The sequence below is a fragment of the Chenopodium quinoa genome, unplaced genomic scaffold, assembly GCF_001683475.1.
Source record: "Chenopodium quinoa cultivar QQ74 unplaced genomic scaffold, ASM168347v1, whole genome shotgun sequence".
Classification (NCBI taxonomy): domain Eukaryota; kingdom Viridiplantae; phylum Streptophyta; class Magnoliopsida; order Caryophyllales; family Amaranthaceae; genus Chenopodium; species Chenopodium quinoa.
In genome coordinates, this window is record NW_018742204.1 from 20325731 (window position 1) to 20379712 (window position 53982).

At 34.8% G+C, this 53982-nt stretch overlaps 6 protein-coding genes and 1 long non-coding RNA gene across 7 annotated transcripts; 2 read left to right on the forward strand and 5 right to left on the reverse strand.

Moving 5' to 3' along the window:
* Window positions 1-6901: 6901 nt before the first annotated feature.
* On the reverse strand, window positions 6902-11784 carry LOC110722334 (malate dehydrogenase, glyoxysomal-like). Its single transcript, XM_021901613.1, has 9 exons — window positions 11492-11784; window positions 11186-11404; window positions 10014-10328; window positions 8953-9042; window positions 8789-8872; window positions 7897-7932; window positions 7620-7709; window positions 7405-7499; window positions 6902-7279 (listed from the first exon to the last, which is right to left on the reverse strand). Exons 1-9 carry the CDS (start codon window positions 11561-11563, stop codon window positions 7207-7209), a joined length of 1074 nt encoding a protein of 357 aa, XP_021757305.1. The 5' UTR covers window positions 11564-11784; the 3' UTR covers window positions 6902-7206.
* A 2850-nt stretch (window positions 11785-14634) lies between these two features.
* Window positions 14635-17762, reverse strand: LOC110722342. Its single transcript, XM_021901619.1, has 2 exons — window positions 17610-17762; window positions 14635-16253 (listed from the first exon to the last, which is right to left on the reverse strand). Exon 2 carries the CDS (start codon window positions 16149-16151, stop codon window positions 15045-15047), a length of 1107 nt encoding a protein of 368 aa, XP_021757311.1. The 5' UTR covers window positions 16152-16253; window positions 17610-17762; the 3' UTR covers window positions 14635-15044.
* A 6656-nt stretch (window positions 17763-24418) lies between these two features.
* On the forward strand, window positions 24419-28421 carry LOC110722349 (LRR receptor-like serine/threonine-protein kinase HSL2). The gene is made up of 2 exons (XM_021901626.1): window positions 24419-27281; window positions 27816-28421. The coding sequence occupies exons 1-2, from the start codon at window positions 24668-24670 to the stop codon at window positions 28160-28162; spliced, it is 2961 nt and encodes a 986-aa protein (XP_021757318.1). The 5' UTR covers window positions 24419-24667; the 3' UTR covers window positions 28163-28421.
* A 2602-nt stretch (window positions 28422-31023) lies between these two features.
* LOC110722360 lies at window positions 31024-32488 on the reverse strand. The gene is made up of 3 exons (XR_002511572.1): window positions 32129-32488; window positions 31660-31821; window positions 31024-31550 (listed from the first exon to the last, which is right to left on the reverse strand). It is a non-coding gene; the product is annotated as an uncharacterized LOC110722360 (long non-coding RNA).
* Window positions 32489-34019: 1531 nt separating this feature from the next.
* LOC110722352 (tubulin alpha-1 chain) lies at window positions 34020-37048 on the forward strand. The gene is made up of 4 exons (XM_021901629.1): window positions 34020-34304; window positions 35429-35663; window positions 35745-36115; window positions 36207-37048. The coding sequence occupies exons 1-4, from the start codon at window positions 34212-34214 to the stop codon at window positions 36861-36863; spliced, it is 1356 nt and encodes a 451-aa protein (XP_021757321.1). The 5' UTR covers window positions 34020-34211; the 3' UTR covers window positions 36864-37048.
* Window positions 37049-39014: 1966 nt separating this feature from the next.
* Window positions 39015-39617, reverse strand: LOC110684811 (leucine-rich repeat receptor-like protein kinase PXC2). The gene has a single exon (XM_021861270.1). It carries the CDS (start codon window positions 39615-39617, stop codon window positions 39015-39017), a length of 603 nt encoding a protein of 200 aa, XP_021716962.1.
* A 471-nt stretch (window positions 39618-40088) lies between these two features.
* Window positions 40089-40793, reverse strand: LOC110684890. The gene has a single exon (XM_021861352.1). The coding sequence runs from the start codon at window positions 40791-40793 to the stop codon at window positions 40089-40091; it is 705 nt and encodes a 234-aa protein (XP_021717044.1).
* Between the last annotated feature and the right edge of the window lie 13189 nt (window positions 40794-53982).

Genomic DNA, 53982 nt, shown 5'->3' on the forward strand with positions numbered 1-53982 from the left:
ATATAATAATAATATATATAAAAGAGAGTTTTTTCTCGAGTTTTTAGAGCATCAAGTAGGATTATAAATTTTAAACTCGCCATGTGGCATTATAAATTTTAGTTATACCCAATTAAATAAGAGATTTTAGAGTTTAAATTAAATAAATATATATAAAATATTATCTTTTGACGTTAAGACTTTTATCTAAATATATAACAATATATATAACGAATATATCAAATAAATACATAAAATATTTGTTTTAAAAAAAACAAACAAATTGTGCAAACAAACAAATTGTGCAACGCACAAGATTCATGGGATCGTGGTCGCGATGTCTGTGTTGATTTGACAGGGTCTTCTCCTTTGACACAGTCAGGGCTATCTGACTTCATTCCTGGGCAGGTTGTGGCTGATGCAGCTCATCGGAAGCGGGTTAAGTATGAAGCTCGATGTCAGGCGATTGGATATGGTTTCATTCCCTTCTCCTTTTCTTCGCTTGGGGAATTAGAGAAAGAGGCTGTTGCGTTACTGAAGCGGATTCAGAGGTTCTCGACGACGCAAGACATTGGGGCTCGTGCTGCAGCTCATATCTTCACTAGGGTAGGATTTGCAATAGCTAGAGGAGTGGGGGCCCAGATTGTATCTCGGCTTCCCACTAATTTATTGTAGGTTGTATGACTTTTGTTTTTGAGATGATAATAATAATAATAATAATAATAATAATAATAACTAATAACGAGCTAAGTAAGTTTTATTTATGTTTGGGCCTAGTACATGTCTTAAGCCTAATACACCTCAAATCACACAATTACCCCTCCACAATCCAGCCCATCATTCTTAGGCCCTGTTCTTTTGAGCTTCTGAGCAGAGCAGAGAAGATTTCAGCAGAGCAAAGCAAAGCAGATCAGAGCAGAGCAGGTTTCAGCAGAGCAGAGCAGAGCAGAGCAGATTTCAGCCGAGCCGAGCAGAGCAAATTCTACTACTGCTGCTGCTACTGCTGCTGCTGCTGCTGCTGCTGCTACTGCTACTACTACTACTACTACTACTGCTACTGCTACTACTACTACTACTACTACTACTACTACTACTACTACTATAATTATTATAATCATTAAATTTTTAAAGTTAAATTATTATTATTATATTAATTATAATTATCATATAATTATTATTATTATTAAAAATTAATAATTAGTATTATCTTTAAATATTAGTTATTATCTTAATATTAATTGCTATTATAAAAATCAAATATTATTATTATAATTAATATTAGTAGTTATAAGTATTATTATTACTATTAGTATAATTACTATTGTTATTACTATTATTATTATTATTATTTAATATTAATTATTATTGTTATTATTATTATTATTATTGTTATTAATAATTATTAATAATTTAATAATATTATTATTATTATTAAATATCAATAATTAATTATTTTTATTATTATTATTAAGTATTAATTATTATTATAATTAAATATTAATTATTTATTATTATTATTATAAAATATTAATTATTATTAAATATTAATTATTTATTATTATTATTAAATATTAATTATTATTATAATAATTTAATATTAAGTATTAATTTTAAGTAGAGCATAGCAGAGCAGATTTCAGCAAAGCAGAGCAGAGCAGAGCAAAGCAGCTCTAAAGAATGGGGCCTTAATCATCCATTAATCACCAAAATTCACAGATTTACCCCTAATCTATTCAAGAAAGTACATTTATAAATACCAGCCAATGATTAATGATGGGTAACCTTTTCTAATCTCCCATTTCTTCTATACTCTATATCTAGAAAGGGGCGATTTCGGGTTAAACTCCCGGGACAACTTATTCTCTCTGTCTTGCAGGCAGATAGAGCTCTTAGACTCCCTTTCAAGACGGAACTCAAGTAAATTTGGACGACATTGGACATCTTGGTACCTAAAATATCCTTACACGCTAGGAGAAATTTGTTTCCAGAAACAATTATTAAGTACCCATATATCCACAAGATCACAAGGTTGTACATCGCTGTGTGGATTTAAACTTAAATTTTATTTGACGGGAATTGAGGTTAAACCAAGAAATTTTCAACTCAGTCTAGTTTTAACCTATTTCTAGATTTATTCCATTTTTAAATGGAATAATTTTAGTGGACGGAGGGGAAGGGGCAGAAACAGAGGGGGAATGGGAGGAAACGAAGGGGGAATGGGGAGAAAACGGCGGGGGAAGGAAGGAACCCTGCTGAAAACGGCAGGATCGAATCTGCCACCTACTTGTTAGGGTTAGGGTTAGGGTTTTTTGTATAAAAAAAATTAATTAATTAATTAATTAATTTTTTTTTTCAAATTTGGACCGATCACGTGCAGAAACATGTTTGGTAAGTTGCTATATCAAGTTAGGTGGCCGATAGGGTGCAATGGAAGCAAATTAGGTATAAAATTGGGATTAATAAAAAATAAACGAAAGTTGAAATTAATTATGGCCCGGAGCAAAGTTGGGATTGATCCTACTAATTGATCCTTTAATAATAGGTTTTGCTTGCTTTTTTTTTTATATATATATATATATATATATATATATATATATATATAAAACACAATAAAATTGGTATTCTAATTAGTACTCCCTCTGTGTTTAAATAATGCTACTGTGTTTCATTTGCGGCCGATTGACCATGTTTAAATAAATAAAACTTTTCCTTTTTTTAGTGTAACTCTCTATATTTTTTTAATAATATTCTTTCTACTTTATTTTTAATAATATTCTACTACACAATAACTAATGGTCATCATAAAAAACCCCACTATTTATTACTACCTCCGTTTTTTTAACTTGACATCTTTCTATTATCACGCTTGCCGACGCATGTTTTTAACACTAAATATCTCAAATTATCAATGTCGTAAAATTATAAAAAAGGGGATATTAATAAAATATATATCAAGACGATTCAAACAAGATCTCACATGACTATATTTTATCGTATCTATAAATCACAAAAGGGAGTCAAAATGTAGTGTGTGAATACTGAATAGTGTAAAAATCAAAAGGTGTCAACTAAAAAACCGGAGGTAGTATTTTAATTTCAACCATTCGTGAAAGTTAAAACACTTCATTTATTTATACACAAAAGGAGTATATTTTTTTTTATATATATAATAATCTATTACACGGCGTATAATTTAAGAGTTTTATTTTTCAACGGTCAACCACAAAACTCCAAACCTCCAATTAATTAATAACTGTCTATTATATAAAGAGGATTCATACCTTTGTATTACTTACATTTTTTAATAAATCAAAATATTCAAAAATTCATCGCAATGAGTAAATATCCTGTGTAATAACACTAGTACGTTCTAGTTAAGCATAATACAAAATCCAATCTATATAACTAATACTAAAGTAGCAACCGTCGAAGTCATTTTTTTAAAAAATTGTACACGTGGCGCTATTTCATGAAAAGATTTCCCTTTCAGAAGCTATTTTTTTTAAAAAACAAAATATTAATTAAGTTTAAATAGGTAATAGCTACTCCGTATTATTTAGGTAATTGATTTATATAATACATACCTATTATTTTGGTAATTTATGTAGATATTAGGTTCTTGGAGTCATTATAATAGTTGTTAGCATAGTTGAGGTCAATTTAAGTGAACTTATGAACATTTTGAACTAAAAAAAAAATGAAAACAAAATTTAGAAAAATCGAAAGATAAATTACTGTGAAATCTGTGCATCGCACGGGTGCTAACCTAGTGATTAATACTTCCTCTGTCCCCTTTTGATAGTCCCTTATGGACAAATTTTAGTCCCAAAATGTTCACCCCATTTGTTTTTTCTAACAACCATTAATATTAATTTTTTACCAAAATTCCCTCCAATTTGCAACAATATTTGTGCAAATTTAACTTTCCCATGTAAATTTTGTTTTCCCAAATACTTTTATTACTTTCTTTTTCTACTTTTTTGCATACCCAATGTCAATTTACTTTTTAAATGTATTTTAACTATTCTTATTTGTGTTTATTAATTCCCGTAAAAAATGCGCATAAGGGATTATCAAAAGGGAACGAAGGGAGTAAAATATATCCAATTTATTTAGGTTGAATAAACAGTATAAAAATATAAATCATTGTAAAATATCATAATCAAAATAAACCCGAATCTACATGGATTAAATCCCTATACCCCGTCTGATTTTTGCACACCTTTACCTACAAGTACAATGTCTATGACACATTAGAAAATCCTATGGAGGATAAACGAGATAGGGAGTACATTACACGGGTAAGATTCATCCAGAGCAAATATAGCAAAATCTGGTTCACTACAAATCAGCTACTATTCCTGTTCTTTCGTAGAATTAATTGCCCCCTTTAAAAAAAATAAAAAATAAAAAAAATGGTAGGTAGATTAGATTCCAGGAGTATATCGTAAATTAGGACAGTATTGAGAATGATCCGTACAATCTAGTCAAACTCATTACCACTCACTCTCTTTCTTGGGACTCCCGCGAATCTGGAATTTTCAGTCTTCTACTTTACTATTTGCACTCGGTTTTCCACTTTATTTACTGATATACCCCTTGCTGAAGTCACTCAAGTACTCCCTCCCTTTCAGTTTCAGGTGGGCCTACTTCTACTATCTAATTCTTGATTATCTGTACTTGTTTCTTTTCTTCATTCACTGCTTTCCACGTGTCTGCTCTCATTATCATTAAACCATCTTTTCTTTTTCTTTTTTTTATTAAAAAAACAAAAACTTTTTTTAGATTTTATTTATGTGAAATGAGATCATGGTATGTTATGATCTCATTTTAACATAAATGAATGAGGTATTATTAACATGGTGCATGTGATGTTGCATGTCCATAGATTCTCGGGCCCACTTAGTTTAATCTAAATCCAATGGGCCTTCATTTCGGGCCGCTTTAGTCCACTTTTTGGAAAATTGAAAATTTTGGTTTGTTTCCTAAAATATAAGAGATTTTTGTCATTTGACAACCATCATGCTATTAAAAGAATACTTTGTGTATTAATTTGAAATAAAATAAAGCTATTGTGTTTACAAAATACATTACTCTTTCCTTTTTTTTTTTTTTTTAAATGGCAAGAAATTATATGCTCGTCAATGCACATTTTGTAACTCAAATATTTTAAAGATATAATTTAAAAGCGTATTTCAGACATATTTAACAAGATCCAACACGAGTTTATTTTTCCGACGTATAGCTCCCAAAAGAAGATCAAATGAATGTGTATGAATAATGTAAGTTTTCATACATTGCGTCATTGCAATTAAAAAACGGAGGAAGTATAATACATATAGATAAATTATTTTTTCATTTTTTACTTGTATTGCTTCGTATCATGTGGTCCTTATGTATAGGATCAAAATTACGGTTTTTGCCCATATACTGTATTATGTAACAATAGCACAAGATATTTTTGAATTTTTAGCTTGAAGTTATTAACAGTGCTTGGATAGATTTTTCTGTAAAGTAAATTATTTTGCATCTTCTACATAACTGCACTGTCTCATCACTTTCAATATATTCTCCGTCAATTTACTGTAATGATTAAAGAATCTTAAAAAAAGAAGTGATAAACCACCTAATACTCAAATTTCCTAAATTGAAACCTTGTAATCAAATTACTAGAGGCTTGTTCATTACAGATTAGGGTCTGTTCTTTTTGACTGGACTCAGCTGAACTGAACTGAACTGAACTGAATATTTTATAAGAGAAGGAAATTAGGAGCTGAACTGAACTGAACTGAACTAAACTAAACTGAACTGAGCTGAACATTTCAAGAGAACAGACCCTTAATTTCAGTTTTGTTCAGCTTTAATCAGTTCAGTTCAATTCAACTCCAATCAATTCAATATAATTCAATTCGATTTAACTCCAATCAATTCAGTTCAATTCAACTCCAATCAGTTCAGTTCAGTTCAGCTCCTAATTTCCTTCTCTCATAAAATATTCATTTCAGCTCAGTTCAGTTCAATTCAGCTCTAATCAGTTCAGTTCAATTTAGCTTAATAAATGTGAACATACTCTAACTCATAAACGAACTCGATCAAAATCCAGCTAAAAGTAATGAATAACCTTCTGATCAAACTAATCTATAAATGAACTTGTTTAAATACGGATAAAAGTTTACATATAATCATTGTCAAAAGGTTTCGCCCGGTGACCGGTTTTTTGGGCTCCGGTCAGTACGGTTGCCAAAAAAAAAACACTACCTTTCCGCCAAAGAAGGAAGGAGGTGGGTCGTCTATGAGGGGGATGTGGCGGGTCGCTGGTTAGGGTAGTGGTGGTGGTGGTTGTCGCCGGTCAATGTGGTGGTGGTGTTAGTCGTTAATTGGGTTGGTGATGTCAAGGTATTAGTGATTGGTGGCAAGAGGGAAGATAGTGGTGAAGTACTAAGGGTATGGTTGTTTATTCACACTTAATGTTGGCGGTTTTGATCATTTTGATGGCAGTATTTAACACCCCTATTAAAAAAGTAGTAATCCCGTTATAATCAACACTTGTACAACGATGCTCTCTTAACAATCCATACCAAGTTACCAACCATAATACCATATCTTCTTCTCCATACAAAAGAGGAATATGCCACAACAATAAGAATATTGACATGAATAATCCCAAAAGATTAATACCTTTAGATTATTCAACAATAACCCATATTCTAGAAAAATCTAATAATAGTTGTAAAAAAAAAGTTAGTTTTTCTTTCTTAGTTTCTCTTTGAAAGCAGTCACAAGGAAATAAGTATGCTGTACCAAATATATAGATGAAAAAAATATATTTTTTTGACAGGCAAAGAATAGGATAGATTTGAGATTATTCAGGTCAACTTTTTGCTAATTAACAAGCTAAAGAGTAGAGAATACAAGAGGAAGATTTGAGATGGACTTCACAGCCACATTTATTTTCAGATTTCTGATAGCTCACTTAACAACAGGATTTACGTCATTTTCTGTACACTATGAGCTACAAAGTCTTATACAGTAGATGAAAGATTACAAGAAAGGAGGTAAGAAACCCTAACACAAGTAAAATATGGATCTAGTATTTCGATGTAAAAGAGAAAAGAAACTATCATTCTCCTGAATGTCTAACGATCATATCAGATTATATGACAATTTTTCAAATACATTTGACAAACAAGAGAATCACCAGCTATAAGTTTGCCCGTATTATGAGTTTCAATTCCTCGTGAAGGACACACCCTTGTCAATGCTCACTGCCAGCTCTTTTTTCGCCTTTTCCAAACCAGCCCTATTACATACAATCATGAAAGTTATATTCAGAAAGAAATTTCATAGAAAGATCACAAAACACTAGTACTATATACTTATATTGTCTCAATTCAGCTTCAAATGGTAACCTATAAGTTCATGTACCTTTCATATTCATTTAGAGGGCCAAGTGGGAAAATCTCCTCGGCTCCGCTGCGACCAAGCCTTACTTTTGTTGCAAAGAATGGCAATTCAGTCACCTACAAGTAAGAAATAAATCTTTGTTCTCCCATCAGATGAAATAAGTAGAATTGAAAAGTAGCAGCACATGTTTATATAAAGTAATAAAGTGTGTACGTGCAAGAGAGAATTTAACATGCCTGAGATTCCACAAAAGAGCATTCAATAACACCAGCATCTCCTCTCAAACCTCTAAGGCAGGCATCGGCAAATTTAACAGCAGCATAGGCCTGCAGTTTGAAGAATATACTTCTATCAGTCTTGATTTCATTATAAAAAGAGCAGCCGGGGGCTGGGTGATAATAATCGATCAAAATCCAAAAATCATTAAATACTTAAGTTAGAAAAATACAATAATCACCTACCCCTCCCTTTGTTAAAGTATACATGAAAATCAAATTGAAAATTACTACCTACCATTGAAAGGGTTGCAGATCCAGCCCCAGCTTTTGCCTGCCAAAATAGAAAAATATTCAGAGCCAAAAAATGATCAAGCCCATTGATACTTTAACAGCAAATTCATTCTCAGTTCAAATAGGCCAAATAAAATGAATTCTAAAATCCTATCTTAATCTGGCAACAAATGAAGGCTCCAAGGAAAAACATACAAAGTGGGAGCAAAGGCATAATTTTCATATCCTTCCACTTGCTTATCTATTCACAGCCTAAACTCGCACTAACCAAGTACGGCGTAAATTTTGAAAAACACTAAGCAAGATAAATATTCTGTGTTTTGGAAACGCTAATTAAGACATTAAGACTTCTGCATAGAAGAATGCACCTGTATATCATCAAGTAAATAGAATGGGTCTACAGAAAATAACGTAGGCATCAAAGTAAGTCAGCCACATATAAAATACTACCTCCGTTTCATATTATTTGCAACGATTTGACATACAATGGAGAGGAAAAAATGTCTAATCGTTGCAAATAATATAAACGGCGGTAGTACTAAAATTTCAAACGAAGAGAAATATTGATCAATTGGCCATATCCTCACTTAGAACAATTGAAGGAAAAGACTTTAATTAAAAAGGTGTTGAGAATGATGCATTAACTTTACAGAGTAAAGCAGTGAAAAGGCAAATGATTTCATATATTGTCAGAATCTTGGGTAATTGTTTGAAAAGGAAAAGTTGTTAAGCTCGTGCCATATAAGAACAATCTAAATTGAGGAAAGACCATCTACTTGCTAAAAAAATAAAGATCAAAAGCTTGACAAGCAAACAAGAATATCAGGATTTAGGGACAAGCAAATATTGTTATCAGTCAAATTAAAAATAAATTCTGGGTTGAATAAAAAAACAACCTCAACAACTTCTGTTCCACCATTTTGGATGCGGTCTGTCAGGTAATTGATTTCTTCAGGAGTAAAACTGCATGGAGGCTTAACCTGCATCGAAGAAGAAACTGTAACATTGCACCATTCAGTAAATTAGAATTTCAAAACAGATACACATTCACGTTACAGACCTGGGATAAGAGTGGAAGGATTGTAACACCAGCATGGCCTCCAACCACGGGAACATCTACCTCTCTAGGATCAAGTCCCAAAACTTCTGCCTGTAGAAATATAAATACAAATTCATGGGAGGAGAAAAGTCAGAAACTATAACAGACCACATATAAGATTTGAATTTCATGTTATGATGTATGAGGCCCACCAAGGAGCTCATGCCATAACAGTAAATGCAGTCTTTTACTTTGCAGAGCATGGTGGATTAGAAGAGAGGAACCACAAGTCAAGCATAAATAAGTTGTTGTTACCCCATTGCAGGGAAATGGATTCGTTAACCTCAAATAAAAGATTAAAAAATTTGGTCCAGATGAAAACTTTATGTCACCAGGGATAGTATGCATTGGAAGGAAATAGAGAGAGGTTTTACTGCACTAACAGGGGACCAATTCAGGGATATCATTGCAGCTAGAGTCAGAATTTATGGGGGCACATGTTATGAAGAAGTAATGGTGCTACCACGCTAGTGTTTCATATGCAGTTAGCATAGTTAGGGATGTTGCCACAAAAATTCATATTGGGAGCAGGTAATCTGAATAACTGAATATTCATCCATGGGTTTGTTGATTGGTGACAGTAAACCAATTACTAATTGATTTGTATCAGTAGCTTTCCTTAGGTGGGAAAGAAAGGTACCTCATGTGGAGGCTCATTCTAGCTTTCCTTGGAGAAGAAAACGTAAGGATTATGGACAGAGGACACAACCAAAAACCTCATTTATCTTGTAAGGGGCTAAATGCGATATCACTAATCCACGTTACTGTCATTTGATTTATTGCAAATAAAAAATTCAATGACATAGCCTATTTAAAGTGCAAAGATAAATCGAGTGATCAAGTTTGAGCATGACTTAATTCAAGGATGAGAAAATCAGGATATCATAACAATATTTCATGAAATAGTCACACCCAAAAGCAAACAGCATATAACTTGGATTATATGTTGGAAAGCAAAAAATGAAGACAGAAGTATCTAAAAGTATACTGTATACAAGGAAACAATGAATAATAAGACATACCACAAAAGTGTTGGCCCTGACAACGTCAAGCATTGTGACACCAAGCAAGCGCTTTGGATCGTATATACCGGCCTTCTTGAAAACCTCAGCGGCAATTGGAACTGTAGAATTCACAGGATTACTGATCAAGTTGACAATTGCTCTAGGACAGGATCTAGCAATTCCTTCACAGATTGTCTTAACAATTCCAGCATTGATTTTGAATAAATCATCCCTTGTCATCCCTGGTTTTCTTGGAACCCCAGCTGGAATAATGACAAGGTCCATGCCTGTTAAGGCCTCATCCAATTTGTCTTTCCCCACAAAACCACGCACCTACCAAGTGAAACATGGTAATCAGTTCCAAGAAAATCCGAGCAAGAACCAGTAGAATTGAGGGAAGATGAGCAAGAGTGGGAGGGAAAAAAATTCAAAAAATTTCTTTCCAAGGAATTTTTAACTTATGCGAGTTCTAAATTCATTACATTACATGTCAATTATCTGTAATCTTAACCGACCAAATGAGTAAGAAAATCCTATTCTTCCCCGCTACTGCCATTGCTCCACAACCAATAGCTTATAGTTGGGGTTAACAGTTTGTCAAAGCATTCATCTAACAATAGCAACTCTCAAGTTACATGCAGTTAGATCATTTGATCAACAACTTCACTTTAAGATCATTATACATCAATTATCAAAAACCCAAAAATCCTAACTCCATCATAAACCTACAACTGTGTGCAAGATTCCCTTCTTAAAACACCCACCTTGGTCGCCACATTTTCAATATAGTTACCATCACAAAAGACAATACCCAAACTAATTAAGCCATAAGATTCAATCTTAACTCCGAGCCCCAAGATTCCTTCCCATGTCTACTCCCAACTCCAATCAACCCAATATCAAAATCAAACTGATGATCTTTTCAAATCTACCAATTTTAAAGCATAAATATCTCACTGCATCATTACTACCAACATTAGTGTAACAACAAAATTCTCCTAAGAGCTCTTAAACATCGATCAATGACTTAAATCTTCAATCAAACAAAGAAAATTCAAGCAAAAACAATAACTACAGAAATCAACAACACCTCAATTCTAGCTCAAACAGTCCTAATTACTCAATCCAACAAAAATTTACCAAAAATCAATCAAATTAGCAATAAAAACTAAAATCAGGAGCATACATACCACAGCACCAGTATCCATATGACTGATATCAGCGGTAACACCAAGAGTATTAACGACATCATATAAATGAAGAACAGAAACAAGAGGGTTCATCTTCATCAACATAGAAAGAGGTTGACCAATTCCACCAGCTGCACCAAGAATTGCCACCTTAAATCCAGGTGCTGCTCCTTTTGCCCTGCAATTCATCTTCCCAATGCTCGAATTTCCCTCCATCATCTACCCAACATTCAAAATTCTCTCAAAATCATCGAAATTGAAATTTACAGGAGAAAAAATTAGAGAAAAAAAATATAAAAAAATTACCTGGAAATTTGGGGGATGAAGATGAGCTGCGATTCTGGCAATCCGCTGATTTGCTTCTGATGTGCTCTGCATTTTGGAATTTTGGGGAATTTAGAGATTTGTTGAAGATGAAATTAGGGATTTGAGAGAGGGAAATTGGGGAATTGTGATGAAATTAGAAATTTAAGGAAGGAGGGGCCCTTTTCCTTATCCTGCTAAATAAAACTTCCAAATTGGTTTTGGCCTTCCGTTTAATCTATGGTTGTTAGTTTGTGTTTTTCTGGATTGGTTTTTGATCTGTCGAAATGTGGAATAAATATAAATTTTATCAGTATTGGATTGATAGGAACTTAGGAAGGTTTGTGTTGGAATGTGTATATTTATGATACATATGGTTGTACCTTACTCGTGTTATGCGGATAAAATAAATAGTGTTAGTACTCGTTAATTCTTTGTGTAAGTCGTGACTCATGATTTTGTGAGTGAAGCAAGATGAGAGTTGATGTTGCTTAAAGTCTTAAACTATCTTAGAATTAAACTACTGAATTATTGAATAACAAGACACATTGGTAGTCTAGGGAGTAAGGATTGAAGTCATTGAACTATAGTAAGAAAGCACCAAATCTTAGTTGAACATGTCAATAGCAATTGTTGTGCTATTGTTTTATGATCATAATGTTAGTATTTTTGTCGTTATTATAGTTAGAACCTTCAAATACTCAATATATAACAAGTATTAAAATGTACAAATCTATATTTATTTTAAGTTAGACATTCTAAGGGTTTTTTTTTTTTTTTCTTGTCTTTTTCTTTTGAGATGACTTTTTTATTAAGGGTTTTTTTTTTCTTTTTCTTTTGAGATGATTTTTTTTTTTTTTTTTTTTTGACGGGTTCTGTTGAGATGATTTTGATAACATAGATGTTAAATTTGTTTACCTTGGGCCATTGTTTTTAATTGGGCTTGAAGACTGTGGTGGGCTCTTATGTTTTCATACTTTATACTTACAAAACTACAAGCAAACAATGTACAGGTAATAGTTATGTTGATCCATTATTAATTTCAAATACATTTCCTCCATTTTGTAGTTGTAATAGTTGTAACATATCTATTGTGTATATTATTCGCACATATATGATATATTTTACTTTAATTGCATTTTATGATTTGTTATTGTACTTGGTGAAAAAATAGTCATATGTGATCTTATTAAGTCCATCTAAATATTAATTGTGTTAAAATTTTACTTTATAATTATTACAAAATACATTATTAAAAATATCAACGGTTGAAGTAATGCATTAACAAATGTTAAAAAAAAAATGTCGCAATATTATTAAAAAAAAAAAAAATTGTTACGTAGAGGTTTTTTTTGTAAAATCTGATATTGGCTTCAAGCATTTGAGATATATATATTGGTTGTGTAGTGGTTTTTATAATTAGTATTTAATAGTGGACAATGGTTAGAGCAACTCCAATGGTTGGGAAAAGGGTTGCAAATATTAAAAATTTTAAGCTAGTAGCTACACCATTGTTGCACATCTTGATGATTAGTTTTGGCAAGCAAATTAGCTTTGTAGAGCTAATTAGCTTGGCAAATATTTATTAGATAAAAAAATATTATTAATTTAAAGATAAATTAATTTGCAACTAGCTTAACCATTGGAGCAATAATTAGCTTGAATTGTTGTAGCTTAAGAAGATGATGTGGCATGCCAAGCTATTAAATAAATTAGCCAACAATTGTAGTTGCTCTTATAAGCATTTGATACACGTAGTACTTACATTACCTTAGGAATACAATGATTTGTTCCCTTCGTGATTCCAAACAATCAACACGTTAATTACAAATTTTAGGTGATAAGCCGGTAGTTTTTAGAGGATTGCATGGCTTGACAAACTTATTACACACCCATATCTTTAAACATTTCGCTGTAATACAACACATTCATACGGTCACAGAATTTAGGGCTATGAAAGTCTAACTGGCTAATACAAGAGGGGGGGTGAATTGTATTTGAGGTGAAATCTAAAAACTTTTGCGGAATTTAACTAAATGAAATAATGACGAGAGAAGATATAGGCTTTTCTAAATTTCCACTATGTAATCAAACTCTTTACAAGTGAAGATTCAAACCCGTTAACAAGTTCCACAAACTAGGAACTTGTTCCCAACTCTCACAGAAGCCTTCAGCAACGAAGCTTCCTTGACCTCACTTTACAAACTCACAATCCCAACCCCTAAGTACTTGAATACAATATGTGATTACAAATACCTATTGCACTCAAGAATATAAGAAGGATAATAACTCTCTTTATGTTATTAGAAGGCTACTGGAATTTTTATGCTCAAGAGTTATATCTTTCTGAGATAGTTTGCATGAGTATTTATAGAGAAGGCTTAGTCATTAACCTCCACTATAATCACGTCCACATGCCAACAACCCACTAACAACTTGTGGAGTTATCTTGACAGATGGTAATCATGAAGAGGTTTCCTAGCCTTATCTAATTAGTCCACTATCTTAAACAACTTGATAATCATTAGCCGTATAAAGATTTTCACACAGAAAAACCGCTTGCTATCCTTATCAAATATTTGTTTAAAAAGATTATCAAAAGTTTGTTTAAAAAGATTTTATTTGAAAAGATAAATTTATTATTTATTAAAACAACTAGATAATTATCTTCGATAATTATCTTTATTAAAACTTTTACAAATTATCTTTTCTTTAAGAAATTATCTTTTAAAACTAACTTTTATTCCAGTAGTCTTTTTAACATAAGTCATTGAGTTCCTTTCCGACTTTATAATATTGAGTGCTCACAATTAAAACTAGAACGTGAGATTTGCACGAGGCTTTTTAGAGAATGCTACTCCGCATCCAAGTTCCTACTCCGGAACGAACTTTGCTTGAATCCTTTATTCACCAAAGACTCAAAACATTCATTAGTCGAGTTTGTCAATTTGTCCATCAAAACCAAAAGGCTCAACAAATTCCCCCTTTTTGATGATGACAAACATTGACAAACTTAGGTAAATAAAATCATCCAGGCATGCAACAAAAATTTAAAGTAAGGCATGAAAACAAAAAAAAAACAATTAAAGAACTTAGAAAAAAGTTTTTTTTTTTTTTTTTTTTTTTTTTTTTTTTAAAAAAAAAAAACTGAGCAAAAGAAAAATTAACAAAGACTTTAAAAACTGAACTTAGCAAAAGTTTGTACCTTCGATGTGTGAGTTCCTTGGTAAACACTTTAGCCGCCATGAAGTTTGTCTTTTCCCCCTTTTGGCATTATCAAAAGATTGAAAAAAAACATTTTGCTATACTCCCACTAGACTACGTAGGGAATAGTGAGCTCAAATAATGCAAGGCAAAAATAAGTTAGGTACCAAATTATCAGCAAACACACACAATCATATGAAAAATACGAGCCAAGTTCCGATTTAGGAAATAGAAGAGGAACATAGAGAATGTAGCAAAGGATAAAGGCGTACAAACCAAAGTTCAGAGAGATTAAACAAAACCAAAATAAAATTGTTCAACATATGAAATTAGAATAAGTGCAATCAAGGATTTAAGAGGCTGCATTGGTAGGATCAAGGGTTGGATTTGTGGGATCAATAGAGTCTTCCTCGACTTCCTCAAAGGCTACTTTGTTGATAGTTTCCAAGATCTCCTTGTTGCCTTCACTAAACTTGCCTTCAGCCTGTGCAAGCTTTGCCTCCACGCCTGCAAATCCGGTTGCTTGAGATTCTGCCAGAGCCTGCACCTGGCCTTTAAGAGAAAGCAATTCCGAGGCCATTTCCTCCAGTTTCTTGCTCACCAGAGTAGTCAACTTCTCCATATCTGCTTTAACCTGTTGAAAATCATAAACAAACACACGAGTTCCAGAGAAAGCAGCAAAGCCAGTAGGCTGAAATGGAGGAGGAGAAGGTGAATGAGGAGGCTGCCTAGTAGATGAGACAGGAATAGAAGAGGGTTCAATGGCAAAGGGGACTTGGGTAGGTTTGAAGGTGGGATCAGATTTGTCTGAGGAGCTGATGGTTTCTACAGTCACAGGGTGTGTAGTAGAAAGGGCAGGCTTGACCACATTCCTCTTACTTCTTCTAAGGCCCCCTGTAAACACAGGAATGACAGGTGGTCCAGCTGTGCTCTCAGAGTCTGTGGTATGTTCCCCCTCACTTTGATCAGTTCCCTGCCCCTCATGTGAGTCAGATTTTCGAGCTTCCCCCTCAGAAACTTCCTTATGTTCCCCCTCAGAATCTTCCTGTTTTTCTCCTTGCACATCTCCCTCAAGTATTTTTTCTTTGTTTTTCTCTCCGTTAGAACTTTTTTCTTCTTCCTTATCTCCCTCAGAATCACTGGAGGTGGTAGCACCCTCACTAGCAACCTCACTACCCTGGTCACTGCCCTCCTCATCACTTGCGTCACATTCTTCCTCAGCTTCTTTCCCTTTCCCTTTCTTTTTCTCCCCTCCTTTCCGAGGCACAAAACATACTTTGCCATTTGTAAGCCTAAGACTCAGTCTAAGTAATGATTGTTCAGAGAGGATATTATCGGGTTTGAGATATGTTGGGGATTCACATTCAACATCAATACCAAAAGATTTGACCAACACAGTAAGGAAAGAGCCATATGGAATTGTGGTCTTTTGAGCATAAAAATTCAAGTGTTCAATCATTAGAGCAGGGAAATTAATCTGTATTTTGCATGCAAGACAGAATATGAGGGAGGCATCCAAGAGTGATACGGTACTCCGTTTTTGTAAACGGGGTACTATACCCTTCCAGGTGAAGGTAAACAGTAGCTTATGAAGGGGTGTTAGGGCATGATGGTGAGTAGTTTTCACTTTCGGATTTCCTCCAATAAATTGAAGGATTTTGCATTCATCATTATGGCCAATATTTACAGATTGTTTGTGCTTTAAATAAGAACAATAGCCTTTAACAGGAACTTGAAATAGATTTCCAAGATAATTGGCATCAATCGAAATTGGAATATCATTAACTACGGCCGAGCACACACCATTATCACATTGAAAGGTATTTTTGAACTCATAAATAAGTTTAGGATAAACAGGGTAATGAGAACAATTCTGGAACAAGTGAGTCCATTTTTGATAATCAATTAAAGAAGTAAATTCAGTGAACTTACTCGCCACACACCAATCATAGTTGATGTGATATCCGAGAGTGTAATTCCATGATGGGAATTTGGTGGTTGCGCGCCGTTTCCTGTCGCCGCCCTTCACAACCTTAGCCTTCCTCTTTGGCTGAGCAGATGGATGCACCATCGCAATTGGCACCGGTTGTGGAGACCCCGTGTTTGAGGAGGGTTTGGATGGTGGTGATCGGGTTTTTGGGGTGGTGTTTCGGTTGGTTTTCATGGTGTTGAAGGTAAAATGAAGGGAAGGAGAAGATGAATAGTGTGAATAGGAAGGAGAGAGAGTGAGGCTGGTTATGGGAGTTTATGGGGAGTTTAATTGATTTGATAGGTGAAGGTGGAGTGAAAAGAAGAAGAAGAGTTTAATTGGGAGGAGTGAGAAAGAAAAATGACGGTTTAAAAGGTGAGGTAGTGGAGTAGTTTTAGAGGTAGTAGGATTTAATTTGGTGAAATAATTGCACTCATCTAATTCAATGTTGATAAAATAAAATCGTAAGTTAAGGAGTTGATATACATGCTTCTTATCTTACGTAACAAATAAAAGCAGAACTGAACAAAGGAAAATAAGGAGGAAAAAAAAGATAAAAATATGAATAAAAGATAAGAATAAAAGATAAAAAAAATAAGGAAGGCAAAAAAGATAATAATAGGAAGGAAAACAAATTAACAATATAAAAAAATGGTAAGTGCAAATGGATTGTAAATTATGATGATAATTTACGTGATCATAATACAGAGAATAAAGAATGATGAAAAGGGAACTTGAAACAACATGGCTCAATATTTTTAACATATTAAAAGTATGTATAAGTGACTTTTCAATACTTCACAAATCTTTTCCCTGGGTAATTTCAGCTGTGTTATGCACACAAGATTGAGCATAGCATTGTTAGTTACATCCGATTTTACCTTAGGGGTTCCAAACAAAAATCACTTTAGCCGTAGCATCCCCAATTCCACACGCATCTTTTCAAACTTGTCTCTGCTTAAAGGCTTAGTTAATATATCAGCAATTTGACATTCAGTAGAAATAAAATCTAGCCTAATTAAGCCCTTTTTCAAGAAAGTCATAAACATATCAAAAGTTTCATCTTTACTATGTAAGAATATGACCCATGTAAATCTAGAATAATCATCCACAAGAACTAAGACATATATTTTTCCACTTCTACTTTGAATTCTAACGGGGCCACACAAATCCATATGAATGAGTTCCAATGGTTTTGTGGTGCTTACCATTTTCTTTGATTTAAATGATGATCGAACATGCTTTCCTTTGATGCAAGCTTCACAAATTTTGTCATTTAGGAATTTGATAGAAGGTAATCCGATTACCAAGTCCTTTGACCTTAATTTGTCAAGCAATGAAAGACTAACATGTCCAAAACGTCTATGCCATAGAAGTGGATCATCCTCAATAACACTTAAACAGGATAGATTGTATTTTGGAACTTTGTTAAGATCCACGGTATACGTGTTCCCTTTACGAGTTCCTTCCAAAACGATTTTTCCAGTGTTATTGTTGATGATTTTGCATTTTTCAGAAGAAAAGCTTACAGAGTTTCCTTTATCACAAAGCTGAGATATACTGAGTAGATTATGCTTCAAACCCTCGAAAAAATACATTGTCAATTGCATGGGAACTTGACCTTCCTACTTTGCCAACAGCAACAATGTTGCCTTTCTTATTGTCTCCAAAGGTCACTGTTCCCCCTGTATAGGCCGTCAGTGAGAGAAATCTGGATTCATCTCCTGTCATGTGCTTAGAACAACCGCTATCGAGGTACCACTGGTTGTTCCCCCTCACTGCGACCTGCAAAAGAAATTAAGGGTTAGTAGCAGGAACCCTTTCATTCATGGGTTCCTGTGTTGACACATTTAAATCAGATTTCTTCTGCCAAACATAGTTCACATTCTTATTGTACAGATTTGCTTTCTTAGTACATTCTTCACTGCGATGTTCCTTTTTACCACAAAAAGAACAAACGGTCTCACTAGGTAAGTTCACATATTTCTTTTTCTTTCCAGTGGACTTCTTCTTATGAACATAGCCTAGACCTTCTGTTCTTTTTGTCTGAGCTTCCTTTACCCACTTGGGAACACCCGTGCTTGCTGTATTTTTACTTTTTCTTGCAATTTCTAGGTCCTTTTCTAGTTTCTCATTTTTATCATTGGTTTCCTTTATCTCTTTCTTAACATGCTCTAGTTCATTATTAAACATGATTAAAGGAACTTCAGTAGACCTGCAAGAATCAATGTTAGTACACAACATTTTATATTGAGTCAATTCAATATTCAGCATGATATTCTCACTCTTGACTCTTTCAAGGGATTCTTTTAGCATAATATTTTTATCTAACAATTCAAAGAATCTGCCTTGAACATCATTTCTTAAGCTATTCAGATACTTAACATGATCTCTACAAATTCCAGTTGCCTTTTCGGCTTGCCTTAGTTTTGCACATAATTCTTTATATTCATCTAAGGTTTCTAACAATAAAGAGATTAATTTATCCTTTGAGAGAGATTTCAAATAACTAGGTTGAATGACTACCTCATCATCATGCTTTGCCATTAGACAGAGATTGGCTACTTCATCGTCTGTGTGTTCCTGTTCCTCTTCTTCGGAACTTGATTCTCCCCACGTGGAAATCATTGCTTTCCTGAAATTTGTTTTAGAAAAGTTAGGCTTGGAATTTCTGCTTTGATCAGCTTCTTTTCCCTTGCCTTTCTCAGATTCCCATAATGGACACTCTTTGATGAAGTGGTTGGTGCTTCCACATTTGTGACAAGAAGACTTGGCTTTGGGTTCCTGATTTCTTTTACTGTATCCTTTCTTCTTGTCTAAAAACTTGTTGTTACGGTAGAATTTTTTCAGCCTTCTCACCAACATTGCAGCTTCTTCTTCATCGATGTCAGACTTCTCTTCGGATTCTTCATTAGCTCTTAATGCTAGCCCTTGACTTTTGACAGTCTCCTGAGTCCGATTGTTCGACTGGATCTCGTGAGTAATGAGGGAACCCGCAAGCTGTTCCAGATTGAACTTGGTGAAGTCTTTTGATTCCTGCACCGCTGCAACCTTTGCTCTCCATCTGTCATTGTCTGGAAGACTTCTTAAGACTTTTCTGACCTGCTCATCTATAGGAATTATCTTACCAAGACACGTTAGTTCGTTAGTAATACTTTTAAATCGAGTAAACATGTCTTTAATGGATTCTTTGTTTCCCATTTCAAAGCGCTCATACTGAGATAAAAGAATATCTATTTTGGAACGTTTAACATCTGACGTTCCTTCATGTGTAACTTCCAGAAGATCCCAAATTTCCTTTGCGGATTTGCACCCTTTGACACGAGTATGTTCATCGGGTCCAAGTCCCCAAATTAGAAACTTTTTGGCAGTAGCATTCATTTCTAATTTTTCGAAATCAGTTTTTTCATATTCATCCATAGGTTTAGGGATTACCTCATTGTTAGCATTCGTTTTCGTAATTTCGTAATCTCCTACTTGTATAATCCGCCATACCTGATAATTCTCTGCTTGGATGAAGATTTCCATCTTATCCTTCCAATAAGGATAATATTTGCCGTTGAAGTATGGAGGCCTTTGAATGGATGTACTCCCGAATTCCTTTTCCTCTGTGTAAGCCATTTTCCAGGAACTTACTCAACAGGGTTGCCTGCGTGTTCTGAGTTCCTGCTCTGATACCAACTGAAAGTCTAACTGGCTAATACAAGAGGGGGGGTGAATTGTATTTGAGGTGAAATCTAAAAACTTTTGCGGAATTTAACTAAATGAAATAATGACGAGAGAAGATATAGGCTTTTCTAAATTTCCACTATGTAATCAAACTCTTTACAAGTGAAGATTCAAACCCGTTAACAAGTTCCACAAACTAGGAACTTGTTCCCAACTCTCACAGAAGCCTTCAGCAACGAAGCTTCCTTGACCTCACTTTACAAACTCACAATCCCAACCCCTAAGTACTTGAATACAATATGTGATTACAAATACCTATTGCACTCAAGAATATAAGAAGGATAATAACTCTCTTTATGTTATTAGAAGGCTACTGGAATTTTTATGCTCAAGAGTTATATCTTTCTGAGATAGTTTGCATGAGTATTTATAGAGAAGGCTTAGTCATTAACCTCCACTATAATCACGTCCACATGCCAACAACCCACTAACAACTTGTGGAGTTATCTTGACAGATGGTAATCATGAAGAGGTTTCCTAGCCTTATCTAATTAGTCCACTATCTTAAACAACTTGATAATCATTAGCCGTATAAAGATTTTCACACAGAAAAACCGCTTGCTATCCTTATCAAATATTTGTTTAAAAAGATTATCAAAAGTTTGTTTAAAAAGATTTTATTTGAAAAGATAAATTTATTATTTATTAAAACAACTAGATAATTATCTTCGATAATTATCTTTATTAAAACTTTTACAAATTATCTTTTCTTTAAGAAATTATCTTTTAAAACTAACTTTTATTCCAGTAGTCTTTTTAACATAAGTCATTGAGTTCCTTTCCGACTTTATAATATTGAGTGCTCACAATTAAAACTAGAACGTGAGATTTGCACGAGGCTTTTTAGAGAATGCTACTCCGCATCCAAGTTCCTACTCCGGAACGAACTTTGCTTGAATCCTTTATTCACCAAAGACTCAAAACATTCATTAGTCGAGTTTGTCAATTTGTCCATCAAAACCAAAAGGCTCAACAGGCTAGCATAGTAGTAATTGAAGATTCCATGGCTCAACAAAATTTTTTTTAAAAAAAGTCATGCATAGTTAGTGCACCGTGCGCAAGTAACGTTGCCCTCATGTAGTTTGTTGTTGGCATCACAAGGAGCAGCTGCATTAATCATTTATAAGAACAAGTAAGAAACACATTCCATATTATACGTTATCCTACTTGCTCGAGAATTCGAGATCGACTTCCGCCTCCTCCTTGTTTTTTACTATTCTCTCTCCTCCTTCCTTCCACGCAATTTTCACCATTTATGCTAAGGTTTTTTGGATTTTCTATTTGCCTCTTTTTTATTTTTGTTTGGTTCTGAAAACTAGGAAGAATTTGCTTAAAAAAGATCTATCCTTAGCACTTTTTGGATGCATTCAAAAAAATCTAATTGAAAAAATAAATATCACTAGAAAAATAATTTAGTTTTGTGGACTTGTAAAATTGTAATATAGTTCTTATCAGAAGTAAACAACTAATCAACTACTATGTATGTATCAGCCAAACAATGAAACATGCATATAAGCACTTTTTCTCACTTATCCTTTAATATATAGCCACATAAATAAGATTGTATGACACCATCATAATTTATTCTTTAGATTCAATTTATTTTACGGAGTATAAGATAAATTTATCAGCCTAATAAGACCCTATAGTATACAAGATTTGAAGTTATAGCAATGGTGCATCTTATATAGGGTATGCAATTGTTTTTAGTCTTTGTACATATGTCATATAATTTATTTTTTTTAAAGTGCACATGAATACATTTATAAATAATACCAAAAACTTGGGTGTGAATATGATATACCTAGGTGGGATGTAATAAACAAATTTTGATAATGGAAGGATGTAATGGAGAAGTAGTTTAGTTGTAGAGGTGATCATTGAGCGGGCCGGGCCGGGCATAAGCTAAAAAAGTATGCCCACTTCTCGGGCCAGGTCAGGCGCCCAAAATGGTCGTGCTATGCGGGCCGCTTCTCGAGCCGGGCTAAAAAAACTCAACTTTATATGCATAAAAGTGTATTCCCAAACCCGCCCAAGAAATTAATTTTTCGGGCCGGAAAAATCTGTCCAAAACTCGCCCAAAATCGGGTCGGGCCAACGGGCAGGGCTAACCTTGATCACATCTAAAGTTGTAGAGATGAAGCTAAAATTATATCACACCCGGGGTAAATATATACAAGAACTAGACTTTTTACTTTTGTATAATTTTTGATATGAAATACAATATAAAAGAACATTCATAATATACTTTTTTCGTATTTGGAGGAAAAGTAAAATAGTTACACACACGTGTCTATAAACGTCACTTATTCCCTCAATGCAATTAACATAATTTTATTTCTTAACTGATTTACGCATAAATCTCCTGATTCATGACAGGTTGACGACATGGACTCGAGCCCTAATGTATCTTTACCCCTGTATGACCGAAAAAGATACAAAAAGTGTATGAAATATGAACATCCACGAGCTAAGAAGATTTTGACCTAATCCTGGAAAGCGAATCTTTATCTTTAGGGTATGATGATTCAATAATCCTTAAAACTAATTTATTGCACCTTATCAATAATGCATTATAGTATACTTAGTATATTCTACTCATATAGTAAGAAAGTAATTAAATCTTTCTAATTTATTATATATATGAAACCTTTCTTCCTATTTTTCTTACGGCATAAAATGGTTGCTAAATGTGTCAACAAAATATTTTGTAAATAGTCCATCTAGACATTCACTAATTAAATGAGTTGTATTGAAACTAGAGATAAGAGGTTTAGGTGGGTGAAAGATCAACCTCAACTCTTATGATATAATTAGAATATTTTGTCGTCTTAAATTATATTTCCTCTATATAAAATATATATGGATGGAGTTTAAACTCTTGATAATTCCTTGTGGACTAACTACATAACCCTTCAAAATGTAAGATGCGAGTTTAAAATTTTTAAGTAATCCCTAATGGACTAGCTGTATAACCCTTCAAAATATATAAAATATATATGGATGGAGTTTAAACTCCTGATAATTCCTTGTGGACTAACTACATAACCCTTCAAAATGTAAGGTGTGAGTTTAAAATTTTTAAGTAATCCCTTATGGACTAGCTGTATAACCCTTCAAAATATAAGGTTCACCAATAAATCAACTACTATGATATACAGAATACAACATATTTTAATCATATAATGATTTAGGGTCTGTTTATATTTACTTATTTTCAGTTCAGTTTAGTTCAATCCAGTTCAGCTCCAATCAGTTCAGTTCAGTTCAGTTCAGCTCTTAATTTCCCTCTCTCATAAAATATTCATTCCAGCTTAGTTCAGTTCAGTTCAGTTCAGTTCAGTAAATATGAACAGACCCTTACATATAATTATTATTTATAAAAATATTACTGAGTAATAAGGGTTTACATCTGCTCATTAGTATTTTCGACATTAAGTAGAATGTTTAAAACCCTAGGAGACAACGATTGGTTATAAATAGTTTTCTCAAATTCAATTCAGGTGTCATACATATAAGATCTGTCAACTTATTAAGATATAGTACTGACATAACTACGGTTCAAAATCGACAAAAATCTCATATAAAGACAATCGTTTTACCATGTTATAAATACAAAATATTTATATAAAGTAAAAGTTATAACCAACACATTACGAATACGCATTTAAAACTACCCATTACTTCAACATACAAATTTTTTTTAAGAAAAACACACAAAATTTAAAGGTCCAAATAATTTTTTTTTATTTCTCCAATAGTATTTAATTAAAAATAAACTCCGTAAAACTAATTACTAACAATCTAACATACTTCTTGGCCAAATAATTCATTAATCCTACTGCACATTCTCTGTCGTAAAAACAGAAAAAAGGATCACTAATCACTATACAGCTCAAAAGAAACGTAGGAGAGGGTAGGGAGGAGGAAGAAGCACAAATCACGTTCATCCCTCGCATCTTAAAGAAGCAAACGACACTAATTATGCCTTCGTTCACACACTACACTCACATTTTACACAACCCATCTCAAAAACCTCCAAAAAAGCTCATTATTAAAGCTCATTATTAAGGATTTCTTTCCAAACTTGCAAGTTACTAACCTCCCTCCCTCTTTCTCCGTGAACCACAATTGGTAAAAATATCAAACACCCATTACTTTTTATAGATTTGCCTCGTTTTTATTCCACACCACAATCTCACTCCCTATAAACTCTAACTTCCCACACTCCCCCCCCCCCACTTGCTTCTCACACTATCCCACCACACTCCACCACCATGACACTCTCCCATCTCCTCCTCCCAATAACCATTCTCCTCCTCTTTTACTCCTCTTCGTCCTCGGCCTCGCCCATTTCCGACTCCACCATCCTCCTCCGCGTTAAAATCAACCAAATACTCGACCCTAACAACCGCCTCTCGAATTGGCTAATCCACGATGATCACTCCAATAACACAAATAACCACTCACATTGCCACTGGACTGGCATTACCTGTAACCCCCTCTCCTCCGTTGTCGCGGTCAACCTCGACAACCTCGACCTCTCCGGCCCCTTCCCTTCCGGCTTCTGCCGCATTCCCACCCTCCGCAACCTCTCCATCTCCAACAACTTCTTTAACAACATCACCTCTCTCTCCCTCTCCCACTGCTCCCACCTCCACTCCCTCAACCTCTCCAGCAACGAATTCTCCGGAAACCTCCCGGATTTCTCGCCGGAGTTCACCTCTCTGTTTTCCTTAGACTTCTCTTCCAACAACTTTTCCGGTAAAATTCCCCGGAGTTTCCGGTACTTATCCTCCGTAACAGTTTTACGCCTCTTCAGTAACTACCTAACTGGCCCTGCTTTTCCCGAGTTCATCACCAATTTAACTCGGTTAACTCACTATGAACTCGGTTACAATCTATTTGATCCTTCTGAGATACCGACCACCATTGAAAAGTTATCGATACTCGAGGTTGTTTGGTTAACCGAATCGAATCTCACCGGAAAGATTCCGGAATCTCTCTGTACTTTACAATCATTGAAAAGCTTCGATGTCGCAACAAATTCTCTTTCTGGTGAGATTCCGAAATGTATCGGAAACCTAACGAATCTCTGGGAATTAGAGCTTTTCGATAACAAATTTTCCGGCGAGTTGCCGGAAAATTTGGGAAAATTGAAGAACTTATATCTTTTCGATGCATCTCAGAATAATCTCACCGGAATGTTGCCGGAAAGTCTCGCCGCTTTACAACTAGGGTCGCTGAATTTAAATGATAATCTTTTACGAGGGAATATTCCGGCCATTTTAGCGGAAAATAAGAACCTCTATCAGTTAAAGCTTTTCAACAACAGCTTTTCCGGCGAACTTCCGGCGAATTTGGGATCAAAATCAATATTGAACGAGTTTGATGTGTCGACAAACAATTTTTCCGGTGAATTTCCGACGACTCTTTGCAGTGGGAAGCAACTCTGGCAGATTATTACCTTCAACAACAGATTTTCCAGTAAATTTCCTGAAATTTATGGAAATTGCAGTTCATTAAGTTATGTAAGAATTAGCAACAGCAATTTTTCCGGCGAATTTCCTCAAAACTTCTGGAATTTACCTCATCTTGATACTGCTGATCTTCAGGATAATCATTTTGAAGGTACTCTGCCTCCTATTATCTCAAATTCGTTTAATTTATCAAGACTTTTAATTTCCGGCAATAATTTCTCGGGAAATTTACCTTCGGAAATTTGTGGATTGAAGAAATTAATTGAGCTTTATTTGGGTGAAAATCGGTTTACTGGAGAGTTGCCAAGTTGTATAACGGAATTGAAAGGATTGCAGAAGTTAGAATTGCAGGGGAATATGTTTTCCGGGGAGTTTCCGATGAATGTGAGTTCGTGGGTTCAATTGACAGATTTGAACGTATCGAGGAATAGGTTTTCCGGGGAGATTCCGAGTCAACTTGGTGAGTTACCGGTGTTAAATTATCTCGACTTGTCGGATAATTTATTTTCCGGTGAGATTCCGGAGGAGTTGACTAAACTCAAGCTCAATGAGTTCAATCTTTCGAATAATCAACTAGAGGGACAAGTCCCTCCGGGTTTTAATAATAAGTATTGTGTTGATGGTTTGTCGGGTAACCCGAGACTATGTAGCTCGAATCTTAAATCATTTCCATCGTGTCCTAAACCTATACCCGTGTCATTCTTGGTATCTTTCTTATCGGTTTTAGGTTTTGTTCTCATGTCCTCTATTTCCTTGCTTTGCATTACCAAGGTCCAAACAGATGGTGAGTTTAAGAAAAGGAGACATCCATTTAAAATGGTTTCCTTTCAAAGGGGTGGGTTTAGTGAGCAAGAAATATTCTCTCGCCTTACGGAAGAGAATGTGATTGGGTCTGGTGGGTCAGGTCGGGTATATAGGGTTACACTCAACTCGGGTCATGTTATAGCAGTTAAGAAGTTATGGGGTGGTGAGGACAAGAACATGGATATGGGTTTATTGTTCAAGTCTGAGGTTGAGACCTTAGGGAGTGTACGTCATGGGAATATTGTAAAATTGTTGTTCAGTTGTATAGGAGAGGGTTTTAGGGCTTTAGGGTATGAGTATATGGAAAATGGGAGTCTAGGAGATGTTTTGCATGGAGAAAAGGGTGGTGAGATCTTAGATTGGTCTCGACGATTTGCAATAGCTTTGGGTGCGGCTCAAGGGTTAGCCTACTTGCACCATGATTGTGTCCCGGCTATCATCCACCGTGATGTAAAGTCCAACAACATATTGCTTGATGACAAGTTCCTGCCAAGGATTGCTGATTTCGGACTTGCTAAGCCAATGATAAAGCCTAGAGGCATGGAGGATGGAGAGAGCGCTGAGGCCATGTCGCGGATAGCTGGCTCTTATGGCTACATTGCACCTGGTAAGTTTAACTACTGCTTTAATGCACTATGGTATGTATTTCTACTATGCTGCCATGACTAATTTATGAAATATATGGTGGGGTTAGACCAGAATTTAATATGATTTTGGATTGCTTTGATAATTGATGAACATGGGGTCCCTCAAAATTCGTATGATTAATCTATCAAGTGAGTTTGATGCATACATTTTTGTGATAATTTTCAAGTTGTCTTTGTCTTTGGGTCATGAGACAGCTTGCTAATAACTGTAAGCTGATAAAAAATGTACTAAAATTGAACTTTGTTTAAAGATTGTCAATTTATTGGCGGACCACTACTGCTTTTCTCTTGATTTAATTTGCTATATACATATTGTCTTCTTTTGCTTGAATGCTTGACAATTTGACATGACATGTGAACAAATACTCGATTTGTCGATTTACTCTGCTAAGAATCTAATGGCTATTCTTTCCATTAATTATTTGATTTATTCTACGAGTATGAGTTTAAAAACATAAATTAAGATTGAATTCGCCTTTGATTGTGGATGGCAGAATATGGCTACACGCTCAAGGTGACAGAGAAGAGCGATGTATACAGTTTTGGGGTGGTGCTAATAGAGCTAGTAACAGGGAAGAGACCAAATGATGCATCCTTTGGGGAGAACATGGACATAGTGAAATGGATGACAGAAGTAGTGTTACAATCTCACGAGTTTGATCAAGCAAAGCAGCTGATAGATCCAAGAATGTATCCAGATACATGTAACTATAAACAGATAAAGAAGGTGATTGAAATCGCGATCCTTTGTACATCAGCTTCCCCTGCGAACAGGCCAACCATGAGAAGAGTTGTTGATATGCTCAAGGATCAAGTCACATTGACAGTAGATACAAAATGATCCTCCTATATATTGTTTTCTTAGTTAGCATGTAGAGCTCTAGTCTGTATCCTATTATTTGTAAAATTTGTCTAGTTCTCTTCTCTTTGAGAATTGTATATCTAGATTCTAGAATAGTATGGCAAGTGATCTGTCCAATGTCCTAACTCCTAGTCTCCTATATACAAAACTGCTCATAACATGGTATATACGGAGTAGTGGATTATCCTTATCAATCTATTATTTATGTCATCCTCCGCAATTGTATTATTTCCTCTATTGAGTGTTCCATTGAGTTTGTCTCATACCATAAATAACACAAGAGAGAGAAGAGAGTAAATACTTTGTACAACTTAAGTCCTACTCCGTACTAATTTACTCTCTTGTTAACTTTGCCCAACTATTAACGTAGCAGTAATAATTTGCATATGAGATAATTATAGTGGTACGAAAGATAAACTTTGTACTTCATAGATGTTAAATGTAACAGTGTCATATTTGATATTTCCATGTTTATTTTTGGTCATCTTTTGCCTGAGGTCAGGCTGAACTTGGACGTTAAAACTCATTAAGCTACTAGTTTGTTGGCACGGCCCAGCCCATAGTGTTATATGGCACTTCTCGTAATGTTCTTTATTCACTGTGAAAGATTGATAGAGGGAGGGAGTCACATGGTAGAAGTGAGGATGAGATGAATTTGGTATCTTTGTGGACTTCACTTTCTCAATTGGAGACTTGAGGTTGAAGCATTCTTTTATATATATATATATATATATATATATATATATATATATATATATATATATATATATATATATATATATATATATATATATATATATATATATATATATATATATATATATATTCAAATGAGGAACAGGTCCAAAGAGAAGAAATACAACTCAAAGAAAACAAAGAAAGCAAAAGAAACTAGCAGCTACCGAAAATAAAAGAACACCTAGCTACAGAGGGACAAAGCATTCTTGGTGACACTAAACCTGTTAGTGATTACTGCAGTTAAAAAAATAAAAATAAAAATTGTATGGAGGAATGAATTCGTGATATAAATTTAGATGAAAAATGATATTGTACTCCCTTTGTTTTATTGAAGTGCCCTACTTCAATCTAATATTTCATACTAAGTGGCGGATCCAGGATTTCTAACTAGGGGTAGCGTTGAGTCATTGAATAATAAGAAGAAAAAAAAATGGTTAGAATGAGTTATTATATACGGTCTTTATATTTTAAACATTTAATTTAGTATATAAATTATTATTTTACAAATATGAAATAATTTGTATATACGAGTAGTTATCAATATAATTCAATGATCAACTTTTAAAGTACTTTATATGTTGAAAATATTATCTTTCTATGTAATACGTATCTATCATTCACAAGTTTAAAAATTAATACTTTGTATACAGTAATATTTACTTATATTATAAATTTTCTTTATTGCGTTACTCACATATATATATGTATTGAATTTAAGTACGTGCAGTAGAATAGTAAAAATTTCATCAGATGAAGGAGTTTTTTTTTAAATAATAAATTGCTCATTCAAGGTTAAAAAAAATGATTTATATCATTAAAAGTTGAATGCATGATTAATATAATTATGCACATAAAGTAGAAGCAAAAGGAAAATAGGAAAAAAAAAAAAAAAAACTTTAAGAGACCTGTTGTGTACACAACAGGTATTTTCTAGTTAAAGAAGCAACAAAATCAAGAGAACCTAAGAGACCGGTTGTGTACACAACAGGTCTATTTTTTTTGAAACAAAAAGCACAAGCTTTTGTATGGACTATGGAGTATAGTGAATTTGCTATGTTTAAATCAAAGAGATCGCCTATTTATAATAACAGGGCTCTTTGATCACCCTTTTTTTTTTGCAACCCCTTGTGCCTTCCTAGGTCCGCCTCTGTTCGTACTTATCAATGCACAACTTTAACTAATAATATATTTAATTATTAATATGTAAAAGTTATAAAAAGTTGATATGTTAAGTACGTACAATTCAACAATATTTGAAAAATGATATAGTTCAATCCAGTTCAGCTCCTATAAGTTAAGATAAGTTCATTTCTTAATTTCCTTCTCTTGTAAAATATTTAATTCAGTTCAGCTCAATTCAGTCATTCAGAATAAGCCCGTGGCTTGAAGAAATGTATACTACTGTTAAATTTACAAATAACACAATATCAAAGGAAATATAATTGTCGAATATCATGAAGCTATCACCAATTACACCATTTTTTTTTACAAAAAATTACACCATAGATGGTTGGCTCAACCAGAGTAAACGACATTCAGGGCAGATAGAACGAAAACAGAAAGGATATATCCGCAGTTCTTTAAGTGTATCCAAATGTAATTAATTACTCCTTAAACTCGTTTGTGTTTAATCATACGTAGTACATTTTCTTATAAAGAATTGACTACATAAATTAAAAAAAAAATGAAAATAGGCCTAAAGTCGATAGAGTATAAAACATAATCCTGGGCCTCAACCATCGGCTTAGCCATTTGGTTGAGATGGTCCATTAACATGGTATTAGAACCAATGTGACATATAGATCACGAGTTCGAATCTCATCCATCCCGCAAATTTTTAGCTAGTCCGAGTCTAGCCCTTATTTTGAAAATGAACTTTTAATGTAATAAAAATGAACATTTTCTTCCTACAGGATATATATTCTTACAAAATTAAATGTTCATTTTCATACTATCAGGTGTTCATTCTTATAATATTAATTTTCATTTTCATACTATCAGATGTTCATTCTTATAATATTAATGTTCACAATTTAATATAATAAAAATGAATATTTTCTTGTTATAAGATATTTAATCTTACAAAATTAAATGTTCATTTTTACACAATCAGATATTCATTCTTATAATATTAATGTTCACAATTTTAGCAATATAAGTTCATAATTATACTGACTCTAATTGACTGATTATGTCACTCAATATATTAAAGTATTCCCACTTTTCCATTCCCCAACACAATAAACCCAACAAAACCCATACAATCCGTTATATTAAATATGAAAAAACCTCACTAAATTTTTTTTCTTGTCATCATCTTCCTCCAAATCCACTACCATTTTCTCTTCCCAAACCTTCAAATTCATCCCAAAATGGCGCCAGAACTACGAGTCCATCCTCCGCCATATCACAAGTAGTCAACTCCAGAACTTTGCCATTGATAGGCGGAACTCGGTGGTCATCGTCGTCGACGTGGTGACTTTATGTGAACCTGACACCTAAAGACCCTATTCTTGGTGTGACGTGACCAAAGCTTTCTTTGAACCTACAGCAATTTGTATCTGGCAATTTACTCAACTTCTAATTGTATCTGGCAAGGTACTCTCAGGCAAGTTACTAAACTTTGAACCTACATCAATCGGTTTAAGCATAGAAAAAAAAGGAAAGCTTAATATTCTGACAAAATTTAATGAAGGTACTGAACTTTGGCAAGTTTTCAAAAATTAAGTAGCCGTTACATCATGTGGGCCATAGAAGGGGAGACGGAGAGCCAAGTGACGGAGGCACCACCAAATTCTCCACTTCTTGCACACCAGTTGGACGTTGACTTCGTCTTCTATGGGTTACGAGGAGGTCCTGTTGGCTGAAGATAGAGTGAGCGTGCCCAAGAGCGTCCATATCTAAGGCCAAATCAAGGTACATATCAATTTCTAGCTAGTTCAAGTGTTAACCCCTGTTTTACCCACACACCCATTACATCAAAACCCTAACCTAAATTGCAGGTTCTCAACCCAGTAACAAAAATTTATATGATCAACTATGTTTTTCATGGTCTTTACACATTAACAACACAAAATCATGAACAAATTTGAGGAAAAAAAAAAACTCATAATTCAAATTTTTATACACGACAAAATACCAAAACAGAGAAATAAACAACTATCACTATCAGAATTTAACACAAAACAACATAGTTAAGGAATATACCTTCTTCTGAGTAAAGCTTTGCATACTTGCAGGAGTTACACTCTGAATCACCAGGCCACATTAATGAACACACACGAATGAATATTCCTCTTTGTTTAGGGTCTATGTGAAATAAGATGAAAATGATCTTTTTACCTTCTTTCAGATTCTTTATATAGGAAGAAATGAGTGGTGGAAAGGCACTTGCCTTTTGAGTTTGCGTGCCAAACGAAGCTAATGATAACCTTTTGTATTCTCGAGGCGTTTTGCTGACAGATTTTTTTTTTCAAACACTTAAATTCGAAGTAACTTGGAGTAACAGGTTGAAACCGGAAAGATAACATGCTCTGATGGTCATAGTACTCTAATTGATACATTTGTAAGTTCAGTACCTTAAGTGATACAAATTGCAAAGTTTAGTACCTTGTAGTGTATATTACTCCTTTCTTGGCAAATCCTTCTCCTAACAAAGTCAATGTTTATTTATACGCACATTATACTAAATGAAAATGAACATTTATTTTATAAGAATGAACATCATGTTGCATGAAATTAAATTATTGAGAAATACAAAATTATTGTAAAATATGTTTATTAGAAAATGTTTATTTTTGTTATAGCAACCACGAATATGTACCTGATCTCGAGACCAACCTTTAACAACCGGTGATAGAGTATAATCTTGGGCCTTAACCATCAACCATCAGTTTATAGAGTTAGGCTCAAAATTATGTTTTATACTTTATAACTGAAAATTTAAGGTTCGTTTGGCATCACTATAGTTTTCTATTTCTGGTTTTTAAAATCGTATGATATGTCATATAATGAATAAATTTTTTTTTTCAAACTTGTTAAAATCAAGACAATTTTGTAAATTGACAACATAAAAGTGAAAACATCTTTATCTTATTTTCTATTTTGGTTTTTTTGTTTTCAAAAAATCTGAAAACCGAAAACAGAAAGCAATGCCAAACAAGGCCTTAAGTTCCAATTTGGTGTAAGACCACTCTCATTCATGGGTGAAAAAAAAATGCCATTATCTCTCTACCTACTTTCTCACTCCTCTTTTTCACATGGGCATTTTATTTTTATAACTTCGTACACACTCATAAGCTAAAATAAAACCCCACACCACTTTCTCTCCTACTCTTTCTCTCTCCTACCCATTATCATCATCATCTAATTATTTATATAATTATGAATGTTAACCATAAGTTGTCAACCTTGGTGACTGACAGGGACACGTGGCTGCAAATGATTGGTCGCTCTGACGGTCCCCGTCTGGTGAGCCATGCAACGACTCCTTTTTACATTTTCAAGTTTTTTTTTTAATTAAATATGGGGCCCACCTTCATTGTAGCTTTTTCCATTAGCCATAGCCATGGGCATTTGCCAAATTCCTTATAGTCATATTTTTTATTGCCCATGAGTGTGGAGCTATAATACTCATTTTTTTTTCACATAATTCTCCTCATGGGCAAAAATATGCCCATGAGTGAGAGTGCTCTAAACTATTTATTTATTGATCAAACCACAAGACTAGATAGAATTACGTAGTAGTACGTGTAATTAGACTGTTTTTTTTTTTTTTTCCTTCTTGGTAAAAAACAAAAAAAAAAATTGTTACTACGGTAGTACCACTACACTAGGGCACCAGTCCACTGCTCCAATTATAAATCCCACCTTTGACTCTTTGAGTCCATAAACCACAAGAACAAGACAATCCACCAATAATTAAATCAATCCATTTTCAAAATTTAAAATTAACAGCTCACTTCACCGCAAAGCAAGGCCAACAACTTAAACCATGGTTAAATCACCCCCTCACATATCTGTCAACCATAGTTAAAAAAAGAAAACCCTCAATTTTTTTTTTCAATTTTCATTAACTTCTCACCTTCCTGCAGTATAAGAACCACCACTCCCACCCCTTTCTTCCCTCATTCTCAAAACTTCTCCTTCTTCTTCGCTACTTTCTCTCTCCTCTTTTTCTCTCAAAGAAGGCGTCTTCATAAACGCCTTCGATTTTCATCTCCATTTTTGCTCTTTCTCTCTCCTATTTCCACAGTTTTCTTCGGTTTAGATCTAGAATTTTTTAGCGAAAATGAGGGAGTGCATTTCAATCCACATCGGTCAGGCTGGTATCCAGGTCGGAAATGCTTGCTGGGAGCTTTACTGTCTTGAGCACGGTATTCAGGTATATTTCGATTTCTCTTTCTAGATCTATCGTTTTTTGTTTGAGTTTTTGTTGATTTCATGTTGTTTTTTAAGAAATTTGATGTTTAAGTTGCTTTGAGGTTGTTGAATGGAATTTTTGGTGCTGCATTTTAGGTTAATTTTTAGATCTATCCTGTTTTATGCCAGATCTGTTGTTTTTGTTTGTTCTAAAAGCGATTTGTTGTTAAGTGAGGAACTTATTTGAATTTGGAATGATTTACAGTTTATTTTTCGTTTAGTCTATAACCGATTTGTTGTTAAATGATAATATATTTGAATTTGAAATGATTCGCTGTCTGTTTTGGATTGATATGCGATTTGTTGTTAAACGTTGAATTTATTTGAATTTGAAATGATTTGCAGTTTGTTTGATATTTGAGAGTTGATTTAGGATGTTTGGTGTACGAAAACAGTTTAGATCTGAGGCATTTGCTTGTATTAATATGTTGTGTTCTGATGATTGAAGTTTGATTGAGTTTGTCTAGATCTAATTATGTTGGGTATAGAGTTGAGTATTTCTGGTGAACTCATCAAATATTAATCTGTATTTGTATATTGATCCATTTGAGCAAATAGAAAAATGATAAAACCTTGTTTGAGACTATTGATGGTCAATTTTTTTGTATAGTGTTGATAATAAGTTTTTGTGTAATTGATTAATCTCGTTCAAGCAATGTATGTGCAAATAAGATGTTTGATGATTATTCCGAAATGAAATTATGATAATAGTAAGGTTAATATAAATGACGATTAATTATTGTGTATGATTAATCATAATAATGGTTATATATGAACGAGTAATTCTGATTTTATCCACTGTATTCACAAATAAGATGTAAAATATTAGGATGTACTGGCCTCAAGCTTCCATGTGATTCCTGATTTTGTAATCTGTATGATTTTAACTGTTAAATCAGATGGAATCTTAGAATGCAATGTTTCTAGACATGTTTGTAATCTTACTGATTTATATTTGATACTTGCTATATTTGATACATTGATTGTTGGATGTTTTTGCGCAAAAATAATGTGATTCTCTTATAGACACTGAGATGTCTTAAGTTGTATGATGATGCTAATATCTTTGCCATTTTGTGTTGATAGGCTGATGGCCAAATGCCAAGTGATGTAACTGTTGGAGGAGGAGATGATGCCTTCAACACCTTTTTCAGTGAAACTGGTGCTGGAAAGCATGTCCCCCGTGCTGTGTTTGTTGATCTTGAGCCCACTGTCATTGATGAAGTGAGGACCGGAACTTACCGCCAGCTATTCCACCCTGAGCAGCTTATCAGCGGAAAGGAGGATGCTGCCAACAACTTTGCCCGTGGTCATTACACCAGTAAGTGTCGAAGATGTGCTTTGTATTTGACGTGATGTTAGATTATGCGGGCTTGTATCCTTACTGTTTGTTTAATTGCAGTTGGTAAGGAGATTGTCGACCTCTGCTTGGACCGTATCCGCAAGCTTGCTGATAACTGTACAGGGCTCCAAGGTTTCCTTGTTTTCAATGCTGTTGGTGGAGGAACTGGTTCTGGTCTTGGATCCCTCCTCTTGGAGCGTCTTTCTGTTGATTATGGAAAGAAGTCCAAGTTGGGTTTCACCATCTATCCCTCTCCCCAAATCTCAACCTCTGTCGTTGAGCCCTACAACAGTGTCCTCTCAACTCACTCTCTTTTGGAGCACACTGATGTTGCTGTTCTCCTTGACAATGAGGCCATCTACGACATCTGCAGGCGTTCCCTTGACATTGAGCGACCCACTTACACCAACCTTAATCGTCTGATTTCTCAGGTAATTGTTGCTGGTCAGTTAATTACCGGCACACATTAATAGAATAGGTTATACCTTTGGTTAACTTACATTCTGTTTTTGTCACCCTCAGGTTATCTCATCCCTTACTGCCTCTTTGAGGTTTGATGGTGCCTTGAACGTGGATGTGAATGAGTTCCAGACCAATCTTGTTCCATACCCCAGAATCCACTTTATGCTTTCCTCCTACGCTCCTGTTATCTCTGCTGAGAAGGCTTACCATGAGCAACTCTCTGTTGCTGAGATCACCACCAGTGCCTTTGAGCCATCATCCATGATGGCCAAGTGTGACCCACGTCACGGAAAGTACATGGCTTGTTGTCTGATGTACCGTGGAGATGTGGTTCCCAAGGACGTCAATGCTGCTGTTGCCACCATCAAGACCAAGCGTACCATCCAGTTTGTTGACTGGTGCCCAACTGGTTTCAAGTGTGGTATCAACTACCAGCCACCCAGCGTTGTTCCTGGCGGTGATCTTGCCAAGGTCCAGAGAGCTGTGTGCATGATCTCCAACTCCACCAGTGTTGCTGAGGTCTTCTCCAGAATTGACCACAAGTTTGATCTCATGTATGCCAAGAGGGCTTTCGTCCACTGGTACGTTGGTGAGGGTATGGAGGAAGGTGAGTTCTCCGAGGCTCGTGAGGACCTTGCTGCTCTTGAGAAGGATTATGAAGAGGTTGGTGCTGAGGGTGCCGAAGATGACGATGGTGATGATGAGGGCGAGTACTAAGATCCTTTGGGTTCTCTCTAGTAGTAATGTTTGCATGTCGTTTTAAGGACCAGTTACATTATTTTGTTGTTTGTTGATTTGTGCTCCTGTATGGTGCAAACAATTATGGTTGAGACTTGGTTATTTGTGTCCTTGAATAGTTTCTGGCTATGAAATGGATAATTAGTTATCTTTGTTTGTGATTTGGTCTTTTGTGTACAAGCTTAAATGGCAACTTTTGCAGGGTTTGATATAATTTGTCAACAGAGCTTAAATGTCAATGACTTGATGTCAACAGAGCAAAGCAAACATTGCTGAGCTAAGTACTGTCTAAAATTCATCTTACATTTAACTTAGAACTTAGACTGGTGAAATCTTCAACTTAATGTTACTTATACAACGTTTATGCTCAATGATAATATAATTCCCAGGATATATCATATGACAAATTGTGTTGTGTCTTACAAAATACAAATGTATAAAATCTTAAGTTTAATAGATTCATACCTTGTAGTGCTTGTACTAACAGCTGCTGCAAATCTTAATTTTAGTGTTCTTCTGTTACAGATAATTTTCCTCTCGCAAAGCTTATTAAATCTTGCTTTTTTTGTTTTTATCTCGAGCCACAATGTATCCAGCTGCCGGCTTGTTTCATTCCCCAAAATCAACTAGGACTCAATTCACATCCATAGCTGAAGCTTCAGCAGCCTGATCATATGATTCCCAGTATTGGCAATAAGCTGGGATATGCATATCTTCATGCTGGTACACTTGCAAACCCTTATTATTCATGTTTAAAGAGCATTTAGTTATTCATGTTTCTCTGATTGTTTAATGTTTCCGTTAAACTATAATTCTATTATTAGTGTCTATTAGGTTGAATTGTTCGTGAAATTGATTACATTACACGGTTACAAGGCTTATTATGGAAGAACATTTCAATGCTAACATGGAACAAGGCTTTAAATTATAACCTCATACACAGCTTTTAGATTCCATGCAAAACTCAAAATTTAATGTATAACATCATTCATTACTCAAACATCAAAGATCAAGCAACAATTATAACATCCAGAGTACATAACTTTACTGGAGTTTCATTGTTTCAACCATATACACAAATTGAAAAGCATTTAATTGAACAGTACAAAATGCAAATTACTAAACACCTGCGAAATCCCACTTTTTTTTTATTGCATTGACAATCTTGCTCTAGCGTCTCTGCCTTTGGTCCCTGTTGTGTTGCCTTGCCCTCCTCCTTCTCCTTGCATGACCTTCCTTACGCAGAATTTTCATCACCAGTATATGAAGAAAGTTGCAATACCATTCTCTATATCTCTTGATATAAAGAAGAGGCCCTAAAATGACGGTGATTCCCACAGGGAACCCAACTTCAGCTCCCATTAACATCCACTCAAATGTGCTCTTTGAGATCCAATCTGAATCTTGTGAACTCGAATCTGAATTAACTTGAATTCTAGGAATTGGTGTTAATGGTGGGCCATACAATCCTTGGTTGCCTTGGTATGAAGATGCGTTGAATGACTGAAGCTGAGTGCTTGTTGGGATCCTTCCCGACAACTTATTGAAAGATAAGTTCAAATACTCGAGGAAATTCAGGTTTGCAAGTTGTGGAGGTATTTTATCACTTAAGGCGTTGCAAGAAAGATCTAGAGATTGAATTTGGCTCAGATTACCGAATGATAAAGGAATCTTGCCCGAGAAAGAGTTGTGTGATAGGTTGAGTACTATTAGACCATTTAGATTTCCCAACTCTTTTGGTAGCTCCCCATGGAAGAAATTATTGGAGAAGTCAATAATGCTGAAGACTGTTAAGATGTATTGTAGCTCATACGTGTTACCTTTGAATGTGACTGTCACTTAGTTTTGATAGTGTGTTGCTTCATACTCCTCACTTATTACATAGCGTGGTTTTGGTTCCTCTTTACCTGTTCCTACCATCATTGATGTCTAGTTGAAAAAATATTGGGCATTTAGTTCACCGGAAAAATGATTGGAAGCAAGGTCCACAATTTGAAGCATGGGCCAAATTGAGCGAATCTGTGGGCAAACCAAAGTTCCATAGAATTTGTTGGATCTGAGGATGAGTACTTGCAATTTGGGCAGGCTTTTCAAGTGACAAGGGAAGGTGTCATTTCCGAGGTATAACACTTATAATGCTTTGCAATTGGCAAGTGATCGAGGAACACGTCCTTGAAGAAAATTCCCATTCAAGTCCAGTGTTTCTAAGTAGCAGTATTGATTTCCAAATATAGCAGGGATGGAACCTTTTAGATTGTTTCCTCTCAAATTAACTACATTGAGAAGGGACATGTTGATAAAATAATCTGGAATATTCCCATTCAGATGGTTGAACTCTAGATTAAGATGACATAGATTTAGGGCATACTGTAGTGCTGCAGGGAAGCTCCCACGTAGGTTGTTATTGGAAAAAGACAAGAAGTAAGCTATGATTAGATTTGGGCCAAAGTCAGGGTCAATGGAAGTGAAATGATTGCTGGAACAATCTAAATTGTCTAGAATGTATGGGACAATTGGAAATTTTCCATGAAAATTGTTGGAATGGAGGTCTAGAGTTACCTGTAAACGGCCAAAGTATGAGAAGTTAAGATATGGATCTATTTCTAATTCCACAAAGCTGTTGCTAGAAAGGTCCAAGAGTACACGTTTGGTACTTGATGTGAGAAAAACGCCCCAAATCCACTTGGGCACTTTACCGGAGATCTTATTCATTGAAAGATCAAGGCCAGACATTGATGTTTGATTTTTTAAAAATTCTGGTACGGAGTGCAAGTTGCAATTAACCAGGACAAGGTCTTGTAGCTGGGCAAAAGAGGAGTTTACGCCACAACCATCTGTATCAACGGACAAGTAATTGTGTCCAAGATGAAGATCTTGAAGTAACTTGTAGCTCTGTAGAAACTCAACAAGTTTGATTGTGCCATTGAACTTGTTGAATGACAATTTCAGGTTTTTCAGTTGGAAAATTGACTTTGGGATTGGGCCTTCCAAGCTATTGTTGCTCAAATCAGTGGCGGAGCCAGGATTTTCAACTTGGGGGGACAAAATGCTTAACTTACGAAAAGCTTAACAAAAAATAAAAACAAAAAAAAAAACTCACACACAAATTGGTTAATACTTAATATTAAAATTTCAAAATACAAATATATACTTAGTCATACAATTCAAAATGATGAAAAAAACTACATAAACATTACATTAAAATTACAAGTTCATTCTTCGAGTCTTCATACTTTGAAATCGATCAATAATCTTTTCGTCGGAAACTCGTAAGAAGACATCCTTCTCAATAAAAGTGACCAAACAATCATTCATAAGTTGATCACCCATGCTATTTCGCAACTTGTTTTTGACACATGTCATTGCAGAAAACACTCTTTCAACACTTGCCGTGGCAACGGGAAGAATCAACATCAACTTGATAAGCAAATGAATAAGAGGAAAAGTCTTATGCTTATTGGTTTTAACAAGCATCATAGAAAGAGAATTAAGGTCATTTAAACCTTGAAATCTTTCATCATTTAGCATATTCTCCATGAATACATCAAGTTGATATTCAAGAGCCATCAAATCAAAGCTTGAAAATTCTTCGGGATAAAAAGAGGCAAGTTTAAGTACCTTATCTTTATCAAAGGATGAGAAGTTATCTTTAGGACTTAAACAAGCCATACATAATAGTAACTCCATATTCCTCTCATTAAGTCGTTCATCAAGTTCTTGAAGATGCAAATCAATTAGTCTTTTGGTTGGCAAGGTTTTTTTAAGAATATAACCCCTCCTAACAGCATTTCGTTCATTTGCGGGGTAATCCATAATGTTTATTCTTTTTCCCGGATCATGAGGAAGAAGTTCAACATCATACACCAAATCTTCCTCTAATGGTACATTACTATTACTTGAACCACCCATTTCCATACTATTTTCTTGACTTTGAGGGGAGCTAACTGAAGGTGAGTTATTGGACTCATTTTCATTGAGTCTCGTTCTTTTAAACAAGAATTGTCGAAGATCGGGTTGTTTAGTTGCCTTGGATTTGTTTGAATTTGGTGAATCTTTTGATATTTCCTAGTTAAATTGAAAATTATATATCAATTTCCACAAGACCACAATTCACATCATTACATAATAACAAAACCTAAGATTTTAAATTTCTAATTCAACTACACATTTCAATAATTTACAATAATTAATAATTTAAATTCACATTTCACAAAAACAGCCAAACACTCAAACAGGGGAAACATTCAAACAATCAAACAAATATAAATCAATAATCAATACCCACAAGGCCACAAATGACAAATTCACAATAAAAATATAAATTATAAAACAATTAAACATTTAAACAAGTAATGAAATTCACTTAATTCAGATTTACATAATTACATAATCAATTAATCATACCTCCATTGAAATTCAGATTTACTCCTTACAGTAAATCTGTAAATGCGAAGTTGCCGACTTGCGAACTGCTGCTGCAAACACTTTACACTTGAACACCAAACGTCCAAACTGCTGGCTGTGCTGCGGTGGCGCGGTGCTGGGCTGCTGGGCTGCTGCTGCAAACAGCAAACACGAACTCACGAAGACACGATTCACACGAATTGAAGGTTGTCCGCTGTGCGCTGTCGTCTGTCGAACCTCGTCATTGGCCTCACTGCTGCGAACTGCCGGAGAACGGTGGACAGCGTCAGGCGACTCTGGCGAGGTGAGGGCGAATCGAAGAGAGAGAAATTAAAAATTGAAAGACTTAGGGTTTGGCTGCAAATGTCGCACAGAGCACTCTGTAATTGCGTTTTTTTGTTTTTTTTTAAAAAAAAATTTTTAATTTTTTTTTTGAAAATGGGGGGACAAGTGTCCCCACTCGTCCCCTTCTAGCTCCGCCCCTGGCTCAAATAAACATTTTGCAGCATAGATGAAGTTGCCACAAACTCGTTTAGTTGCCCGCTGAATTTGTTACCATCTAAAAATATTTCTTGGAGAGATGGCATTGTAAATATTGATGTAGGTATGCTTCCTTGGATATAGTTGTACCCCAAATCTAGAGTTTGGAGGTACTGTAGATGGAATATGCTACTGGAATTGTTTATGCCACCGGTTATATTGAGGTAATACAATTCCAGGCCAATGACTCGGCCAGTTGAGTTGTCGGATTCAACGTGATTCCACTGGCAGCAGTCTATGCTTTCATTCCAGTCCCTTAGCTTGCCAGAAGCGTCCGGGGTGAACGTGAGATTGTTTTTAAGCTCAAGAAGTAGAGACTTCTCATCATCATGACACTGGCTAGAAACACAATATGTACGGAGGCAACAAATGCATAGCAACCATACAAATATTAACAAAGAAATGAAATTAATGGGGATTTTCATTTCATTACTAGAGAGAGAAAAAGGATTTATGGAGGAAGTAGTTGTTGAATTGGTATGGTATGGAGCTGGGTGGAGGCACTTGTACTTAAAAACCAAGTTTACGAAGACTTGCAAAATGCTAGTCATGCACATAATTGTTTGTTTAATGTATTGATTAGTAACATTTTTTCGTCAAAAATTCTCGGGAAGATAGGAAAATTTTGTCAAAAAGTCCGCACTATATTTCAACTACTACCACTCAATACTCAATAGTAGAGGAAGTATAAATATAGAGGGTTATGTCATTGCCTCACAATTAACAAATATAATACAGTAATAGTAGTGTAATACTACATCAGTTTTTGTAAGTCGATACTCACTCTGTACTGGAATAAATCACACAATCAATCTTGCACACATGTTAACAATTTAAGGCTCTGTTCTTTTGAGTTATTCAGGTTCCGCTCTGTAGAGCACTCCGATTATCTAATGTCTTCGTTGAGCTACAAGAGCCTAGTTGATTTAATTGTTCTTGAAATTGATATTGCACCTGTATGTACGAACTTTTCATGCTACAACAAATGCTGTTATAGCATTCATATATTTTAGTTAAAATTTTTATTGTCTCTAACATAATTCACATTGTATCAAAATAACCATATAAAACGGAGTTTCAAAAATTAAAGGGAACTTTGCAAAAAAACATCTTTTATAAGATTTTTTTTTACAAGAAACTTTCTTATAATTTTTTTTTTATGCAAAGACATAACTTAATCAATTTTTATTTTGTTTGCAAAATCATACTTTTATGCTGAAAAATGGGGTTAAATCCTAGCAAAATCATACCTTTATGTCAAATTGGAATTGACTACCCCAACCCCAACCACGAAACCGGCCCCTCCCTAACCCCATTCACAAAATCACCCTCTCCTTAGCTCCACCCACGAAATCGCCTCCTCTCCTTAACCCCCAACAAAATCGAACTCCCTTCTTTCCACCACCCGACAAAAATCTGAGTTAGGGGTGGTTTGAGTGTAAATTAGGGTTTGGGGAGCGCGGCTAGGGGTGCCGTTGCTAACAGGGGAGAGGAGAATGGGTGGCTAGGGCTATAGAGAAGGGTTTAGTGTAGTCAACGCTGTTAAAGGGGTGGGTTTGGGTGGTCAACGTCATGAAAGGGTGATTTTGTGGGCGGGGCAAGAGAGGGAGATGGTTTCGTGGGTGGATTGGGGTAGTCAACGCCGGAAAAAGGGGTCAAATCCCATTTTCCGTCATAAAGATATGATTTCGCAAAAAAAGAAAAAAAAATTGATTAAGCTATGTCTTTACAAAAAAAAAAAAAAAAAAAAAATTATAAGGAGGTTTCTTGCAACAAATTTCTAATAAAAGTTGAATTTTTGAACAATTTTCAAATTTAAATCTCATACAATAACTATTATAGTCCATACATAACTAAATATTTTATGTAACATTATTTGGTTAACTATTGGCGCATAGCTGCTATTTACATGACAAGTAAATAACAGCTATAAGACAAAAGAACGGTGATTTTTTTTTCTAGTGGTACAAATATTGTACCACAGTTACCTATAATAGCTAAAATAGTACTATTAAATTAACTTATATTCTAATAGTACATTAAAATACCACTGTAAGTATAATGGTACATTAAAAATATCACTGTAGCAATAAAAACCACAAAAAGTAAGTAAATTTACCAATTAGCCTTCCTATATGCATCCTAAACAAATAGCAGCTATGCGTCTAGTTGCAGTCACATCATTCAATTCATTATTCAAAGAAAAAAGATTAATATACTAAGGGGCCGTTTGGTTCGCACGAGGGAATCGGAATGGAACGAAATAAGGGAAAGGAGAAGAATGGAATGAAAATACCCTATTTTTGCTTTGTTGTTTGTTTTTACCCTATTTTTGATTTGTTGTTTGTTTTTAAAATAAAGGGAATCATTCCCCCACCACAACCACCACATATTTCATCAATTTTTCAGTTCCCACCATTTCCAGCCACCGCCGCACCTCCTCCACCACTCGCCGCCCTTCGCCGCACCTCCCCCTCCCCTCGCCGCGCCAGCCCCGATCTCCCCTCGAAAATATTTTCAGCGATTTTGCTGATTTTTAAATCAACAATCTTTGTCGGAAATTTTGAAAAGTTGAGAATCGAACTTTACCTCCGATGCTCCGATTAGATTGTCTTCGAACAAATTTTCAGAAATCACCGATAAATTGAGAGGTTCCGACACTGATTCAGCAGAAAAATCTTCAGAAACCGAAGCCAATTCAGCATTCAAGTTCTTCTTTATAATCTAATCGAAGATTAAGCTCTTCTTTATAATCTTTAGAGACCCTAGCCGGTGGTCGGGGGAGGTGCAGCGGTGGTCAGGGGAGGCTCGGCGGTGGTCAGGATAGGGGCGGCGGTGGTCTGGGGGGTGGGGAATGAAGTTGGAAGGATTTAGGGTAATGAGGAGGGTAAAGGGAATGATTAATAGTGTAAAACAAACATCAACAAAGGAAATCGAGACCGTTGATTCCCATTCCCTTTCCAGATTACCCCCAACCAAACAACCCCTAAACATAACAATACTTTTATTATTGTTTCTACTGCACACAAAATTAAAAAGCTCTTACTTAAATCATACAAAACGCGAATTAAGAAAATTCAAAACACTTGTATAATCACACAGTATTTCTACATTGGCAATCTCAGTATTTCTACATTGACAATAGTGTAAAATGCATGTTCTTTTCATTTCATTACCCAGTGTTTTGTTACGAGGGAGAAGGTGAAAGAGAGTGTTAACGATGAAATGGAAGTAGCTAGTTTGTAGAATTGGTATGGTATGGTCAATAAAAAATCGTACGAAGTATTAATTTCTTACCAAGCATAGCTTGGTCTAGTGGTAAAACCCCCCTAGAGGCACTTTGGGGTGAGAATTCACCTACCCTTCCCCCAATTACTAAAGTGCTTAGCCCGCTAATCGGTCCGGAAGGACTTGTAAGATGTTTCGTTTCGGTAGGGTCCTTCTTCTTACCAATAAAAAAAGACTTTTCATTACTATAAAAGTTTTTCAAAAAGTTACTCGTATGATAAAAAGTCATTTAATTTAACATCTACAACTGATAAATAACATATTGAATCATATGAAGAAATCTTTCTATAAATAACGATCGTCGAATAGATCTTCTATTGTGGAACAACTTTTGTCATTGACATTGCTAGAAATCTGGAATATACAATCCTTTTGAAGAGATAATCTAATGATTTGTTGTATCTGTGTACGTATAATATTTTACCGATGAAATAATTTTACGAATATCCACTAGATTTACTATCATGTTGATGATGTTTTGAGGAACTCCATAAATGGAAGAGAAGGAATGGGAAATGTTTTTTAAAAAAAAAGTTCAACCAAACAATTTTGGAAGAGGATTGGGGGTGTTCGCTCCCTTTACAATTGGGAAACATTTTATGCACCCTCAAGCTAAATTGATATGCGTGGAATATAGGATAATGTCTAACGCATGATAAACACGTCAGGAAATCTGATTTTTAAGCAAGTCTGATTTTTTTTTTTTTTAATTTTTTATATCTTCACTCTTAGGTTTATATAGCCGACCGCATTAAGGATTGAGTTGATTGACTATACGAAATAATCACTTTTGGTTCGCGTAACTGATCGACCCCACTTATGAGACTAAGGCTTGGATGGATTGATTGATTAATTGATATCCACTTCTTGTATCCTAAAACTAGTTTTTCTTTGTCAAGCTTAGAACTTCTTCTCTCCAACTTAATTCATATGCTTATTATTTCAGATATTTGTTCAGGCATCAGATCAAATTAAATAAACTTATTAAACAATACATTGGAACTATACCTTAAAATATTCAACCCAAATCACCTTATTTCAAATGAAGAAAATAAGTCCTTACCCCAAATAAAAAATTTTCTAAATGATCAACACCGATCATACGGTATGACCACTCACATGAATATTTTTGTTTTACCAAAATATCCAATGAAGTGGTGACGTGAAGCCGTGTAATAGTAAAGAGAAATATAGTTACAAATCGTTATATTCTTTCACAAAAAAAACAAATCGTTATATTCTACCGCCAAAAAACACATTTCAATATCTTGCTCTCAACAAAATTCAACATATCTCCTTCCAAAATCTTTGAAGACCGTAAATCATCATGGCAGACAAGAAGATGAAGGGCAAATTAATCGACTACAGTGATGAACATTCACAAGCATCAGCCTCTTCTGTAAGATTTTCTACTTCATTCCTTCATCTCTGTTTTTCTTTTTTTCTTAGTCTCATAATTATCATCTTTATGTTGTACTTTGATTAATTCTCGATTATTTCTGCATTTTCAATTTTCTGGGTTAGTCATATTCTGATTAGATTTTAGTTTTTCTTGATTTAGACTTCTTAATACCATGATTTTCTTAAAATGTTTACCAGCTTTTAAAGGATGATTTAATTAATCTGTTATAATTATGACATTTTTGTGTCCTGCTTTATTAAAATTCATCACTGTATTTCGAGTTTTCATGTTAATTATACCTTTGAAATGACTAATTAATGGTGGATTTAGAAAAAGAAGTAGATGGGAATTCAACTATTTATGTTGCTGGTTCATTAGGGTTTTTCTTGATTTATCATATGATGGTGTTTCTTGAAATGTATACCTGCTTTTAAAGTTTAAATTATTTCTGTGTCATTCAGTCGAATCCTACATCTACTGAGGAAGGTCTTGAAAAGGAGGCTTCTGAAATTGATCCACAATCTTTACGAAACCGGCGGTCTATAAGTCCAACTAGTGAAGAAGTAGAACCTGAGGCGAAAAGACCCAGATATGGTAGCAGTTCACCTGACACTACCCTTTCTGATCAAGAGTTTCCAGTATATCAGGAAACTAGTCCTGAGATATCGACGAGTTCTGTTTTTTATGAAATCCCATCATCTGATACACTGACTGATCTGATCTGTAACAAAGTTATGCCTGTGATAGAGTCATGGTTGAGGGCTAATATCAGAACCTTTGCTCCAATGCCTCCAAGAAGTACATTGTCAATTCCTGGAGTTGGCAATGTTTCGCGACCACCTAGACCTCCTAGACCACTTGGATCAAAGCCGAGTCTAGAGTTGGGGAATCAAAGTGCTCAGACAAGTGTTGCTGCATCTGGAAGCCAAAGCCCGCCTAATATTGGTAGTCAGCAGGGAGTTGAAGATCCTAGTTCAGGTATGCTTGAGGACTCGATAAGTTTAGTTACTGGTCTGTTGTAGATTAGCACTTTGTTACTCGGATTCCACTATTAGTCATTGTTGTATTATAACTGTCTGGTGTTATTTAGAATTTGAAATCATCAAGTTATATCTTAACATTGCTCACATGACACCTATATTTGAGCACTTTGATTTGGGATAAGATATTCGAATAACAACTGAAGTTGTAACAGCCTTCTGAAAGTCTTTGTTAGGAATCATAAATAACAGTTAAAAAAAACAAAGTTTATATTTTGCGCTTGACAAGGTCTAGCAGCATATATACATTGGTAGCAAAATGTTTCTTTTTGTTTCTAAATGAATGGGCACTTGTATTTTCATTGCTTTTTGTTTATAATGAATCTGCTAAATCTGTTACTTGCTTGGCCAATTGCCTTTTTATATCAAACATCTTTCATGAAAAAACTTATGGTGTTGGATGAAATGTGTAGCTCAACAACAAAGAATGCACCAAGCTGGAGGTGTTTTACATCCTTATTATGCTATCATAAGTCGCATAACAAAGCTGGAAGCTGAGTTAAATCATATGAAGGGTAACATGAATGACGTGAGGTCTATTCTGGAGGAGGTCACTGATGGCGTGCTATTAGAAATGGAACATTGCCAAAGTCGTGTTTCATCACTGGAGAATGTGGTAAAGAATCTGAGGGGGAGCAGTAGTGGCTTGCAAGCTGAGTTGGGAAAGTCATCAGAGGGACAAGTTACAACTGATCACAAAAGATGTAATTCGGGTATTAAGATAAGGTCTAGTCCTGCAGCTGATGCAGAGGCGCCTTCTGGTATGAGAGCTAGGAGTGGTCCTGGTTCCACCTCAGGGAAAGATGATGATGAGTCCGAGGGACCGGTCACAATAGCTGCTGGAGATGGGTTAACTGCAGCCAACACAGACAGAAACAAGGCACCTACAGAACCAGATGAATCACAAGCTGCAAAGGCGAAGAATGCTAGCACTTCCCAGGATGATGACATAAGCTGTAGTTCAGGTGGGCAGATTAGGCCTATTCCTTCAGTTGATGCAGAGATGCCTTCTGATCTGAGAGCTAAGAGTGGTCCTGGTTCCACCTCAGGGAATGATGATGAGTCCGAGGGACCAGTCACAGTAGCTGCTGGAGACGGGTTATCTGCAGTCAACACGGATGGAAACAAGGCAAGTGCAGAATCAGATGGATCACAAGATGAAAAGAAGAATGCTGATTCTTCCCAAGATGGCACCACTCAATGATTTTCCACTCCATGATCTTAGGCCTACTTGGATGATTCATGTTCAATTCTAGGAACCTTAAACTCTTTTGATTAATTGTGTAGACTTATTGTATTCTGTAGATGAGTTTCCTGCTGTTTCTTGCTGATTTTATATTCTGTTAGTGCTATCCTTTGGAATTGGAAAGTTGGAGGAGAGGGGGTCAATAGGAGACTATATAAAGTAGTTGAACTGCTTATTTGCTTTGTCTTGTACAAAAGGAGACATATTGTATGTAGTACGAGACTTGGAACATAAGAACACAAATAATAATCAGTTAGCATATAACGAAAAATCTTTCATATACTGATATAAGTTATGTTCTTATGTAGGCTTTCAGAAAATTACTGTGATTTCTTCGTGTTATAGGTTTGCAATAGCAAAATTTGTATTATATTTCTGTCTGGCTCAACAAATTGTAAGTGTATGTTTTGGTTTTGGAGGAGACATAAAAATTGCTCACTAAATGTAATGCTACAAACATTGTTATAGATCTATATATAAGTTATTGCTTGTTGGCGTTCTCTATTCAAGCTGCTTAGAAATAGGAGGGGGAAAAAAGTTTGTGTCAACATTAAACAAGCTATTTCATCTCGAAATCTAAATTCAATTCATTTAATTGTTAATGAGTTGGAATATTGGAAACATCAATCCTAGACGAACTATCTTATTACTTACATACAATATACTATCCTTTTCACCAAAAACAAAAAAAAAAAAAAAAAAAAAATCAATATACGATCCTAACCCGGCCTATTATTTTTTGTACAAGTACGGAGTATCATAATTTGTTTGGATAGAATGGAATAAATAACTTTTATCAATTCTATTATGTATGTTCATGTTTATTACATTCCTTTGCTATTGTCAAAAAAAAAAAAAAAAGTTTATTATAAACTTTACTTATCTTGCACGAGAGTTTTTATTGTAATCCGATAAATACTTTGTATAATACACTCTTGAAAATTGTATAAAATTAGGAATGCATAACAAAAACACGCATATATTAGTTTAATTAGTGTTTATATTTTATGATTTCTAAATTTACATGATTTCCTAGTGTAGCATTTTTCTATTTAAATGTAAATTGGGCTGAAATTATACAACCAATTAATAAACAAAAATTACAATCCTAATTCAATTATTTTTTTCCACCAACTTTTTTTTAAAAAAAAAAAATTAAGAACTCGCCCAACTAATTATCAAGTAAACTATAGTATACTTCGTATTTTTTATCAGGTTGAGTGAATATATATGTAAGAATTGTTTTTATATTCTACCGCCAAAAAACACATTTCAATATCTTTGTTTTCAAAAAAAAATTATTCAATCTCTCTCCTTACCCTGCAACACAATCTTTGAAGATTGCAAATCGCCATGGAAGACGACGAGAAGAAGAAGGGCAAAGTCCATCATTTTCACCATTTTAAAAAAACTTGTGATGATGAAGAATTACAAAAAACTGCCTCCTCTGTAAGATTTTCTACTTCCTTCAACTCTGTTTTTTTTTTTTTTTTTTTTTTTTACCATTTCATCATTAATATCTTTGTGTTGTTCTTTAACCATCCCTCAATTAATTTTCTGCATTTTCGATTTTTTGGGTTAATTATACTCTGAAAAATAATGTTTAATGGTGAATTGAGTGAAATTTTAAATGGGTTTTAAAGTATTGATTCGATTAAATTGACATGAACTGGGAAAAGGTGTAAAATTTTCTGCTTAATTTCTTCAGATATTTAATTTGACTTGGTTTTTACTCTCAACATCAAATTCTTGGTGTTGTTCTTTGGTTTTCTCTTATTATTATGAAATTTTCGTGTCCTGCTTTGTTCAAGTGATTACTGAATTCCGAGTTTCGTTAATGGCAGATTAAGCAAAAGAAATACCCAGATTAAGCATTTCTTTTGTTGGTTCATCATGGTTTTTCTTGATTTAAATTTGTCAGTATCATGGTTTTCTTGTAATGTAGCTAGACTTTTAAAGGTTGATTAATTTCTGTGTTTTTCAGTCTAATCCTATATCTGTTGAGGAAGATCCTGCAACGGAGGCTCCTGATATTGATCAACAATCTCTACGAACTCGACCGAGAAGTCCAACTGATGCAGAACCTGAACCTGATTTGAAAAGACCCAGATATGACAGCAGTCCATTTGATAGTGCCCTTCTTGATCTGAATTCTCTACTAAATCAAACTCTTGAAACGACGGCGAGTCTGGCTGTTTCTGAACCCCTACTACAGCCACCAATTGAGTTTGAGTTTCCAAAACTAACCCCACCAATTCAGATACCAAATCTACCTATATTAGAGTCATTTCTGCAGCAGGAAATTTTTACTGCCAAAACATCTGAACCAAGCAGTGTGGAGTATATTCCTGGAATTGGCCCTCCTGTACCCATTGGTGAAAGGCCGCCTAGGCCACCTAAACCACCTAGACCGCCTAAACCACCTAGACCACCTAAACCACCTAGACCACCTGCATCAAAGCCGAGACTAGAGTTGGGGCTTCCTCAACGCGATCAAACTAGTACTACCAATTCTGGAAGCCAAAGTTCAGTTCCTAATGTTGGTATAAAATTGGGAGCTGGAGTTTATACTATAACTAGTTCAGGTATGCTTGAGGTGTTGAGAACCTTAGTTACATGATATGGTTTGTCTTTTGTGTTAGGTTAATTAGCACTTTGTTAATTACTTGAATTCCACTAATTGTCATTGCTGAATTATAGCTGTCTAGACTATTGAGTTTGTTTATTTTCAACTTTTTTTTTTTGCATGTTTTTGAAGTTATTTAGAATTTGTAATCACGAGGAAATTGCTTATATTACACCTATATTGCAAGCACTTTGGTTTGGGATTAATATTTTCGAGTAATAACTGAAGCCATAACAAAAAGTCTTTACCATAAAATTATCTTTGTTAAAAGAAAGTTGTTAGTCTACACTTTGACAAAGGAAGGGCTAACAATATACAATAGTAGAAAAAAAGTTTATACTTGTTTTCAAATGAATATTCAGATATGTTTCCTGAATGATATGTGTTTGATGATTGAACTATGCTCGATCTTGCTCTTTATTTTAAATAATATATCTGTTGAATTTGTTCATTGCGTAGCCAATATTTTTTTTTTTTTGACGAACATTAGTCATGAATCTAATGCTATTATATTTGGCAAAATGTGTAGCTCAACAACAAATAATGCAGCAAACTCCCCCTCCTGGAGCCAACCATCCCTCAATTTCTCCTCAAACAGCACAACAAATGAAAATCTACGCGTCTTCTTTATTTCAGTCATCTCGAGGAACTATTTCACAGCCAGAGGAATCCATAACTTGCATGCGAAGGCTGGAAGATGAGGTCAATAATCTGAAGGGTATTGTTGATCGCTTGCTATCTGAACTGGCTGATTCCAATATCCGCATTTCAAAGCTGGAGGCTGAGGTAAAGAGTCTGAAGGGTAACAATGATGGCTTGCAACCTGAACTGTCTATTTCCCTGCCAGAAGCTGAGTTCGGAATGTTATCAGAGGGACATATTGCAACTGATGACATAAGCTGTAGTTCGGTTGATGGGCAGATAAGGCCTATTCCTGCAGTTGATGCAGAGGCGCCTCCTGATATATTTGCTAGGAGTGGTCTTGGTTCCACCTTAGGGAATGATGCTGAGTCCGAGGGACCGGCCACAATAGCTGCTGGAGATTGGTTATTTGCAGCTAATACATACAGAAACAAGGCAACTACAGAATCAGATGAATTGCAAGATGCAAAGGCGAAGAATGTTAATACTTCACAAGATGACATAAGCTGTAGTTCAGATGATGGGCAGATAAGGCCTATTCCTGCAGTTGATGCAGAGGTGTCTTCTGATATGAGAGATAGGATTAGTCCTGGTTCCACCTCAGGGAATGATGATGAGTTTGAGGGACTGGCCACAATTGCTGCTGGAGATGGGTCAACTGCAGCTATTACAGACAGAAGCAAGGCTACTACAGAATCAGATGAGAAGGCGAAAAATGCTAATACTTCCCAAGATGACAGCACTCAATAGGACTAATATCTTGGAACCTTAATCTTAATTAACAGTGCAGAATAATTCCATTCTGTAGATGTATTTCCTGATGTCCCAAGTTGATTTCATTTAAGTTGGAATCGAGTTTAGACAAGGGGAAAATAGGAGACTAAACAATGAAAGCAGTACAGGACTTTTCCTAGAATTTGCTTTGCAATCAAGCAGGTGTTATCAGAATTGTTTTGTACAGAACAAAAGGAGCCACTTTGTATGTAATGTGAAGCACAGAAAATACAAACACAAATAATACTCAGTTAGCATAAATAGCAGAAGCTATATACTATATTATGATGTAAGTGTATGCTTTTCTTTTGTAGGATACATAGAATATAATTGATCACTACTACAAATCTGCAATATTGTTGTAGAATGTTATGGTGTAAGTGTATACTTGTCCCTATTATTGCTTTTCTTTCTTGTATAGTTGTATAATTAATTAGGATTAAGAGACTGTATAGAATGTTTTTTTCCCTTTGATTTTGTTTGCTAGATTTTAGAGTATACACTTACATGCATAAATTATTTTATATTTTGGATGGTCAACTAGTTTCGTTGGTTAAACTTTTAGACTTTAGCGTGATCAAATTTTAAAAACTATCAACTTAGAATAATTTTATTACTATTGTTTGCATTGTCTTTTCACATTGAAGTCGTCTCGAGTGATTGATACTCTTATTTTCAAGTTATATATAGAACAATAAAATGCATGGTTAACATTAAAGTGAGAACTATCCCTCTTTTCATTATTTTCATCCATCTCTATGAACCTCTACAATTGTATTCCAAACGTGATGACATTGTTGCCATATTATCTACTATGTACTTCTTAAAAAGTAGGATTTGATCAATTGTTTCTCATAAAAAATTATGTGTCCTCCCAAATGTCAAACTTATGATATACAATTGTATATGTATATTGTAAAGAGTAAATGACTAAAGATACTTTAAACAACATACATTATGTCCATTCTTAATGTCTTTTATTTACACTTTGATTATTATGAAATTATATTTAAATTACACTTTGACCATCATTTGTAATGTATACATAAAGAAAAAATATATATAGTCATGTAATACTTGTTAAATTTGACTCAAAAATATGCTTTTGGAATACATAATTAGATATATAAATAATT

What these genes read in the sequence shown, in the direction of transcription:
- LOC110722334 (XM_021901613.1), bottom strand. Translation starts at nt 11,563, where the DNA reads ATGCAGAGCACATCAGAAGCAAATCAGCGGATTGCCAGAATCGCAGCT. An exon ending in GTGGAACAGAAGTTGTTGAG is followed by an intron (nt 7,933 to 8,788) that starts GTTGTTTTTTTA and finishes CTATTTTGGCAG; the next exon opens with GCAAAAGCTGGGGCTGGATC. An exon ending in CCTCTAAATGAATATGAAAG is followed by an intron (nt 7,280 to 7,404) that starts GTACATGAACTT and finishes TGTATGTAATAG; the next exon opens with GGCTGGTTTGGAAAAGGCGA.
- LOC110722342 (XM_021901619.1), bottom strand. Translation starts at nt 16,151, where the DNA reads ATGATTGAACACTTGAATTTTTATGCTCAAAAGACCACAATTCCATAT.
- LOC110722349 (XM_021901626.1), top strand. Translation starts at nt 24,668, where the DNA reads ATGACACTCTCCCATCTCCTCCTCCCAATAACCATTCTCCTCCTCTTT. An exon ending in TTATGGCTACATTGCACCTG is followed by an intron (nt 27,282 to 27,815) that starts GTAAGTTTAACT and finishes TGTGGATGGCAG; the next exon opens with AATATGGCTACACGCTCAAG.
- LOC110722352 (XM_021901629.1), top strand. Translation starts at nt 34,212, where the DNA reads ATGAGGGAGTGCATTTCAATCCACATCGGTCAGGCTGGTATCCAGGTC. An exon ending in GTCTTGAGCACGGTATTCAG is followed by an intron (nt 34,305 to 35,428) that starts GTATATTTCGAT and finishes TTGTGTTGATAG; the next exon opens with GCTGATGGCCAAATGCCAAG. An exon ending in TTAATCGTCTGATTTCTCAG is followed by an intron (nt 36,116 to 36,206) that starts GTAATTGTTGCT and finishes TGTCACCCTCAG; the next exon opens with GTTATCTCATCCCTTACTGC.
- LOC110684811 (XM_021861270.1), bottom strand. Translation starts at nt 39,617, where the DNA reads ATGTCTGGCCTTGATCTTTCAATGAATAAGATCTCCGGTAAAGTGCCC.
- LOC110684890 (XM_021861352.1), bottom strand. Translation starts at nt 40,793, where the DNA reads ATGGGTGGTTCAAGTAATAGTAATGTACCATTAGAGGAAGATTTGGTG.